At 40.4% G+C, this 72,089-nt stretch overlaps 2 protein-coding genes across 2 annotated transcripts in view; both read left to right on the top strand.

Annotated features, from left to right (window-relative positions):
• Nucleotides 1–7,435, top strand: part of LOC127365037 (neuroligin-4, X-linked-like) — an 18,712-nt gene extending 11,277 nt beyond the window's left edge. The window contains exons 8-9 of the mRNA XM_051402726.1: nt 1,953–2,562; nt 4,211–7,435. Of these exons, the coding sequence (XP_051258686.1) occupies nt 1,953–2,562; nt 4,211–4,618 (1,018 nt within the window). The 3' untranslated portion in view covers nt 4,619–7,435. The remainder of the gene's footprint in view (nt 1–1,952; nt 2,563–4,210) is intronic.
• A 32,650-nt stretch (nt 7,436–40,085) lies between these two features.
• LOC127365035 (matrix-remodeling-associated protein 5-like) lies at nt 40,086–59,147 on the top strand. The gene is made up of 12 exons (XM_051402723.1): nt 40,086–40,472; nt 41,077–41,303; nt 41,395–41,524; nt 43,167–43,408; nt 44,054–44,205; nt 44,963–48,543; nt 49,742–49,883; nt 50,677–50,812; nt 51,179–52,405; nt 52,540–52,747; nt 53,497–53,718; nt 54,121–59,147. Exons 2-12 carry the CDS (start codon nt 41,116–41,118, stop codon nt 56,293–56,295), a joined length of 8,403 nt encoding a protein of 2,800 aa, XP_051258683.1. The 5' UTR covers nt 40,086–40,472; nt 41,077–41,115; the 3' UTR covers nt 56,296–59,147.
• Nucleotides 59,148–72,089: the final 12,942 nt, after the last annotated feature.

The raw sequence follows: 72,089 nt of genomic DNA, 5'->3' as shown, positions 1-72,089 counted from the left end.
AAAGTTAAAGAACCCCTGCTCTTGAAAAAGTCCTTGAGGAAAGCCGAGGTAATGTCCTAAATAAAAAAGAAAGATTAGCCACTGTTTGATAAATATTCTCCTCTTCTCTTCTCCGCTTCTGCATCCTTTATAGTCATTTATGGTCAAAACTGGTGCAATGAGCTTATTCAATATGCTAAATCAAAATTAAAATGATCTGCCAGTAGCTAAAAAAGCCTCTAGAGATTCAATTAATTAAATTGAAAGGGAAATGATCTGCCAGTAGCTAAGAAAACTACAGTTGTTGAAAGAATCCACGACTTAAAAAACCTGATAGTCCACACTGATAAGAGTACCTTTTATCTGCCCATTCTGACATGATATACATGATAAAAGTAATTGTTGAGGATGGACCCTCTTTCTGCACTGCTCGAAGTGAGTAATTACCAGTAATTAATCCAATCGAGGCTCACTCCACTGAGACCTCTTCAGATTTACAGAGACATCTGCAGTCTAGACCTTGATCTAAATCACCACAGAGCCTTGCTATCTCACAACATACAGAATTAGGACAGCGCTCTCACATAATTTGACTTTGGCTTAGAAAAATGTTGCATTTCTTTTCTTTAACGCATCCAGTTAGCAGTTTCTAGCCCCATAGTCAGTGTTGTCATTACAAACACAGCAAGCTGCAGAGCAAAATCACCTAGGAGGCATGAGAAGATTTCAGTGTGCACTTCAATTATCAGTGGGGAACTTTCTCTGAAGAAACATTTCACTCGGTTGAGAGTGCCTCAGATGGTGATGGAACTCTGCGACAGCTCAATTTAACGGGGAGTATGTGATGCTCCCTGATGTATATTTTGTAAGCCTCTGCGTGGGCGTATAAATCCTCAGCCTGTGTGTGTGTGTGTGTTTGTGTGCCGGTAGGACTTTTACGCAAGCTGCCTTTATGTGCTGTTCATAAGGTGATGATTGACAAGTGAGCACATAGCATGTAACTTGCGAGTCTGTGAAGATGTGCGGATGTTTCATTTACGCCATTTTCGCTGCCGACACAAATAAGCCGGTGAATCAACAAATAAATGCCTGTCTGTCTCTATGTGTCAGGGATGTGATTTTTTAGGAGATTTTCCACTATGCCATACACAAACATCCATCTTTTGATGTTTGTTAGAGGGGCAAATATACACATACTGTTTGAACTGTGCATGAACTGAAATGGTTTGTAAGAGGCATATAAAGTGGACAAAAATCAATCATCTGCAACTAAATCACCTTTGAGCTATGTTTACAGGAAAATAAAACTCGTTTTGTTCTGTACAAATATTTTTTGCCACTTTTTTCTGTTATGTTACTTTGATATTGATTTGAAAGATGTATGCCAGCACTGGTGAAACTGTTGGCCAGCATGAGAGAAACTCACACTCTCAGCGGACAGTAGCCAGCTGAGAAAAAGTCTTCAGCAGCTCCGTAAGGAGTATCTGACATTTGAAAAACTGAAGAGGATGAAATGTTGGTGCATCACAGATGGTAGAACACTGAATCACTGCACTAAAATCCTTCAGTTTTTAGATATAACACTTAAATGTAAATGTTTGAATGGAAACCCTGTATTCTCGGTTGCATTTTTTGCATTTATTGGTTTATTTAATCTTTTGTTGATCATATTAACGATTTGATTTGCTGATATGCTTTTCATCCGTCAAGATTTTCACAGGTGCTGAAGGTTATTTCACTATTGCTGAGTAGATTTTTTTGTTATATATTCCTTGGTTCTTTTTTTGTCCTGTGTATCTTTTTCTATTACAGCTATTTGTAGAACAACAGGTTCAGCAGGGATGAAAAGTAATGTCTTGCCTAACACAAATGATGAATGCCTCCTATTAAAAAAAACTTACATAACCACCAACAACCACACACCACCCATCTAGATGTGAGTAAATAGCTCATTGTTGTTTCACTCTTTCCAGTGACCCAAACCAGCCGGTTCCTCAAGATACCAAGTTCATCCACACTAAACCTAACCGTTTTGAAGAAGTGGCCTGGTCTAAGTACACCCCTAAAGAGCAGCTGTACCTCCACATTGGCCTGAAGCCCCGTGTCAGAGACCACTACCGTGCCACCAAAATCTCCTTCTGGCTCCAGCTGGTCCCTCACTTGCATCATGTCAATGAACTCCTCCAATCGGTGTCCTCCTTCACACATAGTCCCTCTCCGCAGGATGACACTCCTTACTCTTACACTAAGCGTCTGGCCAAAGGTTGGCCACCTAGTAGTACACGTCATCCAAGTTCTCAAGGAGGTACTCCACAGCCGCCAGAGTCTGCTTTAGGTCAAGGTGGAGGGGAGAACGGGGTCCGCGTTCCTAATGAGGACTACTCGACTGAACTCTCGGTGACAATTGCGGTGGGAGCGTCACTTTTGTTTCTTAACATCCTGGCGTTTGCGGCTCTGCTGTACAAGAAAGACAAGAGGCGTCTTGAGCATCGTCGGCCACGTCCACTTCCACCCCCGAGGCGAGACATCACACCTGCGGATGTTGCTGCCCACCTGCAGGGGGAGGGACTGATGTCATTACAGGTGAGTCATGTGTCTTTTGTATTTTTATTGTGCAAGTGTGTGAATTGTTTTTCTGCCAGTGTAGACACTTTGTAGTGTCTCTGTGCTTCTATAGCCACATAATTTTAGGTAATTTTGAAAAGAATCATGCTTATTGTTATAATAATGGCACATATTATTATAAGTTTAAGTAAGATGAAGCCAGTTGAGGTTGTGCGTGTGACTGTCTGAATGAACGCCTTTCATGCCAGTGGAGTAGCTGCCAGTAGAGCACTTCTGCAGAGCACAGCCTGTCATCAGCAGACATTATTAGTGTGAGAGTGCGTGTGCTTGTGTGTGTGTGTGTGTGTCTGTGAGCATGTTTTGATGCATGTGCATGTGTGAGCTATGTCCAATTGCCTGAATTGCTTCCAGTTGCCTCCAATTCATCCACATTTGTGCTCTCTTTTGTGCTCCGTTAGTTGCTCTAAAAATCTCACACAGTAAAATGCTAAATGTCAGGTCTCTTTTATAGCTGACAAATCCTGTTAATTGGCAATTGAACTTCAGTAATGTAGCTCCACATAGCATCTGCTTTTATAATTGTGTTTTATTTATTTTAAATGTCATTTCTTTTCATGTGGTGTTTTGTGCCATTTTGCACACCGGTGGTAGATCTGTTGTGACAAGGAAACATCAAGCATAGTGTTTTTGTGTTAGCATACATGATTGTCATGTACTTTATTTTTGTGTTATATGTAATTCTGGCCAGGAAAAAAACAAAATAGCCCAGAGGATGACATAAAAATCAGTAACTCAGTCAAAAGTGGTTTGTGATGATGGAAAATAGCAGGTGATTTAGCTAGAATTAGATTTGATCTCAGGACTGGAGTAAACCCTTAATTTACTCCAAGAATGTTGACTCTTAATAGATAATTTCACTAATTCCAATGCATAATGGTGGTGATTTTAAAATGATTGCCAGTTTTTTCCCTTTTAACTTTTACATGATTTTCAGACACAATTGTTGTCAACAAATGTTGGCCTGGGCGATCATTAAGTATTATATATTGATTTATCAGTGGATTTAACATTATGAATATAAGATAATAATTCACATGAAAGTGTTTTGTCTGATGAAATGTATAACAGTGGAACAGAAGTTGTTATGTATATATATATACATATATATAGACATTGTAATAATATCGCAGTATTGATTATGGCCATATATTTCAGCCATAATAACTTGAGTGGAGCTGAAACGATTAGTGTATTAATCAGTTGGTCAAGTGACAGAAAAAAAAATCAGCAACTATATTGATAATAGATTAATGGTTTAAAAAAAAGCCTGAATGACAAATGCCAAAACATTGTCTGTTTTCAGCTTCTCAATTATTAGAGGATTTGCTGCTTTGCTGTTTTATTTCACTGTAAAGTTGGTTGGACAAAACATGCAATTGGAAAATTTTACTTTAGGCTTTAGGAAATTGTGATGGATGTTTTTCACTATGTTATAGAATAGGATTAATAATTAATAAAAAAAAAAACAATTGGTAGATTAATTGATAATGAAAATACTCTTCAGTGGCAGCCCTAGATTATTTATTTTTAAGTTTCTTTCCCGTTCTGTCTTTATGTTCCGCTTTAACTCCTTATCGTCCTCTTATCCACCCATCCAATTTTCCAGGTGAAGCAGCTGGAGTGTGATGCAGCATCAGCAGATGAGAGGAACAACGCTCACCACCATCATACACTGGATACACTGGACGCCCTGGATGGCTTGGACACCCAGGACATCTACAGCACACTGGACACCGTGCGCCTCACCTGCCCGCCCGATTACACCCTCACGTTGCGCCGCTCACCTGACGACGTCCCCCTCATGACCTCCCTGACCCCAGGGTCGCTGCCTGTGACCCCTGGGTCACACCCTGTTACCCCGGCGACGCCGATGACTCCCATGACGCCTGGATCAGTGGTGGGGATGAGGATGGGGCATCCACACCAGGGATACACACACCATAGCCCATATAGTAATACACACTTGCCACACACACACATCTCCACGCACACACACTCCACCACGCGTGTATAACCGCAGCAAGATACTTGCACATACAGGGACATAATTACAAGACACACATGCTAACACACACACACTCACACACACACACACACACACACACACACGCACGCACGCACGCACGCACACACACACACACACACACACACACACACACACACACACACACACACACACACGCACACACACACACAGATACACACACACAGACGCATAAAACAAAAGACTTAAATACCTCTACTAATTACCCTGCAGGATTGTTACAGATGGAGTGACAGAAAGACATTTTCAGTAACAGGATGAAAAGACAGACAGCTGTGTGTTGCATGTCGGGGAACTGAAGACAAACTGGATCCCGGGAGATGCAGTTCTATGCATCATTCGCTCATAACCTGGAAGAAGACGAGCCAAGACATCCATCAAACGTCTGAAAGCCTGCTTTGGATATTGAATCCTCTGCTTTTTCTACACCTGAGGAGGAAGAGGAGGAGTACTGTGGCAAAAGGGTCAGTTATGGATCAGTTTACATCTCCTACTGTACCTGCGCTGCACAATGAAGCAGTGCTGGGACTGAGCAGAGCAGATGTAGATGCAGAACTGAGCTAAGAAGTACCACACACAGACTGCTGATGTCAACTTGAACAACCTGTGAAATGTGAATGTAGCATTTTTTTCCATTAAAAGATCAAAGGCCCTATCTGCCAAGGATCAACCTAAGCTGAGGAGAAAAAAAAAAAATTCAGCGAGAGATGGATGTAAAAACAGACAGAGAGGAAGAGGGGATTAAAAAAACAACATTAGCTGAAGGAAAAGTTAGTCAGATGGTGTGAAAGAGATTAAGATTTCATTGAGAGGGATTTAACAGCTGTGAGTGCGAGAAAGATGAAGTGAGATAGAGTGATATGGAAAACACAGGAACGGAAAGTGTGCCAAGAGACAGAAATTAGCTTCAGAAGAAGAAGGGGCCTCTGAAGTGTTGTCAGATTTACTGAAGAATCACTCTAACCAGCTATGTGTTAAACTCTTGTAAATAGAATGGAAAGATACAGATGATATATTATGATTTATAGCATTTACCTGCTCTTGCATTAAAACATGACTTATTTAACCACATTATTGCTTTCATTTCAGATATTACTATATTATTGTATAGATGTCCTGAAGCAAGGCTGGTTGTCTTTTTATCTCACCCACTGTAGTATGTACACAGTACCTTTATTTAAACGCTATATTTGCTATGCACAGTCATTTCAATAATTCTTAACTATGTAAACATCTAGATACCTGTTTAGTAGTTGAAGTATAAGACATTCTTCACAACCATCCTGTCTATTTGTTTGATCATCGGATGATGAGCTAGTACTGTGTAGATAATGCAATATTGGTTTGATGATTGAGCACCAGCCAAAAACCATGACCCCTAACCCTTTCAACCTAATCCCTTCCTGTTTTCCTTTCCCCCCTTGTTCCTAAAATTCTTCTTTAAGGACTTAGCAGTAATTTCCTACTAAACCCAACATTAATTAATGTCTCTGCAGACAGACAGGTGGTGATGATTCAGGGGGGGGGTCACAGCGTGTCCCAAGAAGTCAAGAATGCTTTTTCATATTTGTCTGACCTTTATGTTTAACACCTTACCAGGGGCCCCAGTATTTAAAAGCCCCTGCTTGAACTACCTAATGCTGACTGAAACCTTGTCCCTTTCAAAGCCACCGATTGGAAGAATTTGGCCAAGTTGCATTTCATTATTATAATAATTGTTGAAGCCCTAAAATATCTCCGTAGTGTAGACCCAGATTTTACAGCCCGGGGTTTGTTTTACTACCTGCTACCACACTGTCAATTGTTTGGGTACATATTTGATTAATTAAGGGGAGCGTGGGTGGAGCTGAGGAGGGATGATCACATCATTTGTGTGACAGTTTGACTCGACATTGATGGCAAACACAGCTCCAAACATACCGCCTTTTAAGCCTTAATATCCTCGAGTCTTAATGGAGCAATATTTTTTCAAGTTGCTACCAAGACATGCTTTAGAAGATGTTAAATTAATTATTAAAACCCCAACCAGCATCTTGTAGAAATAATGATTGACTTCATTTCCGAAGAGTTGGAGGTTTTTCTGCTGACTTCTCAGCGAATGCTCGAGGGCGGCAGTAGTTGCTGCTATGTGTCATCATAATAAGATTTGCAGCATTCATAAAATCAATTTCAACCAATTCTTATTGACATACATGTGGCAGAGATGTGGCACTGTCATGGCTGCCACTAAAAATGACAAATGGTCAAACTGTCTATTTGGTTGCTACTGTAAAGATAAAAACCTTATATTCCAATTAAACAACCAACCTCAAACTCCCACACCTTGATTCTAACCGGTAACTCAACCAAACCCCCTAACCCTGATTTAGTATTTTTCCTGTTTTATTTTATCTATCTTACCTTTTCCTGCTCCTTACCTTACCCTAACCTGTCCCTTCCACCCCTGCTCTGCCCCCCTCCCCCTCCCAGCCTCATCTGTGCGACTACATGCAGCTTTGTCACAGTGAGGCCTATTTAACCTCCTCTCATCCTAAGTAACTTCTTCATGAGAAATTTTAGTTAATTGTCAACAGAATACATGAAAAATGAAAGCCGAAGACATTTGTGGATGGCAAGCAAAGAACTTTTACAAAATGATATAAAAATAACATTTAACGGATGTGTTTGATTGACTGAATAATTTTTTTCATATGGGTTTATTGACTCAGCGGATGGCTGGATTGTGTCAAGCATAAAACATTTCTGCTGCATTTTTGAAAAATAAAAATATCAGTATTTTACAATTTATGAGCATTTTAAATGTCTTGTATGTCTTAATTCAAAATATTTATGGTAGTGTTTATAAAAATGTGGAGGGGATGTAGGATGTCAGTGTCAGCGTTATGTATATATAATGATTCCTTACCACAGAATTTGCCAAATGATACACAGCATACTAATGAAATAAGGAGTAAAAGTACTATTACTAAAAAAACATTCTTTTAACTTAGTAAATTCAACTTTGGTTATTGAAAAGTTCCATTTTATTTATAGTATTTTCAAAGAAGCACCTTTAAAGCTCACCAATTAATTAATTAATGTTATATCACATTTATGCGGAATTTTAAAAAAAAGTGGTTTTACGGGCAGTGATGTGCTGAACTATTTCTTGGCTGGGAGCAGTGACTCATGGTGACGACCACACTTGATCACTGCACTTGAACATTAAATAGTTTCAACTATATAGAAATATAATATCTGTGAAGTCACATTTTTACTCTTTGGTTTTGCATATTGTGATATAACATGTTAATTACTGAACCACTAGAAGTACTGGTAGGCAGACTGTTTAACCTTTAAACAGAGTCAAACTAGCTGTTTCCACGATTTCATGCTAAGCCAAGCTAACCAGCGGGTGGAGGTAGCTTTATATTTAGCGTACAGTGAGTGGTATCGATCTTCTTATCTGACTCTCTGCAAGAAAGCTTATTCCTCAAATTAATTCTATATGGATTATATTTAGCTCTGCTTTATAGTGCATATGTGGTACAATTACTGAAGTCACTACTGCAGCAAAATAGGAAGATATTACTATAAATCATCATGGAACCAGCAGCCCCTGCCAGCTGGCCAAGGAGACCCTGTGAGATGTGAAAGAACCAAATTCATGGCTGACTTCCAGACCAGATTGATGTCTCCTACACTGTGTCCCTGCTCTAATCCTATTAACTAGATATAAGTGCAGTTAATTTGATTTATGGCAGACAACACATTAGAAAGCACGAGTTCAAGTCATGACCAGGTGTTTTTTTGTTTGCCGTCAACATGTGCAGAAAGCGACCCGAGAAGCCAGTTGCTCAGAACTGAAAAATCACTCTAACATTGCCATTTCAATTTAGAACCACTGCCTACGTGGCGGACTAACTTGGACACAGAAACACATTTTCCCACAGCTTAATTAACATCTTATATTTTGTTTCTTGGCTTTTGCTTGAATGGTGGAAAGGTAATTTCTGCAGGATATTTTTAACTTTTGAACAACAGAAGTGGAAAACTCTGTCTGCCAAGTTGAGCCCAGAAATGATGTGTGTACCAAGATGGGTCCAGATGGTGGGGATTGGAACATTTTCACAGATACCTGACTAATATTTAAAAACTACCTATGAAGCATCTGGAGACTATTTCAAGATAATATTTGGCTGTGTTTGATAACTCCTACGTCTCAAGCATTTAGTGTTTAAGTGTTAGCTAATTGAATACCTGTCAGATTTAAATTCCAACTTGAAGTGTTGCTTTTTTTCCCAAATCCAAATGCAAATCTTCAGTGGAGAGTTCAGTGTCTCGCGTGTGAACTGCTGTAAACAGCCAGTGAGTCCATGCTCATTTTTTGGAGACAATGGCCATTGTGACAACTTGTCTGGGCACCCTGCATGTCACTTAGTGCAGATGAAATTAGCTTTAAGCACAAACAGAGCAGGGAGTCACGACACGTTCTGAATGAGATGTTTTAACCACTTGATTTAACAAAGAGTCTACAGCCACGTTAGAGGCTCTGTGAGGCTGCATTTAGGCACAGTGATGCTTGGGGTTAAATGAAAACATTCTCACATGCTTACAGTGACAATGCTAACATGCTAATATTTAACAAGTATAATGTTCACCATCTGTGGTGTGTTGGTGTGCTAACATCAATTAAAGTACAGCTGAAGTGGAAGAATATGTTATTAGGTATTTGCCAAAGAATTTTGACACAATGAGATAAAAAGAGAAAGATAAAAAGTCAGGGGGCCACTTTTCATCCTGCAGGGGAACATGAATGTAAACATTTCATGGCAATCCATTCGAAGTGGTGAACCGACAGACAGTGCCATTACTAGAACCGCTGCTGGTTTCATTAAAATTAACACAGAATCTTCTGGCTTTTGATCTGAGCAAATTATCCTTGCTTATGTTGCATCCCACAGTGTGAAAGACTGTGACAATGTCAACTCCTCCTGCTTTTTTTCTTTATAGGGGAATGGAGGGAATGAGTAGGGAGGGCAGGAGGAGGATGAAGCTGAAAAAAAGGAGTTGAGCAAGGAATTATTGAAAGAGGAGTGGAAGTGAGGGATGCCTGATGAATGATAATGGGACATGGAGAGGAGGAGTGAATGAGATAATGTAAAGGAGAGTAAATAAAGGATGCTTGGAAGGAGGAGAGGAGAGGAGGGTAACAGATAAGGGGAACTCATTAAGGAATGGGACACAGCCTGTTGGTTGTTTACTGGCTGGCAGGTTCATTGTACTTAATCACTCCTGCCAAGACGCACACACACACACACACACACACACACACACACACACACACACACACACACACACACACACACATGCAAATGTATGCTCGAACATACACTCACATTTTGGTGCATGTCTGCCGTTACTGATACAAACACACCGCACATATTCATGCATGCCTGCTCATGCCCACTCAGTGCATGCACACACACACACACACACACACACACACACACACACACACACACACACTATACTGCGAGCCTCATAGCAACTTGAGTCACTGAATCATTTTCTCTGTGGCCTTCATCACTCTCTTTCTCTCTCACTATTACACTATCCTCCTCTTATCTCTTCACACTTCCTTTTGCCTCCCTCTCATCTTCTCCTTTTGTTTTTTCTTTTAGATTTATATATCTCGTCTTTCTTTCTCTTCCTCCGTGCTATCCTCCTGTTGGTCTCCTCACTATCACAATCTTTCCTCCCATTCCTTCGTCACCCCCACCCCCCTCCTCTCCTTTGTCTGGATGAGTTCCCTCTTATCTAACAACCTTGAGATGATCTTCAAAGCGTCATTGTAGCCGAGCATGTGAGGTCACAGCGTCTTCAGCCTCTCTTCTCCTCTTTTCTCATCTGCCTGAGTCTCTCTCATTCCACTCCTCTCCACTGCACTTTACTACTCTTATTTTTTGGCTCTCCTTCTTCCAATCTAATCTGCCCTCCTCCTCCTCCTCCTCCTCCTCCTCCTCCTCCTCCCTCTCTCTCTTTCATCTCACACTCGATTTCTCTCCTCCTCTCCTACATCTATCTCTACCTCATCTGGCCTCATCTCCTCTCGTCTGATCTTCACTCCATCTCTGCTTCGTGCCTCCCTTTCTCCTACTATCTTCTCCTTTCCTGCTTCCAATTTTCCTCTCTATGTCTCTCTTTCCCCTCCCCCCTCCTCTCACTGCTCTCTCCCCTCCTCTTTTTGCCCAACTCATTTACTTCCCTCCGTTCTCTTTTCATCCCTGTTTTCTTCACTCCCTCCTCAACTAAAAAGCTGTGAAAAGAGGTGATACAATGTCCCTTTGTTGTGTGTGTATACATACCTGTTTTTGTATATGTCTGGATTTTTTAGTGTGCTGTTGTGGGGATGTTACACGCCTAACTGTCTTTCAGGCAGCAGAGAGCCCTGCAGTGTTTTTCGCTCTCTAATTAATTAAGCGTAGGTTGCTCTAGTCTGTTTATTGCTTGTCTGTTTCACTTGCTTTTTGCCTGTTGACCATCTGTCTCTCTCTCACCTCTGCGTTGCCATTATGGATCAGTCTGTCTACCTGTTTATCCATCAGCTACATCTATCCGTCTCTCTGTCTGCTGTCTCGGCTGTCTAACCCCCCCCCCTTTATCTTTCTGTCTGCCTGTCTCTCTTTCTGATTGCATGCCCCGCCCCGTCAGACTTCTCTCTGTGGGAGAATTGCTACATAACTCAGTCTTCTCTGATTCTTTTCATAAGGGAGCGTAAACAACAGCAGTAACCCAGTTGGTCCAGCTGAGGTCAGCATTGTTCCTGATAAATAAAGAGGAGAAAAAAATGCCTTGAGGAGATAGTTTAGGGCAAAGTTTCACTCTTTAAAAACCCTAATCTGTTTATTTCAGAGTGTAATAATTATTTGATAGGAGGGTCTCCTCAGAGGAAAAAGGGAAAGAAAGGGAAAGTAGCTTTTCATCATGTGCGCTGTTTCTTTAGAAAGCAGCTTGGTCACTGTTACAGGAGAATCATACCACACCTTTTGGATACACAGGATACATGTTTTGTGAAGCAGTCATGTCTGAAAATTATAGGAATGACTAATTATAATAATCAGTTAAAAACAACAATTAGTAGAGTCAAGAGAATCAAACATGTATAAACATTTTCATTTTTCAACATGTTGGCTCTCATTAAATACTTCTACTATCCCTCAATATTCTTTATTTCCCTCAGAAAGGATTGAGGAGAGTGTGTGTGCCATTCCCAGGCTTTGCTGCTGCTTGACAGTGCTGTGTGTGTCTGTGTGGGTGTCTGTGTGGGTGTGTACCATTCACATGGACCATCCCTGTCTACTCTCTGTGAGTGTGTATGCGTGTGGGTGTCTGTGTGGGTGTGCACTGCCCTCAAGTAGAGAGAGTGCGATAGACAGATGAAAAAAAGTGTGTGTGTGTGTGTGTGTGTGTGTGTGTGTGTGTGTGGGTGTTATTGTTGGCCTGTGATATCGCTCAGACAGGAAGGAAGTTTGGCTTTTCAGCATTGACTTTCCTCACTGCAAAAACTCTCTTACCAAACACACACATGCACGCACACACACACCTACACACACAGAGTAGTAGGTCCACTACCCATGGTGTGAACTGTCTGTGATTCTATGAAGATAAAATCTGATAATCTCACACCCTGCAGCCTCTCTGGTTGTTCCTTTGCAGGCAGAAAGCTAAATTCAGTTTTATTTGCTTTCAGTCACTTTAATTCCTTACAGGTTCTCATGCTGCTGCTTTAAGCCATGATGTCACCCCCAAAATAACCTAGAAACCAGCTTAATTGGTATTGCAATGTGACCTCCTGTGTCACACTGAAGCACACTGTGCTGTAAGTTAGTCTGGCTGTTTGTGTTTGTTTAGGAACGCAACGCATCTCTGTATTCCCACTGGGCCTCATTTATTAATTTTTCAGCATGTTTGCTACATTAAAATGAGCTGAATGACTTGGTGTTGTAAGTTAATGCAGAAAACATCTCATTGTTATTGTCCATGTTATTGTTCATTTTATTTTATCCTGCAACGTTTTGCTGCCTCAACCACGGAATGTGTGAGTAGCTCTATTCACAGTTACTGCATTTATTTCCTTTAAACATTATCATTTGCACTCTTCCTTGTCCTTTCAGCCAGTTTGGGCCAGGATCAGGCTTGGCCAAGTTGGTCTGGTATGTCTGAATCTTTTGTGAATAGCTTTGTGATAAAGGTAGGTATACACGAATAAGCTTCACTTGACTTTACTGGACACTAGCTGATTACATGAGTATACTGGTTTTACTGTATTAGCTCTCATTTTAGTTCTAATTTGTTCCTCCCTAGCACAGTAGTCACACTAAACTGAGATGGGATTTTGAAAATTGCTCTCAGTAATACCTGTTGATTGTCTATTATGTCAACAATACAGCATTTCTGCAAAATGTCATACATCAGCCCTCAAACCTGTTCTGGAAAATGTGTTTTCACTACCTGGAACTCAACCATTTTCTTACTCTTGCAGTACTGTTACTTACCTATTTCTCACTGGAGCTATTATTGTCACCTGGTCTAACAGCATTCACTCATTATCCATGTGGAGCTGCTCTGGCCTCAGAGGTTTCACTGACAAGACTCTTTTAGACAAATGGGTCTGCTTATTCAGTCTGGTCATGTAGAGACAGATGAGACAAACAGAATCACTTAGCCAGCTAGCCAGGTACTGTACTGTCTGTGTGCTGATTCACTCGACAGATGCACAGCCACAGTCCGCTGAGACTCATGTATTCCTAAATTTAACTGTCCTGCTCCAGACCTGTGCATAGGCATCTACATTGTTGTGTATGTGCTTGTAGCTGTGTGCACGTGATCCTTCCTTTTTTTTTTTTTTGGTGTGTGTCTGTGCATGCTTGTGTGTGTTCCTCTGTTTATGTGTGTGTGAGTGTGTTATGTAAAGTACACCCAGGTGTCTCTCTGAGCTGTGATGTAACTGTAAGGTTAAAGGCTCACAGCTGGGAGACATAGATAACTACCTGGATGTGTGAGTATATATATGTGTGTAAGTGTGTACCCAATTTCTCTCAATATTCTCTGCACTCTGGATGTGTTCTTAGATAAGCTGATTATAACTGAGCAGGATTCCCATTTGACCTTGTGATGGTTAAAAGTTTTTTTTTCAGGGAAACTGACCAAACAGCCCTCAGCTCTTCAAAGCCTTGAGTATACCTGACAGTGTTCACACCATGGGCTGTCTGATCACAGACTTATCTACAAAAGACCCCAGATCCAAAAGCAGGTTCAGTCTCTGTTCATACATTTAGTGAACACATTTTTTATATGGCCTTTTTCAAGAGCACGATCTCCAATAAAAAGATAAAGCTATATAGAAAAAATGCAGACTTAAAAGGATTAGTAGAGATGGTTAAAACTTCTTTGGTTTTGTGTTCTGTGTATCTATGTTGCAGTCATGATATCAACTAATAAAATTGGATAACCTCTTCAGTCCCACAGTGCAGTATGCCAGTCATTACACTCTCAAACAAACATAGCTTTCATTTTAAATTTTAGATATCTACAATTTCTTAATTTTCTAAATTTCTCAAATATATCAGGTTGAATTTTAGGAGAAATGTGTATGAAATCAAAACATGGACTCCTGGATTTGAATATTACATACAGTGCAAACATACTGTCATAATGAATGATGAATGACAGATAATAAATCTTAAAGAAACCTGGACGTTAAGGGGTTAAATGTGTACCATCATTTCCTTTCTTCTTTAAGTGAGGTATCATTTCTTAACTACCTACAAATTCCCTCTTTGTCTTTGCTTGACCTCATGATGTTTTCAATTAAGGTCAAGGATGGCCTTAAAAGGATGTAATTTGTTTAGACTAATAAGATACAGACAGTATTTCCTGATGCAATTTAGCATTTCTGGCAGCTCCAAAAGGCAGCAAAGGCTTGAATCTGGTAAACTTAATAATCTAAAAACTTGAAATACCATGTCTGTAAACTGTTCACTTCTCAGACTTTAATAATCTTCTTCTTGGTGGCTACAGGAAATGAGAAAAAGGTTTTTCCAACAGCTTCAGCACCGTTGGTGAGTGCAGCTTTGTTGACGTTGTTAGGAGCAACTTTGTATTCAGTCCTCAGTTCTGATGGTTATGCTGATATGACTTCCTACCGGTGCACATACTCAGCACAAGAATACTAATAATCTGAACAAACAGGGGGAAGCTGCAGTTTCTCAATTAGAGAGAAGGTGACACTTGTCTCTAGTGTAGCTCCAATTTGTGATTCCGGGCCGAGGAGACAAGTGTATCATAGTGGAGTCATTCTAAACCTCTGCAATATTTAAATCTTTTTCCTCACACCCCCACACATGCTTATCTGTGACTCTGTATGTGTGTGTATTTCAGGCTGAAAAAGACAAAGCCGACTAGCTTTTATTTAGTTTACTGTATAAGCTGAGTGGATATGTGTGTTTGGATGAGACAGAGGAGAGATAAAGATACAAAGCAAGCAGGAAAAGAGACCTGAAAATGGCAGATAATGACTTTCCCAGTGTTTGCTCTACTCTGTGTGCAAGTGTGTGTGTTCATTAAAGATCTTTCAAAGAAACTGTATCTTTACAGATGTCAGGGGTCAAATGCTGTTGTCCTCTGCTGCAGAGGTCAAACTCATATTCCCCTTCTTCTTTGATGTTGAGGTACCCTCCCCCCCTTCCTTCACCTCCTCCTGTTACCTCTGCCACAGCACACTGGGAGAATGGCAATTTTTCATCTTGCTGCCTTCCTCGCTCCCTTCTTTCTTACCCATTCTTTCTGTCTGGCTCGCCCGCTTTACTGGTTGCTCTCCTCTCCCCTTTTATTTTACCCCTCCTCTCTCTTTAACGGTATCACAGAAACAATATTTTCAGCTATAAATGCGCATCTGTCCTAGTCTAGGTTTGCTCTGAAGGAATGTCGGTCTGTTCATCCGTCTCCCTGCCTCTCTGTCTGTCGGTCAGTACTGAATCGAGCTAATAGCTCCTTTTGTAGAGCTTGTTGAAAGCTCAAATCTGTGTTGTATAAACAGTCTGCTGGAGGTCAATATCTGCTGTCTGCCTAACAACAAATCCACTTGTCTGTTTCTCTCGGAAGAAGCAGATTGTTTCACCATTGCACAGCAGAGGTCTTTTCCCCATGGCCAATTGTTTTATAAATTCACAAACTCAAATTCACTTCAAACAACTTCCCTTCCCAACTGCCCTGTTTGTTCTTCACATGTTTTTTGCTTTCTCTCTTTCTCTCTTTCTCTTTCTCTTTCTCTCTCACTCACACACATACACACACACACACACACACACACACACACACACACACACACACGCACAGACGCTCACACACAGACCCATGTTGCCAAACCTGATGGACTCCCACTAAAAGTTATTTCTTCTTAGCAGACAGATAGCAGTGCAGGTGTGTCAAGGCCGGCAGAGACAAGGCCATGGGTGTCAAACAGGTGTGTGTAAGCAAGAATATGTGTTTGTAAGAGTGTAACTCTGTTTGTGTGTGTGTCACAGGCAGACTGGGGGCCGTTTTTTACCGGAGGCCATGTTTTAAGTTTTACCTCTGACATTAGTGACTCTCAAAGTGCCCATCAAAGAACAAACTACTACCTCTGTTCCCAATAAATCTCTAACTATGCTTCTGTGTGTGCAGCATGTGTGTCCCTGCATTCATGTGGCTTTGTGCAACCAACCATGTGTGTGTGTTTGCATGAAAGTTTGTGTATTGGCGTGTTTCAGTTTAATGTTAGCGGCAATACTTTTCATCTAAAATAATAAAAGACATCTCTTTTTTGGTGTGTATATGTGCGTGCAATCATTGCAGCAATGGAATAGTCATGAGTCTAGGAATGTAGCTTTCCTTTAGCCAAAGAGCATCATGTAACTTTAGTCTTTTACTTCTCAGACTCAGTTGTCTCTTTTTTGTATGTAACTCTGCTTTCAGACTCATGGGTGGTTTGATATCCGCTGGCTGCAGAAACACTTAGACAAACAACACTCTCTGCAGGGAAGGTTTGTCTCTTACAGGAATCAATGGTCTGCTTAGAATAACCATCTTTCATCTGAGTTTCATCTTCAGCATTGCAGAATTTAAACCCAAATTTACAATTTGCTCTGTCAGGAAAAATGTAACTGCAATATTTTAGAACGAAGAGACAAAAATTGCTTTTGGAGACAAACACCCACACACACACACACACACACACACACACACACACACACACACACACACACACACACACACACACAGATAAAAATGATAACCCTCTGTATCTGCATTTCTGCAGACAGGCTTTTCCTCCTCCTCCTCCATAAACGGCTCTCAATGCTATAGGAATAAATTATAAAAGGGATCAATAATTTACAGTAGTATCAAAGCGGTGTAGAATTAAGCTTGTAAACATTGTTAACATTGACAGTTTGAAGTAATCCTAATTAGATAAGATGCCTCCAGAATCCCCATGTTTCACAGTCTCTGTGGCACTACTGGTCCTGTTTTTATTTTCATTCTCATGGCAACTCTTTGACTTTTGATTTATGGAGTCACTATGACTGTAACCTTGGCCTGGTTTATTGTACATCAACTTTTCTCCAGATGGTTTCCTCAGTCATCCAGTCCCCCAGGGACACAGAAAACCTGTAACTGAGAGGATATTGTTGAAAGTACAATTTAGGAATTAGAATTTGCACAACAGTAGTGTGTGAGTCGTGAGTAGTTGGGGGTGCAGCCGGGCTAGCACTATTGCTAGCATGTTTACTGTAAGCTGACAGCAATTGCCTATTACATGTTGTTTGAGTTTAAAAAATGGTAGAATTGAAAATGATGTTTATTGTTTGAGGGAAAAGTAATTATGAAGGGATCCTCACTGTGGTTTTAGAGGGAAATAATGAAGAAATGGTACAGGTTTAACAAACTTTACTGCATGATTTAAAACATTAATAGAGCAAACAACCATTAGAGATATAGAGGATTAATTGTGTCCTGAGCAGAGAATGACGTCACACTTCCTTTGCCTGTGTTGCTCTCTGTGCTTTGTTTTTGCTCGACCATGTTAGTGCATGCGAGTCCCTAGTGGACTACTACTCCCCCAGCAGAGTGAGTGAGTTTCTCATAGGTGAATTAAGGATTTATTTCGATCAAACATCAAACCAGAGTTGTTGATTGTTGGAAAGGTGGAACGACTAACAAAGACGTATTGTGTTTTTTTTGTTTTATTCTGTTTCTGTCCACATTCAGAATGAAGTTATCTAAAATATCAGTTTTTGTCAATGGAGTCTGGCCATGAGTGACTGCGATCTAATCCTGGTAAACAAACTATGTCTGGATCAGTTCAGTTCAGTTCAGTTCAGTTCAGTTCAGAAACTTGTCTTGCAGTCAGGAGCACAACATAGAAAAACAACACAAGTACAGAAAAGAACAAAAGTACCAAAATACTAAAATAATTTCTGTATATAAAATATAAAGTACACCATAATACAACAACAAGAATGCTAACATTATATACATTATAATAACAACGAAAGTGAAAAAAAAAAGGGACTCACAGTTTCTTATATGACTTTTACCTACTGTTCACTCTGCTCATGAAATATGAACTATTTTTTAACTAGACACTTCTTCAGATGTAATGTCAAAGTTCAGGTGTTAGGAGCGAAAGGTGATGTCAAATGAAAGACTGATTGTGGACTGTCTGACTCCCTGACCTGTCAATAAATCTGACTACTGTCCACCTAATTGAACCTCTGTCTTTCTCTGCAGTGTAGTGTGCATCTGTGTGGTTTTGTGATTCAGTTTTCATCAGAGTGGCATTCACCCATGTTTTGCCTGGAGCGTTACTGATAATTAAAGATAAATTGTCCAGTTTGCTCTGGCCCTGAATTCAGTGTGCCAAGGAAGTGTGCGCTAGATCAGATTTTGGCTTTAGACAGTAGTCCCTCATGAGATGTTTTTTTAATTTAATTATTTCCACACAAATTAAACTGCATGAAATCTTTAACCTCTTTCACAAATTAAAAAAGCAACAGAGAGGGAGAGAAAGAAGAGAAATATTAATTAAATCAGATTTGGCATCAGTTTGTGGACGCACCCGTGCATGTATGTGTGTTGGAGGGCGCCAGGGTGGTAATGTGAACTGGATACTTGGCTCTTTCTCTCCCTGAGGCATCACTCCAGATCAACTCGGAGTCCAACATACACACAAGATCTTATTCACCAACACATGGAACAGGGTGTGTCCAATTAACATTTTCTAATTTTTCTTTATTATTTAAAAAAATATATATATAAATAAATATTAGTGACCAATCAGCTTGTAACATCTAACCTCTTAATCAATAGCTTACATAAATGGCTGTCAAAGTTGGCAGTGAAATACAGGAATATTGATGGTGGGCATCGACTATGATTAATCATTTTTCATGGTACTTTATTCAAGAGCGGCTGGAGAGAAAAATATTCTCTGGACTGCTTGTTGTTTGTAGACAAAAGACACAACCAAACCAAACCAAACCAACCCAAACCAAGCCAAAACATGCCACACCAGAAGAAACAAACAGATTTGATAAACCATTGTGTTTGTGTGTGTGTGCAGAAAATGCAGAAAGATTAGTATGTGAGACGAGTCTCTTTGTAGACAAAACTGTTTGCATATGTACATGTGTGTATTTGCCCTGTCTGTATACGTGTGTGTGTGTGTGTGTGCATATAGTACCTGGCTCTTCCTGTCTGAAAGTGTTTCCGTGTGTCAGTAATTATTATTCTGTAGGTGGTCACACAGAGGCCAGAGGGGTGGTTTATAGTTATACCTGAACAGCTGTGTGTGTGTTCGTATGGGGAGTGGGGTCAGGTTGTGTGTGTTTCTTGATTATAATTTTGTGTTTTTCTTGTTTTTGTGGGTGTGTGCTTCAGTATTAGTTACCTGTGTGTTTGAGCTTGCATAATGTGTGTTTGTGTGTGTGTGTGTGTGTGTGTGTGTGTGTGTGTGTGTGTGTGCGTGTGTGTGTGTGTGTGCGTATTTCCAGGCCAGAGAATGGTCTATTGGTACCTGGGGATCAGTGATCAGTGTTATTGCTACCAGCAGCTACGGACAAACAGTCGAACACTGGACTCATTCATACTGAACAAGAGCTGTATACGTAAGTGAGGTGTGATTTCACATACTAACACTTGCAGTGTTGCTGCTCATACTGATGCAGTATTGCAGACCCTAGAAACGAAATGCTTGCAAAGATCACATTTCAGTAAAGTACTTTATTTAAATAGCTTGCGGGAAAAGGTGCTGTGGTCTGTTATGAAACATGAACTCATTATCACAATTGTCCTCACTTAACATTTCACTGGTTGCCAACTGGGGTTACCCGACCCCCGTGAGGTTGGCTTATATGTCAGCATTTCATTCATTTCTGTGAAGAAAACTAAATGAAATTGTTATTTTTAATATGAATTATTATTTAAAATAAAGTAAAAACCCAAAACAACTCACAGGATAAGGGCATGGTGAAGACCTGCACACAGATTACATTCATAGAGCCTTCCCTCTCTATTAAAAAGTCTCATCCTGCATTAGAAAAGTATGAAATTAAAACAACCAAGGAGCTAATAGAACAATGTCCAAGCGTCAGGGAGAGGAAGACACAAAAAAGAAGCGTATTAAAGGTCCGCTGTGTAACATTTAGGAGGTATTAGAATAATGCAATACAATATTCATAGGTATGTTTTCATACTGAAAGCAAGAATCGGTGTGTTATTGTCCCCTTATAATGAACTGATTTTATCTACAGAAATTCATCCAAATTGTTCGTTTGACATAAGCTTCCTGCAGTTATTGTATTCATTATTCAGGCTAACTGTACAGTTTTTCAGTTGCTCTGTGCTGTTCTTACTATGCATGGGCTATAATGTGAAATATCCAAAAAAATATGTCATTTATTAGTCATGGGGTCGTCAGTTCCAATGATAGAAAAGGGGTCCCTTAAGGAAAAAGTTGGGAACAACTGGCCTATTTTATGCACTCCTTTGTTTTTTGTTTTGCCCTTTTTCATTATTTTTTTCAATCTGACTCTCTCTTCCCCTCACAGCTGCAGCAACAGACCTCATGTCTGTTTTTTGGACTTCAGCAGCGCAGATCTGATCCGTCTCTGGCCGTCTAAAAGTGATTTCTTCCAATTTAGGAAGCCAAAAGATTATCAGATCTGTGTCACATCTTTACTTTGCAGAAGTGCTGATTTTATCAGCTGATCCTCTCATGGTCTCAAATGCAAGCTGGTCAGATCTCGACAGGTTGAGCAACTGATGATGGTTACATAACCATGACAAAAGTCTGTGTTGTCATAGCAACATGGATTTAGATAGAGAGAAGCCCTTACATTTTCAATGATTTTACCATCCTAGGACCTTGGTGTAAGTATGTATGTGAGTGTGTGTGTCAGTAGGATTGATGATCCCCTGGTTTTTCTTTCAGACAACAGGCGGAGAGCAGCTTAAACTCACTCTACAGCTGGAAATCTCCACTGTTCACTCGTTGACAAATGTTTCGTGTGTATTTAATGTTTATTTAATCAGTGAGAAACTGTTAATGTTTATTTATGTTTACCATTTTTCTTTCCTTTTCCCATTTCTCTTCCTCTCTCTGCGTATAGTCTCCAAAAATGTACATCAATCACAATTTACTGTGGGTGTTCATTGCTCCTTTGAGGTTTCTAATGCCAGTGAAACCAACTGTTGTGAGCAAAAGTAATGCAGGATTTCATGAATGCTATCAGAAACTTTAAACATGAAATCGGCACTTAGATTAATTGTGGGGCTTTTGATGCTCTGGTCGTGAATCTGCTGCTTGTTTTTCAGAGTGGACGTTCCTATCAGAGGCATTAGTGAGATCTAAACATGCTCTCGCCACAGGGAGTTTTCCGCTGCCTTCTCAAAGGTCATTCTTTGAGAACAGATTGGAGGGAAATGTGCTCTTTATCAGAGGGACAGGAGACTGTGAGTCAGTGGACGCAGATCTTTGATGATCTCATAAAACCAAGAGCAAAATCTGTTGAAGATTACTCAGTTGTATTAGGTTTAATTAATCTCTTTGGGTCACATCTTAGATTTGGCACAAACACACAGCTATGGCAAAACGTCCAAAATCCAGTGGCCACCCATCGTTTTTGTACCTTTCTTATGTTCAGTCAATTGTTGAGCTGGTGCAGGCCATGGGCGAGGTTTCAAGAATATGTGTTCATGCCCAAACATTTTATCTTGAGCGTGTGATCAGAATACAAAAACTTGAAATCACGAAATGTGTTGTGGTCAATACGCTTTCCTTTACTTTCTTTCCTTGAACAGGGCATCAAATAATTCTTAAATGTCACCTGGAAAGGAGCAGTAGAGTAGACATTGTGCTTTCTTGTAGGGGGATTAGATTATATTAGAGGTTTGATCCATTTTTCTTGTATCTGTATGGTAAATATGAAGCTACAACTGCTGATCTTATTTTAGCACAAAGTCTGAAAGCAGGAGAAAACAGCTAAGCTAAATGGCTGCTGGGACCAGCCTCATACTTACTCTACTGACGTAAGTGTGGTAATTGACATTCTCATTTAATTTTGGGCAAGGAAGCTAATAACTGTCATTTTCCCAAAATGTCAAACCTCCTTCAATCTTCAGCAAGTTCTTTCTGCTGTAATCGTCTTATTTTCTCTTTGTTTTATCACCAAATTATAGCCATAAGGTTTACTTAAAAGCTGCAACTTCTTCAATTATCATGTCAATCTTATTTAAGGTTATGATTCAGCTTACGTATTTCATGTAACACAAGGTTATCCTCATCTCTGTAGTCTGCTTTCTGAATGGCAAGGACATAGCACGTCATAGCAGGTAAATACGTCGAATGGTTTGCAGTTTTCTCAAACATGAAGGGATTAAGTTTGTATATTGAGGGCTCAAACTAGACTTTGCTGTCAATACGCTTGTCAATAAAACTTAATTTATTGCATGCTGTCGCAGCTTAACTCTTGTAGCTATAAACATGAGTCATTTCAGAGGCTAACCAATTTTCAGTGCCTGTGTAATTTTTTTTCACAGTATGCAATGTGGCTCTGAAGTGGGGCAGCTTAAACATTTTATGAGGAAATGCGATTATTATTGATAGGCCTGTAATTACAGGTTTTGTTTATATTGTGGTTGGTTCTTTAATTAGTGATGAGTTGCAGATCAAGAACAGTGTTGTGATCCAACAAGGCCAATTTCTTGCATTTTGTTTCAAAAAGCACCAGTCTGATCCAGATCCTGTCTTCCTCCACCAAAACAACTTCTCTCTGTCTATTTACATGTTTGCGGCCAAGACTGAGCTACCAGCTATCCACCACATAAGGAGAAAGGGGATCTGTGGGAAATCCTGGAGAATTTCCTGTTTGTGGCGTTTCCTTTGCACTTCCAACACATCAGCAGCCTGGGAGTCTGTCTTGTGTAGGCCTCTGTATATGTTCAATGGGCGCTTGATACAATATGTGAGTGTCTGTGTCTTGCATGTGCACACACTCATTATGCATACGTGTGTATGTGTATTTGCATTACAAAGTTGTTGTGCCTATATGAGCCCTTGTGTGTGTGTATTTTATGGAGGTTTCTGGGTTTACTCTGCCTTTCATTTAGTGTTTGGCTGTCTCTCTCCGATTGTAAAATCTATGCAGTAACTGGATACACATGTTATTGCAACTTTCTATAGGGAAAGAGAGAAAGAGAGCAGGGGAGAGAACAGTACTCAGACTCAGCACAGGCCTTACACATCTGGACCAAACCAACCAAAAGTAGCCTATACCAACAATTAGAAATCTTCTACAAAAACTAAAATTTTTAAAAATTTTGAGATAATACGAAGTGGGCACCAAAAGTAACCATAAATAACATTAACAGCCTGGGCATTGAGATTGGTGGACATGGACAAACTTGGCAACAGACTGTTATTTCTGCCAACAGCAAGAAGCACAGACAAAGCAGCACTTCCTGCTACACACCAGTTTGTATAAAGACAAACAAAGCAATTTATTTATCCAATTAAAACTTAAATGCACTGAATTTAACACACTTTTTATAAATGTATTAAATACATTTACATTGTATTAGAAGCACCAAAATATCAGAGCATATCAGAGCCTGAGAGAAAACAACCACATTACAAAACTCATTATTAGTATATATATATATATATATATATATATATATATATATATGTATTCAGCTCTTTCAAAATTGGACCCCTTTTCTACAATCACCATTACATTCAACTAGAAACTAGTTAAATAGAAACTAATCTTATCTTGTAGTATTTCACTTACATCAAGTTTTTTGAGGGCACTGTCAAGGAATCTGAGCAGCATCAAGGGAAATAACCTCCCTTAAAATAAATTTAATCTTAGTCAGTGATGTAAAAAGTACTGAAAATCTGTGATGTTACGTTATTGAAATATTACTCAACCCATAGGTCTTTTTTTCCTTTATAAAAAGCTAGCTTAGCAAACATATTAAGATTGTCAGTACAATTAGCTACCATTATAATTATTGCTAAATGGTCAACATTAGCATTAACAGTGACTCACTACTGCCTCTTGAGGTACAAAGTGGTATTACGAGACAGGACAGGCTGGGGCTAGCGGGATAGCATACTAACTTCAGTGGATATCTCTGCAACACAATGCATAGCCTACGTCTTTGACATAATGTCAAAACTGTTATTTCTTCACATTCTGCTGATAAATTTGGTCAATCTTTCAAACTTAAATTCTTACATATAATTCCTTTAATGATTTGTTGTCTCACTAATATACCAGTAATTAAGTAGTAGAGCTAGTGTATTCATACAGTGTATAGGGTATGTGCAGACCATTATTCTTTGCTTCTTACATTTTGAATTATTGTATTGTAAATCTTATACAAACAGAAAAAAAATGTGAGACAAGGTTTAACCTGGAAATGACATTTTTTCCTTGCTAAATCTCCCCTCCCTCCGTTCTTAATCACTTCATCTCTGTTACCCTTTATCTCCCCATTTTTTCTACATTTCCTCTTTTCCTTCTTACTTGACTTGAGGAGCATTACATTGTCCTTTAATGTTGCAAAAAAGAAAAGGAGACTGGAAGGATGAAAGGGAGAAGATGTTCCATTCCTTTAGGATTAGACTGCTTTATCTCACAGCAGACACATGTGCACAGCCCAGCATGCCACACACACACACACACACACACACACACACACACACACACACACACACACACACACACACACACACACACACAGACACACACTCACAGACAGTCAGCCAGTATGTATGTATCCAGAAGTCATGAACAGAGCATCAGATGTGATGTGATTATTACTGGATAAGGATAATCCTGCGTGTGTGTGCGTGCATGCTCATGGGTCTGCATGTATTTAAGTGTGTGTGTGTGCTGAACCATGTGTAAATGTCCAAAACCCTGCGGAAGATAGCACTAATCCCTCTGAAGAATTACATCGACCTTCCTTTTCATCCTTGTCTTCAAGCTTCTCATTCTTTCAACTCTCTATCATGCTCTCTTTCTCCACTAAACCTCTTTCCGTGTTGTTCTTCCAGTTCCTGGTCATTCTCTTGCATGTCGTCCAAATCCACTTCCCTCTCAATGGCTCGCCAGCATCAGAGGATCTTGGAATTGCTATGGGCTCTGGCAGCAAAATCCCCTGTCACATTTGATGATTTCAAACAGCACATCACTCTATCCAGAATACCAGTGCAACAAAAGCCCTTCAAAAATGGTTTGAAGACACTCATCTGAACTGATTAAAGATATATCTACGTGTTAATGGACTTACGCTATGTTATTCATCTATCTCTCTCTTTCTCTCTCCAGTTGGTTGTTGTCGGAAGAACCCTGTCTGGACATTGGTTATTATCTTAGCCCAGAGGAGTATAATAATGTTTAACCGAACTCAAATTGAATTTAAATGTTTTGTCCACATCAGCGATTCACTGTTGGCTTGCCAGTTGTGCATGCTCAACTGTCCCTTGTGATTTTTGCTAAAATAATATCCAACACAAAAATTTGCACTCACTTGAACAGGGTTTAATGGCAATGGTTTTTTTTCCCAGTGTCAAAGGATTTAGGCCAAGTAAACTGAATTTGCTGGTTCCCGTTCAAGAAAACATTTATTTGTGCCTTCAGCTGAGGAAATTCTTTGTTTTGCCAAAATGTGCCTCAGCTCCAAAAATCCTGTTAACCACTGGTTTGGTTTGGTTTTATATGGTCTGTATTACCATTTCTACACCTCATCAACCTCTATATTTACTTTGTGGGTCTGTTTGCTTTTGCTTTTTAGCGGAAAGGTCAAACAGAGACTGTGCAGCGTGAATGATGCTTATGTGTGTGTGGCAGTGATCATTTCACACCACAATGCTGAAACACTCCTCTCTCCACTCCAGCTGGTCAAAGATTACAGAGCATGCCCTCAACCAAAACACACACAGACACAAACCCACTGTGCCCAGTGACATTTGACACACACTCACTTCACACTCTGCCTTTGAATGCAGCTTACGGAGTGAAGTCTTTATTATTTAGCTTGGAGGAAAGAGCTGAGGACGGAAAGGAGACAATCAGTGATGATCAAAGGTCCTGGGAATGCAGCGAGGAGTTTAAATAGAACCAATGAAAAATTAAATTTGCAAGGTGAACTACAAAGCAATGACTCTTCATCTTGACTTCTTCAGATATGCTCTTTGTTATATTACTGTGAGATATCTGACAAAAACACTGGCAGGTAGAAAATTCTTGAAGTGCTGTTTATGGATTGAAAGTTCTCCTCCTAAAGGTTTGCCACCCATACTTACATGAAATAATTACAGCAAAAGTGTTTAAAGTTGTTCTGAACCGACATACCTGAAGGCAGTGCAAATTGACAAGACGCAATAATCATTTAAATATTATAGATAATAGTGCATATTTTTTTATATTTAACATAGTGCTGTACTTGTTTGTACACACAGAACTTAAATAAATAGTGGCATAAAGAATGAAAAAAGGATGTGAGAGAAATTTAAACCCTACTTGCGTTCTCAACTCCGCATAGCTGGCTAATCGTACAAATTTACGTTATTTTGTCATAGACACCCGTTTTGATCACCCAGCGCTTTGGATCTGCTCCAAAATTGATCCTGCTGACTGACAGACTAGCAAACAGCACTGGAAACAACACCTCTTTGGCAAATCATCTAATTTGACATTACATATGCAGCATAAAGAAACATGCTACAAATACAGAAACACAATATGAGCTGTTTTGGGCCACTCTTTAGAACAGCAGAAAAAACACTTCACATCATATAGCTTCATTTTCAGTAAGTGCCATCTTTTTGTCCACACTAGAGAGTGAGAGCAGTGTTTTCAAATGTATATGCTTTGGAGGGTGTTTTCAGAAATATTACTTCTTTGTAGTTTAGTTCTTCATCACAACCAAACACCCCACTGGGTTCAAGTCTGCTGAAAAACTGCTGTAAGCCAAACCAGCAGCACATCGAAATGTAACCTCTTCTTTATTTATGAAGTTTCATCCAGGCAGCGGGCTTTGGGAATTGTTATTTATATGTGCGTGATTGCTTTCTATGTCATAGAGCCATTGCATGTTTTGCTTGTAGGTTTGTTTTCATTTCACAAAAGTGCCTGTTGTCTTGTTACTGTGCTGTGAGTATATTTAAGTGTGTTAATGAGGCAGCCTTCCTGTGTTGTTGGCCTGTTGATAAGCTAAGCTATAGGTTAACAGCTTTTACTGTGGTTTTACCACAGCGTTTAGGTGTGCGTGTGTGTATGTGTGCATTTGTATGTATGTCTGGAGCCAAGAAAAGGTTCCCTAGGGCGTCAGACTCCTCATTAACCTTCTCTTCATCTTTCCAGTCCTCCCTTTCCTCTTTCTGCCCAATCCAACATTCCTCAGTCCTCCTCCTCTCCATACCCCAACGTTCACATCAAAGAATATTCTGTATGGTAATTTACTCATTCATTAAAGCTTTCTGTCTGTTTTTCTTCATGTGCTCAAGGACATTTCTCCCATTTAATAAGAGTCATACGTACATACAGGATCATCATGTTCACTACCTGTAGATGCAAAAGCATTGTTTTAGATAGATAGATAGATAGATAGATAGATAGATAGATAGATAGATAGATAGATAGATAGATAGATAGATAGATAGATAGATAGATAGATAGATAGATAGAATTTCTGTTTTTGAGTACAGCTTGAGATTCCCTTTGTGATGGCCTGCCGTCTTTATAATGAAAAGGCAAATACAAACTGCACATGCTGTGTTAAAAGACATAATTTGTTTTTTTAGTCACATTATTACGCTGTTTGCATGATTTTTTCTGTGATTTGTGTCAATATGAAATAAACACGCTGCTGTACAAATTAAACTCTTTTTAAAATGAGCAAAACAAGTGTAAATATTTTAATTATTAAGTTGGGACTTCACATGAAATACTTTGAGTGGAGTTTGAATATGAACTAAAGTAGAAATGTAAGTTTTGCCTGTGAGCAAAGCAGTGTTAACTTTCTAAAGCACGGTTACAAGTGTAAGGAACACATTTCTGATGTGTTTTCACTCCATCAGTTTCCCTGTACAGAACGTCCCCTCAAGCAGAGTGGAGTGTTAGCAATAATGCCACTGTCGGGACGAGAGAAACTCTCTTTTATTTGGCTTTTATCGCTCTCTCTCTCTCTGTCCTTCTGTTCCTCACATGCTCCATTTATCTTTTCTTTCTCTCTCTCTCTCTGTCTCTCTCTTGCTCTCTTTTTCACTGCTTCTCTCAATCTCTCTCTTCCTGTCGCTGTCAGAGGGGAATGACGACCATCTGCAGCCCTCCTGCCCCCTGACATCTGGAGACGGGCTGAGACACAACGACAAGAGCACACACACACACACACACACACACACACACACACACACACACACACACACACACACACACACACGCACACTGTCTTTACTGTAATGAAAGCTGTGCAGCAGAAAGGAGAAAAGACAAGGAATGAGGTATTGGGTGGAGTAGAAGGAATGAAACAGGGCACAAGGATTTAGGCGAGGTCTAATAGCAGTAACACATCATGCTACTGTTGGACTGTCATCATTCAGAGTACATATTATTCTCCTCAGGACAGAGAATAGCGTGAGTTATTAAAGCAGGGAGCTGTTTTAATGAGGACTCTATGGTCCTTACCTCAGGATCTCACTTACAGAACTACCTGTCAAAGAAGCTTAGCCATTAATTATTTATTTGTTTTCAATAATTACATCTGTTCAATATTCTCTTCTTATTCTTGGCTTAGCAGATGGCAGAGTAATTAACATTCATGCAAATGCACCGGAATGCTACTTTTTATCTTTAGTCCATAGACAGATGTTGCACCCCAAAAGAGAATCCAGAATTGAAATGGTTATTGTAATAAGATGTGAGCTCGTGGAACCATAGAAAGAGGATTTTTCTATTTAAAAATTCTCAATTTAAGACTTTGTTCTGAAGCCAAATGGCATGTCACAGCCTCAACTGAATCATGTTCTCTGCTGTTGCCATAATTTATTTTGCCACTGGGATCATCACAGTTGCATTTTTTTTCCAATATTGAAATGTTTATCATCGACTTTAAAGGTGAACAGAATGATTTCCAGCAGTGTATCTTGGCTGTAAAAAGCATAAAACTTCTGTTTAGGTCTTTTAAAAAAAAGTATCTCAAAAGTCCTTTTTGATGATGTCATATTTCAAACCTCTAAAGCCACATATTCACATGCTTGTCACTGAATCCTTCCAGGATACTCCTACAATATATTTCCAGATCAGAGCTGCTCTGTTGGCAAAACTGTGTGACTGCAAGTAATATTTGTCTGGCTTTGTAGTTCCGTGCACAGTAACTATTTTTGTAGACATCTACAGACTGAATGTATGTATGTGTACGTCTGAGTTGTTATTTTATGTATTTCTGGTATTTGAGGAATGTGCAGTTAATTCAATTTAATCAGTGACAACAAATTTACCAAGCTTAACTCATTGCCATCAGGGGCAATGAGTTAAGCTTGGTAAATTTGAATACTGACTGTATTTTTACATCTATCAAACATTTTTGAAGTTGAAGGGAGAAACACAAACTTCAAAGTGATCAGTGAGTAGCAACACCTTTCTAACACACCTTTTTCTACCCAGGAAAGCTGTGTGAGATTAAAGTTCCAGTTCTAGTTTTGGGAAAACCAAGACTCCAGAAAGCCTTTTCTTCCCTTAGAAGGGATGCAGGAAACCACCAGAAGCCTCACAATCATCTGTATCATCATCTTTAAAACTTATACCTGCATTAGTTAATGTTTTGGCCACTTGGGGGCAGCGGAAATAAGCCTTGAACACAACACTGATATATTCAGCTTATTTGTGAACATTTAGCATTCATTTGTAGATATGTTTGTGGCCACCTACATGTAAGTCCATTATTTACTCTTCTTTTAGCTCTGTTTTTGTTCTCCACCAACTCCTATAAAAATCTAACTGAATTGAATTGTTTGGCTCTTTAGCTGCACAATGCTCCACTACATTACTTTAATTAACTTGCTAACTTGCTGCATGTAGAGGAATGGAAGGTTTTTTTCAGCTTTTTTTGCCTGGCTGGAAACTACACTAATGAGAGCAGTGACACTGAACCGAAACAGTAGCAATTACAGGCCAGAAAACCAAAACAACGAGCTTAAAGACGCTAAATTGCTCTGCAGAGGTGAGAACCTTTAACAGGATCATCACTACAAGTGATGCTTTTCACATGATCTATTGTTAATATAAAAATATTGATTATAGCAGTTTTAAAGGTCCAGTATGTAGGATTTAGTGGCATCTAGCGGTGAAGTCTCTGCAACTAATACAAACCTATATATTTTTAGTTTATTTAGAAGCAACCTCTTATCCTGATAATGTGTGAAATGTGTCACAGGTTTTAATAATACTGGCAAAGTCAGTAACTTCCTCACAGGGTGATTCACTTTCCTGCCTTGAACTTAACCCAAGTGCAGCGCCCGCCAGAATGATAGATGACCAACTTATCGTCTGAACTAATTAGAAATACAAGCTCTTGAAGTGTATGAAGGATAGTATTTCCACCAGACTGAGTTTAATCAGCTTCCTTCATCTCAGTCACACTTAGAGCTAATTCAAAGGACAAGCTCTTGTAGGAGATGAAGGATCATATTTCTACCAGAACAGAATTAAGTTGACTTCTTCAGCTCCCTAATGGCAGAAACGCCCTAGCAGCGGTTCAAACAAATGAATTGTTTACAAACCCTCAACACACACTAGAAGAACAAAGTCAAACTACCTTTTTGGGTCTCCTCCAAACTTAGTTAAATTTAAATGAAAAAACATTATGTTAAGCTATGATTACACCACTTTGGCCTGCCTGTTTGGTCCACACTGGAATATCTCAACAACAATTACATTTCCATGAAGTTTTGTGCAGACATTCATGATGCCCAGAAGGAAAAAAACAACAAAAAAATCACAAATTTAGTTTCATTTCTTGCTCATCTTGCAGACAAATAAAATTTACAACTCAATTTCTTTTGTTTTAATTTGTGGGTAGTCCTTCCTTCTTACTGGCTAGTGTACACACTGTACTGTACACTGTTTGCAGTGCTTGTTGTCATACAAAGTCTGTAAATAAACATGTTGTTCCCAATTCTGTGCATTAATTCTGCTTTAATCCTGGTTATGCTGGCTACAACAAGGGCAAATATGGATAATGAAAGTTATTATGTAAATCCAGCAAGTGTCTGTATATGTGACATACTGACTACTACTCCCAAATTATTGTCTGGATGTCTGAAAAAACTATGAGCACTACATTATGTAGATGGTCAGATAGACCATATTCTAAAGATGAGGCAGAATGTAGACCAGGTCATGGAGCAGAATCCATGTTGTTGCTCATTTGCCTCTTTACAAGTGCAGGATAAATACTGTAGTGACGGCATGCCAGCCTTGTATTATGCAATAAACCTCATCAGGAGACTAATAGGTGAGCTACATCTGTGTGACACTCAGAAATTAGTTTAATTAGCGTTTTCAACACTTTCTGAGCAAGACTAGCCATTACATAAGAAGGTCTACTTTCTTGTGTGAAGGTTCAATGCAAAAGTCAGAGTATTCCACTGAGATAATTACAGATTCTGTCTGTCTGACCTGCAGGGCAGAAAATGTGTCTGCTCTGGTGCCTTTGTGCAAGTGTTGACGTGAATCCCTTTCTAGATCTATGTATGAGAGAAGAAGAAAAAAGATAAAAAGTGTGTCCCAAAAGGAAAAGCCTTTCAGTGTGTGTCTGTGTGAGTAGCAGTGCTCTGGCAGTTCATGCTGCTGGTTGTGTGTATTGGTGTGTAAATGTGAACTGGTGGTAAGTTTTATTTTCATAAAACCACTTGTGACACTGAGAAACCTCTCCTTTACATAGTCTAGGTCTAAATTAGTCCCTGTCATTCTCCAGAGGACATGTTTTCTCAGCCTGACAGTGTCATGTCCCTGAAGTGTTTCATTAATCTCATATTCCATCATTATGATATTTATGTTGTTTTCTTTTTATCCCAGCTGTCTGTGTCATATAATACAATGGGACAGCTCTGAGAGACTGTGCTCATATATAACCTAGCTGAGCCAATCCAAATCCTTTCTCTGGGTCGGTCGGCTGGCTGCCATTTTTACCACTCTTACGTAAACCAGCTAAATTACTGTGGCAAGCTGTGAAATGCCATTTCTTTCCTATTTTAGATAGGTGTTTGCCACTCAGCCTTAAATTGTGTTTTCAAGCCAGAATTTGTTTATTGGACAAACTATGACCTAGTTTAATTTTGTCATTTTCAGAGACCCGATATTCAACATTCCTGAATACATATTGTAACCAATTCTGATGCCGGATTTAGTTCAACATGTTGTACACGTTGTTACAAATATATGGCTAGAATTTAGAGTAGAGTACTCTTTAGGAAGACTGCCCTTAAACCAGATGACCTAGGTTTATACCCCATGTCAGCAAACACCCACTGTGGTGGTCATATTCATCACTAAACAGTCCACTGGCTGCACTGGAGAGATTGCAGTACAGAAAACATTATTTTCCTTGGAGCATCAACAAAGTACCACATTTCTTCTTTTGCAGCAATTAAAAATTTGGCATTTTACTTTGATGGAGCAAAATTAATTCCATGTTGGACAACAAAACAGACAACTCAAATCTTCTCTACTAGTATTTGAACCAGTTTGACCTAATTACACCATGTCAGAGCTAATTACAGTCCAAGTGAAATTTCTGGTTTATAGTTTTTTTTCTCAGAGTCTTGACTGTCAGCTTTCAAGCTAAATAGTTAAAGGAATCTTGCATTTTCAGTTTAGCCTCAAGCTATGAGTACTATGGGAAACAAGACCCTAGGGATTCAATGGAGCTGAGAAAACCTCTAAAAAGCCTCAAGTGTTTGAACTAGTTTGCACGACAGCTTACTCACACCTCCATGTGAATGGACTTTATGGACCTGAACACTGAACTGCACCAATTGGGGTAATTGACTGTCTAAATAGCTACAGCCAAGATAGAGTCACGGCAAAATATAAGACCATTAAAAAGAATCACCTTAGCCGTTGTTTGTTTAGACCGGGGGATTCTCAACTGTTTCAAGGAAAACTGGGGAAATTTGTTTCAGTAAAAAAGTACTGCTGTGCTTATCTGTGAGAGGCCACAGCAGGAAACGGAGAACCAGGCCTCTGAGGAATTTGGGGTCTCTTATGAAGAAACACTTTTTGAGTCCTATTGTGAGAAAATCCTCAAGACTTAAAAAATATGTTTTGTATGGGTAAAAAGGGTGTCTGAAGACATAAACTCAAAAGCGTAGGTGGAGTAGCAAGTAGGAAAATACGCTTTGCTGTCTTGTCCAAAATTGGAGGAGACGATACCAGTCTCATTCCATTCAATATGAAGGAAGCATCCTGTTAGCTTAGCTTAGCTGTGGTTGCACGATTTACAACTACTGTCTCTGACAATCTCTGACACTGTAAATTTATAAAATCATAACTGAACAATTGACACGACATTAAAATGTGACTGCTGGGGTAATGGAGAAATCTCAATCATATAAGAGATGATTACATGATTGGTTGATGGTTGGTTTTTGCACTGTTTTTTGTATGCCATATTATATGACAATAAAAATAAAAAACTAACTTGAACTAGTTTTGTTAAAAATTATAAATAATCTGCTCTATGTAGGCATATGGAAACCCGCAAATACAGCGTGGAATTAAGTCATCTTTTATAAAGTGGCCTTGAGTAATTCATGGGTCTAATTAGGGTGAGTTAACACATTATTAAGTTATTTATGTTGTTTGTCTCTGTCAGAATATAATGAAATCATGTGTAATCCTGCTAATGAGCTGTCGCTGCAGAAACAGTTGAAGGAGAAGGAAGAGCAGAGCGACAGAAAACCAGAGCAAGGGGTGAAAAAACAGAAAGCTGTGATGGAGAAAAGAAAAGGAATGTCCCACCTGAGCTTTTGTTATTGGTATTTTCTGTGTGACACTTTGTGTGTGTTCGTGTTTCATGCTGATTTAAAGCCCCTGTTATGAGGCGCATATGTAAAGGACCGCAGGCCACCAGACGTCATGCCTCCGGGATCACCACACAGCAGCCCCCACCTCTCTTGACCACACTCCTACTTATTGGCTTCATCAGCCCTTGTCAGGACCCTCCGCCGCCCCCTCTGTCTCTCTCTCTTCATCAGCTCTCTCCTTCCTTTACTCTAACCAGGCCTGGACTTTTGAATCTGTCTTTCTGTCCTTGCATCAAACCTCCTTTTAGCTACACTGTCATATCCACATTTCTACCCATGTCCATGTCTCTCTCTTCACTTTCAATGATCCCTCTATTCTCCCTGAAGTATAACTCCAAGGACATGAGGACGCAACCATAACCACAAAGACTGTTAAGAGTCTCGGGTTTAATTTGTAACAATTGAAGGACATTCTTTGCTTATCCAGAACAACTGCGCTGCAATTGATTTATAATTTTTCAGTACTGGTGGTCCCAGAGGGAATCCAACTCTTAAATCTTTTATTTACACTTTCAAATATTACAACTGAACTAGACAATTGCAACACAATCCTGAAAACAACTGGTTGCCAGATCTTTCCTTATGCTTTCTGTTGCTTTTACAAAATTCAAATCAAAAAAATATTTCTTCCTGAGGGTGGAGCGATATTGTGGCAGCAATTTACTGTTGCCTTCTTATATATAATGGCTCCATCTGCAGATAATAGACCTTCAGCTCACTGATGGACCCCTCTTAACATTCTCCACTCCATTTTTCTTAAACTGTTCAGTCTTTTTCCTCCTCTCTCCTCTGCCCTGAGGGTCAAAAGCTCAGGGCGTCCAAGTTATGACTATTTCTTTGATGTCTATGTGTGAGATTTTCTTTAGTGATGACATAAATAACTCCCATAGACAAATACACCATAGTGATAATTCTTACAGATACAGATCTACAGGAAACTAAATCCCTGGTAGAGATCCAGAGTCAAGCTAAATGGCACTTCTGTAGGATTTGTTTTTGCTCTCTTTAATCTTCCGGTTGTAAAATGTTCTCTCTAATTGCTAAGCCACCCAGCCAGCTAGCATATGCACTTACAGCAGAGGACTTTTCATTGCGTTAGTTCCTGGATTATAGGTAACAACACGACACCACCTTTTATTGGGCTGGTACATATGTTTTTTTTTTTTTTATTAAAATGGATGTTTAGCTGTTCTATGTTTCTTTGTAAATGCTCACCTCACACCCATCTTCTTCTCCAGTCAGCACTGCAAGCAAATATGTTAATTTTAAGTACTTTAGTCTGGTATATCGAATTCTATTGAATTCCACTAGGATCCACACAGTGCCATTTGATTCAGCAAATTCTAAAAATAAGCTTATTTGCATTGGACATTTTCACTTATAAAATAGATGGTCTTCATACTACTTTTATTCAGTGAAGCATATATTGTCCAGCAATCTATACTGCATTACTATACAGTACAGTGAGGATCAAACCTGTGACTGTTCACAAAATGACACTATTCAATATAGGACCAGTGCCCTGTATGCAACACAATATAACATAGCAGGTCCTCACATAACATATTTCTCTCCTCCTTTTTTAAATATTGTTTTCCGGGCTTTCCCCCTTTATTGGATAAGACAGTTGAAGACAGACAGGAAAGGGCGTTGAGAGAGGGGATGACACGCAGCATAGGGCCCCAGGTCGGATCGAAGCCTGGGTCGCTGCAGCAAGGGCTCAGCCTTGGTACATGGGGTGCCAGATCTACAAGGTGAGCTATCCAAGCGCCCCAATTTTTCTCCTTCTAACCAAAGCCTATTGTTGTTCTTCCCCATAATTGTTCACTCACATCACAGATTCTGTCTGTCCATGGTGACCGCCAGACAATGACCAAAGATCCAAGTCCTTATATGGCTTCAGTGCAATGTGAACACTGCACATTGCACAAGTACAAGTACCCATCATTCAAATGAAAACTATACTCTGTGTGAATTATGATTACTGGCAGTTCTTTATGCACACATATACATGGCCTTGCATTTTAATCATGCTCTCTCTCTCTCTATATAGTCCTAAAAATATAATCTTAGAACTTAATATCATAGAACACAGCAGTGGTAAGACTGTTTGCTTAGAATAATTGCTAGAATGAGGCTATGACCACAAAGCCTCCCCCCATGCAGCTAGCCATCTATATAACTTAATGTCTAACAGAGAATAAAGCTAGCACATTGTAAAAAAAAAAGTCCTTGTGGCCATCCAACCATCAGCCCATGGATCTCTGCCACACCCGCCCACTCGACTGTTAAACTCCAGGCTCTCATTTGGCCAGACAAGCCTTGACCCCATGGAGGGCTGGAGCCTCAAATCAATAATAGACCACAAGGTCCTCGTCCGGCTGCCCCAGTGTGCCCTCCGAGAGAACACCTTGCCTTCAAAGTCGTTGAAGAAGTGAGAGACAGAGTTAGCCAAAGTTAATGTATGCAATGTTGTCAGAATTGAAAACCGTTAATTGTAATTATTGCCAAGTGATGTTTAGAGAAAGATTGTGATTTGAGGTTAAATGTTAATAAAGTAAACATTCATTATTTGAAATGTTCATTATTTTAAACACCATGATCTTTCCTTAACTTACCCAAGTGCTTTTAGTGTCTAAACATTAACCATGCAAGGCCGCTGGACTCGTGAGATCACGAGAATCCATTTTGCCAGGCTTCAAGCTATGCGTTTTAGTCGTAATAACAACTATGACTTTCACCAAGAGTTTAGTGTGCGGTTATCACATTCAAAACCATTCAAGAATGCTGTGCTGGACAAACTGTTCTTGCCTTTAACCAGCACTTTATGAGCCCACAGCCTCAACCTGCTTGGAGCCCTGAGGTCATGAAGGACATAAATGTCTTGGTTCCTCTAAGGATTCCTGCCCCTTCTGATCCCTCTATTCCTGATTTCACTTTTTTGGAGTGACCTTGACAGACAGGAGACCGTGCACAGGGGTGTGAATGTTTATAATGATTATTTCTCTTTTCTCTTTTTTATTTTTTGCAGGGTAAACTATGTGAACTCCAAGATAAATAAGTAAAGCACTATAATAACAACAACAATGTTTTATACTGAGAGATTATGTAATACTTCTGTCCAACTAATACAAATTCCTTGAGCTTTCCCTCCTCTCCCTCCACTATTTTTAATTGATCTTTACTGACACAAGGAGAACAGATACAAAATGTACTGTAATTAAAGAAAAGAGCCAAAACAGTAAAGAAAGAAACACATTGCACCCAAGTTCAATAATGCAAAGACGAGCGCTGGGAGACAAACGTAAGTTAATGGAATGCAATGATTTTTTAGCCAGGACTTTTTTCACACATCAAAGCTAGATGAAAAAGAATACATAATACACATGATTTGAAATTATGTATCAGCAAGCTGGTCTCATCTTGGCACTGAGTTGTTTACTTCCTGAATTCATGACTCAGCACTCCATTAGCTGACCTAGATAGCACCAAACCCCAGAGACAAAAAGATAGAGAGCGCTGATGACCGGTGTACTTTTTGAAATCTCAGTGGAAGAGTCTGGTTGGCAGACATAGAGAGTCACACTGAAACTTTACCTATTATTGGGCTGTAATTTGTACAGTAAGTCACAAGTGTTAAGTGAGACTAAGTTTAAAAAGTGAAAGTAAGTCAGCAAGTAAGCCATTTACTCATTGTCTTATGGACATAAGTCTGTCCATTTTTACTAATAAACAGGGCTGTTAATCTGAACTAATGAAAAAGTGGACTTTTTAGAGATACCTGGTTCTCACAGGACAGCAACACTACAAACATATGATGATCTTATGCAATATGATGCATTGCTGTAGATTAAACAACCCAATACTGACAGAATTAGTACTTTTACTTACTTTACATTTAGCTGTTAATACTTACATACTTGAATTCAGGACTTTTACTTGCAGTGGAGTATTTTCACAGTGTGGTTTAAGTACTTTTACTCAAGTAAAGGATCTGAATACTTCTTCCACCACCTCCCCCAAAGAGCCATTGATATTACATTATGTCTTTGGTTCCTTCCAGTCAGACAGACAGTGATTCATTTATTATAGTCCAATACATTCCAATACAATGATGAGTATTGTAATGAAGTGAATTGGGATTGGGCCTAATGCTTTTCACAGCTACAGGGAATCAGTGCAGCATGAGAGCTATTAAGCCCTCGCAGACCAACATTGCCTGCAGAGACAAGGGTTACAGGGTGGTGAAGATTGGGTCATGTGTTGAAAATCATCAGAGAGAAATTTACTGGTGATTGTACAGCATCAACTGACATCTTCAAAGATATATACGGATGTTCACTGCCAAGCTGGGGGGATAAACAGTCATTCAAGATTAATTTTACAATCCATTATTCAGGCAGCTGATGTGAGAATTCAGCGATGACCCTATTCTCACATCTGCTGCTGTTGCTCTCTAGCACTGCTGCCCCCTGCGGTGATTAGGAAAAAAAACCTCCTTCTTTTACTGGGACAGCTCATGTGTGAATAGATTTAAACTGAGATTATTATGTATATGGGACATAATGGGAATGTTCTATGCAAACAAACCAGTGTTATGTGGAGGAGGTCGCGGACTTACGCACAAATACATACAAAGACAGGCCCTTAAAGGATGGTGGGTGGGGGTTACTGTGCTTACCGGAGAGAACAGCTGAGGAGCATCAGTCTATTTTTGTTCCCCCTTCACTAAGTCTCTCAGAAGGAGGTGTGATCATTATGGGGTGCCTGAGAATCTGAGATCACACGAAAGAGAGGACAATCCCTTATTTAGTTGCCCTAACCCATATTTAAACTATCTGGAACTAATGGAGTCCAGTATTTGTGGGCTTCCTTCTCCCACTGTTCCTTGAACTGAACAGGGTCAAATGGAGATAGCTGGAGCTCCAAACACCACACTTTCTTGTTAAAACTATGTTTTTTTGCATCATACTGCAACCTATAGAATCACATAGCTTACATTGATGATACAGTTCATGTCCGCTCTGTTATTTCTGGGAATTCTGAGGTTTTAACAAACTGAAGAGGGTGACATGAGGTTCGGTCGAATGTTTTTTAGGTTCAAAATCTTTGATCAAGAAATATATTAAGCCCACAGAAATAATTAAATTCAATTAAATCAAACAGCATAATTTTGTCCTGACAGTGTGGAAAAGAAGATTAAAACAGCTTTTGGACGATAATGCATAAAGTTATAAAAGTTAAATATATTACGTAAAAGTTTAATGAATGACTAATAATCATGAAGTTTCATTTGACTTTTTATATGGCTGGTAAAATGATGCCTGTAAGGCTGGGTGGGAGTCTGTGGGATAGATTCAACCTCAGTTTTCCAGAAATCCTTGCGAAAGCCCTACTGCAGCTTCCACGGAATGTGAGAAAAAGATAAAAAAAATATATTATAAAAGTAAGAGAACGTGCCAACTATTTACGGGAATACACAACCTTACCGCAATTGATTCACGAAATAGATGGAGATAGAGTGAGAAGAGAAGTTATAAAAGGAGTTTTGCAACAGTTGAGGCGGATGGTGTAGGAAGATGTCTACTTCTGTGGCCTACATGCAGCTTGAAAGCGCAGTAACTTGTTACCTCTGTTTCCAGAAAGCCCCTCCTTGGACAAACCCCTCTGCCGGAGCGTCACTCAAAGTTCACTCCAGTCCAGTCCCCTTTCCTAAGCTCAAATACACGCTCACACACATACACTGCCATCCACACACACACACACACACACGCACATTCACGCAGCGCCAGACGCGTTTGCAAATAGTCCGCCTGCCGCTTCCAGCGCTACTTTTCTTTCCAGAAGACGCAGAAGAAAACCTGTTGGATGTTACTAAAAGCATTTTGCTGCTGTTGTGCGAAGTTGACAAAAGTGTAACTATTTTTCATGTTTTTTTCCGCGCTCTCTTCAGTGACATCTAATGTGACAGCTTTTTTGGGGGATCTTCTTCTCAATTCAACAATCTCGGAGTTTATGGGTGAATAAACTGGTTAATTGCATACCACATTTCCGAGCCGTGAAGTTGGATTAAAATCAGAGTTTGATGGGCAAAATGAATAATTCCGTGAAATAACTCTCTCCTCCGGACCAAAAGATTTCAAGGTATGCTCTAATCAACCATGACTATGCCTTACAATGATCTATTTTTCTCAGAAGCCTCTTGATACAGTGCGTAATTTACTTCAATTTCAGCTTCAAGTTGAAAAGCCTCTCGCAGCTATCGCTCTACAGTTGGTTTGATGGATTTGAATGATTTTAGTGCATGCGTGCGCTTGTGTGAGATTTGATAAGAGAGAGAGAGAGATAGAGAAAAGGAGGGGTGGGGGGCAGGAGAGTTTATGTGGGGTCTAATTTTACTTCTATATTGTTGAATCCTCCTGCGCGCTTTGATTTATGCGGTGATATGTCATTCAGTGAACCCCCTTTTTGGAGACAGGTGCAATGTCAGTGTGGCAGTGTGGCTCTAGTGTGGGTCTAAGGATAGAGAGTGTCATGTGTTACACAGATTTCAAATCCCCTTGAGTAAATTTCTGTTTGACTTGACTTGTGTGTGTGTGTGTGTGTGTGTGTGTGTGTGTGTGTGTGTGTGTGTGTGTGCCAGGAAGAGAAAGAGAGAGAGAGTCTCCCATCTGGATTTGGGACTTGTCACTTTGGTGCACTTTGCTGCTGTCCATCAGTCTTGACTTTCCTTTTTTGTCTTTGGCAGTGATAATCGTAGTGCAGCTTCTCCTCTTGCGGAGTGAAGATGTATTGGAGTGTGTGTGTGCCGGCGGCACTGCTGACACTCCTGGTGCTCACACTTGAGTTGCCTGTGGGCCAGGCCTGTCCCAGGAGCTGTAACTGCTACCAGGCCAGCGAAGTCCACTGCACCTTTCGTTCTCTGCTCACCATACCTCCTGGCCTGCCTGCACACACACGTCGCATAAACCTAGGGTAAGGGAATGTAAGCACATACACATTTTACAAACACACCCATAGAGTTTTGATGTATTGAGTTGAGGATGCTGTTTCTGTGCTCATGTAGGTTCAACAGCATCAGCGGGATCCATGACAGTTCTCTGGCTGGGTTAAAGAAGGTAGAGCTTCTGATGCTCCACAGCAATGACCTCCACCATCTTCCAGATGCAGCGTTCAGAGATATGAAATCACTACAGGTAAACAGGAAGAAGAGCAACAGCAACACACATTAAACCCATTAATACTGTATAGGAATGAAAAGAGAAGGAATTCCATTCAAAACCAAACCAGTGGCTGATTACTAGGACAGGTGATGCATATACCACATTTTGAGTTGATGCTACAGAAGCTGCTTCATGTTTTGCTACAGCAGACCTGTCTCCCAGGTAGCTAACGGCAGCCAACATTGAAGTTGTCCTTTGCCAAACCAAACTATACATGCTGGATTATAGATCATATGGCTGTTAATGGGGACAATAAACCAGTGTTTCTTCACATATTTAACCTTAACTCTTTGGGGGTGAGGTTTATTTTAGGAGACAGATGTGAAAATCAAGCCTGCAGCAACTCTCCACAAACTTTACTTTAATCCCTCTCCAGCCTCAGGCATGGAGGACTATACAGGGGCTCCTGCACTATTTCAAATCTGCTTTGTTGCAGAAAGCTCAACTCTTAAATGTTATACATGTGTAGTACTAGTTGATTACAGTTTGCATAGCTACATAACTATGAGATATGGATATACTTTCATATAATTATTGATTATAATTATAATTTCAGTTTTTATCATAAGTAATGCAGGGATTATGAAGATATATTATATTTGTCAAAAGGGTTTGGTACAATTTCGAGGGTGCCTCATAGACAAATGCTAAATTTAGGAGTCATACTGTTAAAAATAACTGGATTTATAAAAGGATTAATTTTACATTTGATCTGTGAAACCAGAATGCAAATTAATGTAACAGTTTACATGATGCTGTTCACATTTTTCAGAACACATTTCTAATTTCTGTACAACTAATGCATAATTTATGTACCATCATTCTTTCACTGCTTGGTGACAGGAAACACACTGGACATTTTAGCAGCAACCTAAGGGCAGAGTTAGCAGTCCGTGGGGAAGTGATATTACTCAACAAGCAATTGTTCCCTTCATCTCCCAGGCAGATGCTGATATATTTGCCATTGTGTGATAATGGGATCCATATTTCCATGTGCTGACATCTTCACGTGCTAGATCTGTCAGCAGCTGGAACTCTTCCAGCTAAGTAGCCTCCCTGGAGAACAGATTTATCATAAGACTCACAGAAACACAATTCCACAACCTGGTTTTCATGGTGTGCCCTCCTAAAATTTGGTGGGTTCCTCATATGATTGGAGTAGCAATAGATCCCTTAGAGTCTTGTGCTGAGGATAAAGCACTAAATTTCATATTTGAAAGCTGAAGACCCCCAGTGCTAGAATATCCTTTTAGTTTTTCCTGTTTTGAACTGATAAACACCATGAATATATCAATTGGTTATGTTCTGTTGACTACTTTCTAAATTCTTACTCATGCAATGGTGTGCTGCTGTAAGTATTTCCTCATATTTCTTCAATCCACACATGCATCCAGTCATTTTTGCTGACAAAGTCTTTTTCACCCAAATCCTCATCATCATGCCAATTCCCCTCACATCATTTGTCATAAATTCAATTTACAAGCATGTGGTGTCCAGTGACAGACTTATGATCATGGCATAGACTTGGTTTCTTCATCAGCCTTGATGTCTATTATTTGATTGCTCATCTAGTCCTTCTTATCTTCTGCTCACTCCATTTCCTCCACCCCCACAGATATTAAAGCTGAGCTATAACAAGCTGAGAGAGATCTCTTCATCGCTGACCTTCTCTGGCCTGACCTCACTGCTGCGTTTGTACTTGGATCACAACCTCCTCCAGCACATCCACCCCCGGGCCCTGCTCCAGCTGCCTAGCCTCAGGCTGCTCCGTCTGCAAGGGAACAGGCTGCATCAGCTGCACCCTCACACTCTGTGCACACTGTCCCTCCTGAATACATATTATTTCTCTTCACTCAGGTGAGCTTTAACACTTTTGGCGTTGGGGAAGTTATAATATATTGAAAGTTTTGTTTTAACAGTAAGCAGATATACTGCAGCCCTGCTGGTGCTTCTTATAGTGTGGACAGCAAGGAATGTTAACTTTCTGTTGCCTGTAAAGTATGTTACTGTTTTATTGGACACAAATCCAAGAAAGTGGGCACATTGCTTCTATCCAAAATCTGTGCAATCTTGACAACACATTTGAATTGAGTTGATTTATGAGCTAATCATAGCAAGATTTAGGTGAAATTGTGACATTACACAGCAGATCGGGTGAAAATGTAAAACTTCATTGACTCCTCAAAGAAAAAACCTAGCCTAATGAAAAAGATAACACTTCAAATGTTGGTATTTTTCGACAAATAAACACTAAAGCTTTCGCATTATCTCTCTACCCATTTTTCTGATCCACTTGTATTACCACTGCAGAGGAATAACTTCTGAACATGAAGGTGATGATGGAAATGATAAGAATGATGGATGGTTTTCTTACCCCTAACCTGTCACCTCTCACTGCCCACTCCCACTCATGTCATCCATGCCTCCATCCCTTTATGACTTTGATTCAACCTCTGTGCTCTGCCTCCCCCTCTTCATCTCAATCTTTTCTTTTCTCTGTAGACACCTAGACCTGTCCAACAACAGTCTAACCACTCTGCTCAGAGAGACCTTAGTGACAGCGCCCCTGCTGGAGACTCTTGTGCTGCAGGATAATCCATGGAGTTGTGACTGTAGGATGAGCTGGTTTCTCGCTTGGAGTCTTGCTCATCCAGGTGACTGTTATGGCTAAGATATTATTTGATTTCACTTGTTTTGTCTCCCACATGCACATGCTTTTTTAGTTGATCATTTGTTGTGCCTTTGAGCTGGATTAATTCAGTCAGATAAAAGAAGGAGAGGTGAGAAAGAACATGGGGAATAGATTAGGAAACAGAAGACTCATTTGTTGATACTTTCAATCTATAAGCGGTCTAAGAACTGTAATATATGTCAGATCCAGCCAGATGGGATAGATGTACTTTCTTATACATCTGGTTTTGTTATCTTGATACCTCTGACATCTCCCCACCTGCTTTTCATCATACACTCTTCTCTGTTTCGTCCCATTTTCTGTATCTCTTCCAGTCTGCCTTGTGGCTGTTATTGAGATGTGAAAGAAGGCTGGACCGTGAAATGTGTCTCATTGATATGCCAGACTTAACCTGCCATGACTAATCCATGATGACAGCATTGATGTGTGCAGGCAGCTAAAATATAGGCTAATGATTGCTGTGTAATAATGAAGTGATGCGCATTTCTGATTCATGAGTAGATGAAGTAACCATACCTAATTAGTAAGAGATATAAAGGGTAATGAATGATTAAGAAGAGCTGGCATGACTAATATGTGACACTACTAATATGTGTAGATAGCTGAAATGTGCACTAATATGTTTGTATAGTTGCTATGATGTAACACAGTCGATATGCCAGAGATGGTAAAGGCTGCTTTTGATGAGATTATTTTCTCTGTCTCTATTTGTCAATTAGGTTTAATAAAATGTCCTGGTGGCCCACAGTGTCCAGTCTGTGGCTCGCCCAGTTCCCTTCAAGGACAGGGCTTGCTTGAGCAGACTGACCTATCGTGCACCTCACCTGTAATCCCATCCCCGGAAAGAGACACACCTTTGGAGCCAGAAATCAGTGAAATCCAATCAAGTGAATCCTTCAGAGAGCCTTTGGGCTCTGCCTCTCTGGGTCTGTCTGACCAACAGGGGAACAGTGTTGATCTGAGTTGCAACATCACTCACTCTTCTGAGTCCCAGGATATTACTCCTCCACCAGATCTCTCCCTCTCCTCTTCTTCTCCTCTCCCGCTTGCTCTGTCACTTTCCCTGGAGTGCCCTGTGGAGAGACAGAGCTATGAGAAACTTTGGAGGATCCTTGCTTACTACAGTGAGACTGCGGTTCGCCTGGAGAGGGAGATTATGCTGAGTAAACCCCCAGCATTGGCCTACCGCTACAGACAGGCAGCAGAGACAGATGGATATTATCATACTGGAGTCAAAGCTTCTGTTAAAGCCAGACCACAATGGTTGCTGCAGCCAGCTATTAGCATTCAGCTAAACAGAGCACAATCTAATGGACACAAAGTTCAACTGATATACTCAACAAGAGTTACTGCTCATCCTGACCCTGCCTCTCTTCCTTTAACATCTTCCCCTACCTCTCACCCATGGGTGCTGATTTCAACAAATCACACCACCACAGCGCTTACAGCAGCAGCAGGCAGTAAGGTGGAGCTACCCTGCCCTCTTTTAAGTTCTGGGAAGCCAAAAGTACAGTGGATCCTCCCAGATGGATCCATGCTCATCTCCCCCTACAGCAGCCCAAATGGTAAGCTAAGGGCCTCAGCCTCTGGTTTACTTCTACAGAAATTGCAGCTCTCAGATGCCGGGATCTACTACTGCGTAGCCCGAGCAGGCAAAGATGTAGATGTTCTCCCCCTGCGCCTGGCAGTGGAGGAATCCTCTGTTCCACCTTCAGGAGAGCAAGTGGGACCTCCTGTCACTGGAACAGTTGGAGAGCCCATCAGTCTGTCCTGCAAGGCCTTTGGTTCACCAGTGCCTTATATGAGTTGGGTGTTACCAGATGGAAACATAGTACGCCGGGGATTAGCTGTATCAGGTGGGCTCAATATACATGCAAATGGGAGTCTTTCTCTGTCTAACCCTTCTCAGCGGGATTCTGGTCATTACCGCTGTATTGTGGTCAACCAGTATGGTAGTGACTCCCTGTCCATGCAGCTGGAATTAAATTCACGACATCCCCCTCCACTTAGGACTTCATTTCCCAGAGGGCCACAGTCAGCCGCTGGTAGGTCAACCAAGATACGAGCTCCATTACTAAATCAAGTGGAGGATGGATCGGGGGATGAAGAGGAAGAAGAAGAGAGAACTATTATTGGCAATAGGAAGCGTCTAAGACCTCTCCAACCTTCCCCAAGCAGACGTTATCCAATCGGAAAACCCAGAAGACGTGGGCCAATCAGAGAAGGCCCCTTGAGAAGAGGAGGAGGGCCTGTATCATCCACTAACCAGAGAAGAAACCGCTTTGAGAACAGACACAGAGTTACCACAAACAAACAAAGGATAGACCCTCAGAAATGGGCTGACCTCCTGGCTAAAATACGGCAAAAGACTGCTCACACTAATAACAGCCAGCCCATCGCACCAGGAAAGCCCACAGTTAAACCGGTGGGAAGAGGCAAAGGTGGAGCTGAAGGAACACATAAGGGGGATGATGATACAGCAAGAGGAGCAGGGATGGAAGCAGAAACTGAAGGGTCATCTATTGATGATGCTGATCTACAAGTGGAGGGCTTACAACCCATTCATCCTGTTCTCACCGAAATGCAAACACAAACAGAGACAGAAATAGACACTGAAACAGACACAGAGATAATGAAAGGGACGGTGAGGTCAACAGAAACACCGACCGAGATAGAGAATGAGACAGATATACACATACAGACAGATGAAGCAGGTCCACAGACAGAGACAGTGACAAAACCAGAGACATGGAAAGAACTAGTCACATCTAGGCCAATCTCAGGAATAAATGAAATTGTACCAGAACCACGTGAAGGAGACGAGCGAGTAGCAAACCCCAACCCATCTAGAATTAGGCCTCAGAAACCCCAGCAGGGACTCTTCCCAAATTTGGTTCCAAACTCCCGGCCTCAAAGCCCTTGGAACTCTCGCAGGAGGATCGGACAGCGAAGACGAATCATCAACAGGCCCAGGGAGCGACCTTTGACTCCACCACTACCTCTCCCTGACTCTATAAACCCAAGGTCACGGACTGCAACACCTGACACTACCACAGATCAAACTGATATGTGGTTGCTGGCGTCAACAACAGCACCTCCAGCTATTTTATTGACACAGAGTGACCATATTAGGAGTGGTTTGGCACAAAATCCTCTGTCTCCCCTTGTTTCTAACACTCCTGGTGTCTCCACTTCAAAATCTGCCTCCCCCTCATTGACTCCCTCTCCCTCCTCTCTCACTTCATTATCCCCCTCTCACACGCAGACACATATAGACATGATGACTCACTCAGCCAACATCCCAGACACTGCAGAGTCCACTCTCTTCAACACACCGACACCAGCACCCACTCAGTCTGATATTGCGATCGCACAGACACATGTGCCAGACACACACGCCAGGACACATGCACAAGGCATACAGACACACACAAAAACACACACAGCCTTAGGCAAACATGTTGATAGACCCCCAAGCAAACACAGTGAAGATCTGGAGAGGAAATTGTTGGGTGTACCATATGTGTCCCTCTCCTCCACCTCTCCGCCCTCCTCCATTGCTGCCTCCACAGTCCCCAGTACAACTGCCACCACTACTGCACAAATCACAACAACTACTTCAGCTACTCTCAAGAACACTCATTCTGCTAGTTCTGCTGAAAGCACATCTACTACTACGGTTAGTGAGGACACACTTGCAACAGAAACAACAATTACTCCCATGACTACAAGTTCCATCATGCCTACTACAACTACCATTATTATTCCAACATCTAGCACTACCAGAAGTACTACAACTACTCTTACCTCTACTACTACTACCACAACTCCTTTTCTTACTTCTACTATTCCCACTACCACTATTACTTCTTCAACTAGCCCTTCTACTACTTTTATTACTACTGCTGCTGCTACTAGTACGAAAATATTATTCAAAGCTATTCCCACAACTCCTAACCCCACTACTACTACTACTGCTACAACTACTAAAACTACTACTCCTACTACTAGCACTACAATTACCATCTCAGCCAAAACCTCTCCAACCACTACAAGGGCAGCTACATCCAGCGCACCTTCTACAACAACTACAACAATGACATCAACAAGTACCACAGTATTATCTAGGGAGAGGCCAAGCATTGGTCAAGTTGACCCCAGAGGGGGGCCTGTTTCTGGAACTCCAAACCAGAGTCGATCCCCTACTGACTGGAAGAACCCTGGAGCCAATTCTATTCCCGATTCACACAGCAGCAGGCCAAACAGGCCTCCCTCACCTTCGCTCCCTGCTGCCCCTGTAGTAAGTTCAAATCAATTGAAATAACATATTATTGCTATTTTGTGGATACTTTTACCCAAAATGTAGGATTTAAAGCAACCTCATACATTACGACAAAGAGTAAGAGCCAAGCTAGGACCATAATTTGTTCTTTATTTGTTAATTTAATTGCTAATTTATTTAAAGTTTCCCTATTTTTGTACTCCTTGCTTTAAGTCATTCATTCAATTAGTCATTTCTTTAAGTGCACTCTTAAATGTAGTTTGCAGTTCATATATATGAAGCTATTTTTCTTTGTTGTCAGCTAAGTGGAACTCAAATTAACATTTCTTTTCTAAGTGAGTGCTGGCCCAGAAAATAACAACACACACACCCACCCACACACACACACACACACACACACACACACACACACACACACACACACACACACACACACATTGCAAGCCCTTGGGCAGGAGCTTAGCAGAAATGCACAATAGATCTGAAAATAGTCTAATCTGTATCCACATGACCTGCTAATAAACCTAAGGGATGTTTGTGACAATTCTTCAATTTAATGGTTTTCCAGATATAAAGAAGAGATAGAAAACATATGTCCCATAATCAAGAACATTATGTGTTTTGAGAGCCTAATCCCAGGGGATTTGAAATAATCAATTGCTAATTAATTTCTTGAGCTCTGTTGGCAAGCCTCTGCAGATCAAATCACCAGTGATTTTAAGTCTGGGATCACAGTAATGCTACATTGCGTTAGTGATCCTATTTCACAACAATACTTACTAAACTAGTAACAAACTTTTTATAAAAACTTTTACTGAAGAGTTTACATATTAATGTCAGTGCCTCTCAGTTTTTAAGTTGTTAAGTTAAGTTAACGTCCACCTTCAAAATGGTTGTACAGATAACACTTAAAAGGATCTGTTGAATACATTGCAGTGGTAATGTAGGTTTGGTATTTTTGGTATTAGACAATTCTCATTTTTTAAATATTAAAATATACTGCAATTAAGTTATTGTGCACTTAAAGGTCCTCCAATAACTTGCTTTTTAATAAAAAAAATAAAAAAAAAACTCCAAGAGAAACCCAATTCTGCAGTTTTGGAAGTTGAATAACTTTCATTAGCGGAACCATGCTCTCAGATGTCCTCTAGTTATACATTCAATTATTCATTACTTTATTGGCCACTAAAATTTGTTTTCTAAATATTTTTCATAGGCCCCAGTTGTAAGATCCAGACCGAGGATTGCAGACCCACACATCAGGACAGTGTCGTTCCCCGCAGAGAGCACAGCCAGGCTGGCTTGTGAAGCTCAAGGAGAGCCGAAGCCCTCCATCACATGGACCAAGGTTGCCACAGGTACACAGTGCAGCAAATGAGTACACATTTATTTCAGCATACACACATATGCACATATTTGAAATAGCCTGAAATGCATGACTGTATAAATGAGGGTTCAGTTTTATCTTCAGTTACATTTATGTTAAATATCCACCTAAAGGGCTGTCAGGTCTGGTTCATGGACTGATGTATGATGAAACACAGCAAAGTGTTCCAGATTAGTCAGTAAACCTGCTCTCTGGGACTAGCTCCAGGCCTATATTTTTAATTATGCTGGAAAACTAGAAATGCTTGTCTTTCATCCAGAAGTCAGTTATATGTGTGACTATACATATACATACATAATATATAGTCATTTATATAGTTAGACAGTGCAGACTGCAGAATAAATAAAGGTTTGTATTTAAATTCTGAAGTCACAGATTCGAACGAAAATCAATGTCAGCTTTAGTATGTACAGAATGAATATGAATACATTTTACACTGATGATATAACCCATTAACACCCAGTATTACGCACTGGCATACGCACAATAGGCTTTTATCTTACTTGCCATGTGGGAAAAACATATTGCAAGAAAGTAATGGAACATTTTGTGCACTGCATCACTGACTTTACTTCACGCTGTGCCACTCGGCATGTCCCTGATCCTCCTTTCCTGTGTCTCTTACTCATTCGCTAACTTTCTTTAGCAATTTGTCTCTGTTTGCCCCACTCTGTCTCCACTACTGCTGCTTGCTCTCACTGCCTGTCTGTCTGTCTGCCTGACTGTTTCTCTCTTCTCTCTCTCTCTCTCTCTCTCTCTCTTAGGAGCAGTGATGTCAATCCACTCCAGGGCTCAGCGTTTTGAGGTCTTGCCAAATGGCACCCTTGTCATCCAGAATGTTCAGCTGCAGGACAGGGGCACATACATCTGCAGTGCACACAGCTTTCTGGGTCGCGACAGGTGAGACTACTGATACCTGTTATGAATATTATAGTACTGTATATTCAGTTATAATGACCATGGGACATAATATTTTCTCTATTAATTACATAGGCCTAAGGCAAACAGCAATTTAATTAGTATAATGTATGTTGTGCTGGTATTTTCATGAGCAAACACAATTACATATCAACTTGATTAGCTGCCTAAAGTCATGTGCAAATCTCTCTGTATGAAATCTGTTTGTTCTATGCCTTTGGGCGTTCTTCTAAATGTGTCATATGAGATTTATGGCTTGTTTACATATTAAATGTGTATTTGAAATGCTTCAAATTTCTTTATGTGTTTCTATATTGAGTATTTATGTGCTTTACTTTTCCGTGATAGATTACTAGCAACCCTTGAAGTGTGGACCCGCCCTCCTCGGATGCAGCTGGCTAGCTACAGAGAAGCTACCATTCATCAGGGTGGAGATGTGCACTTGGAGTGCCAGGCGGATGGTGTTCCCACCCCTCTGCTCTCTTGGGTTCTTCCAGATCGTTCTGTCCTGACCTCCTCTGTCGCCTCCACCAGTCGCATAAATATGGACACAAATGGAACTCTCCATATCTCGGTAACTTTACCGAGTGACAGAGGAGTGTATCGCTGCGTGGCCTCCAACTCAGCAGGTGCTGCCAGTGCTTCTGTGCGTGTACATTTGTCCTCATTGCCCCCGGTGATACAGCAACCCAGAGAGGAACACCTGCTCTTGTCTCCAGGGATGCCTGTTTATGCTCACTGCTCTGCTCGAGGTGCCCCACCACCAACTCTGCGCTGGAGAATCCCAGATGGGATTCTGGTTCGTCCATCCCAGTTTCTCCATGGCAACCTTTTTGTCTTGCCCAATGGGACGCTGCATATTCGAAAAGTTGGGCCTAAGGACTCAGGGAATTACGAGTGTACAGCAAGTAATGCTGTTGGAGCCATTAAGAGGACAGTGAGGGTAGAAATTAAAGGGGGGGCTGATGGAGGAAGACGAGAGGGAGGAGCAAGAAATGAAGGGGCAAAAGCTGTTGCTACTGCAAAACCATCTCCTTCATCTTCACTCCATAAAGACAAAACTTTGTCCATCCCCAGCCATCCCTCAAATCCACTCAACTCATCGAGACTCTCCCGTCCATCACCCTTTGATAGATCCAGAACCTTGCTGCTCAACCCCAGCTCTTCTCACTCATCTTCTTACCCTCACCAACCCGATTCCACTAACTCACCTCCTAAAATCAATAAAACAGTCACTGCCTCCCCCACACACTTGACCAACATCAGTAAAACGAAACCCTCCCCTCTCTCCCCACCCTCCACAGTGCCTACAAATAACACCAAAGTATTACCCGGCATCGTAAACAACACAACAGTTACATCATCTTCCAACTCTGACAAAAGCAGAATCTCAGCTGTTTTGCATCCCTTGCCAGTTTCCCCTTTCAGTAAAGCCCGTATTGTCTCTACATCATCCTCCATCACTGCTGTCCACTATGGGGGGGTTTTGCAGCTCCACTGCTCTGTAACTGGCAACCCATCACCAATCATCATTTGGAGGACTCCCAGCAGGAAACTGGTGGACATGCACTTCAGGTGAGAAAAAAAAGATCACTTAAAATGTGCTGGTTGTATAATTATATATTTTAGTAATTCTGTTGGTATTGTGTCACATTATATGTCTGTCTTTTTGTGATTTGGGTGCGTGTTTGTCTACATTTGAATTTCAGTTTTGACCGACGTCTGAAGGTGTATCCTAATGGCACCCTGTCAATCCAGGCAGTAACAGAGAAGGATGCTGGAGACTACCTCTGTATCGCACGCAACAAGGTCGCAGATGATTACCGCCTCCTGCGTGTCTCTGTGGCTACCAAGCCTGCCAAGATTGAGCCCAAGCAGCCACTCAATCGAATGGTGTTGTTTGGAAAACCACTAAAGGTGTGCTATGACAAATCATATTTCTGTTCTTATCTCTCCCTTGCTTCCAATAATGATATTTATTCAATAAACAAACAACAGCAATCAATAGGTAAATGTAGCATGATTATTATGATGCCAGTTAGTCTATTCACTCAATCCATACATCTGATGTGCAGGCATTTTTCTCCATGAACCTTGCCTAAAATTTGAAACAGTCCATCTCCTGCACCTCCACTTCTGAGATTTTAGAGCCTTATTTTTTTTCAAGGCAATGATATGTGTTGTCTTCTATCGCTGGATGTGGTGCCAAAAACCTCTACAGCTTCAAGCTGTGTCTGTGGTTGTTTTTTGATCAAAAAGCCCTTCATACTTTTTTACTCAAAAAGAAAAGAAAGACCTGTCAGGTCTGTTATGAATCATCAACAGTGGCCTTCAGGGGAGTACTTCAGACATGAATATTTAACAGCTCAATGAAAAATAATGTCAAGCAGGGTGAAATTCAAGAAAGAGGACATTATTGTGGGAATTTGTTCCCCTTAATTTTAAATTTAATTTAAAGATTTATGAGCTTTAAATGGTGTTTTTTGAAGGCATCTAAATTTGTGGTTGCTCACTACTGTGCGTTTCTTTTTTAAGGACCTAAATACAACCTTAAAAGCCTAAATATGCAGTATCACTCCTCATTTTCAACACACAGTTCAGCTTTCATCAAAATCTAAGCCATAAAAACTTTTAAATGATAGCAGTAAGGATCCTGTTCCCTGCAGGTTGACTGCCAGGCATCAGGACTGCCTGACCCATCTGTCCATTGGAGCCTGCCAGATGGAACCATGGTGAACAGCGTGTTGCAGGGGGAAGACAGAGGAGGGCGAGCAAGAAGGCTGACTGTGTTTGACAATGGGACGTTACTGGTTCCAGCAGTGGGCATGGGAGAAGAAGGAGAGTATACATGTTATGCTGAGAATCAAGGAGGTCAAGACACCATGAAGGTAAGAAAAATATTTTCTCCAGGAGACTTAAAGTTCCAGTGTTTAACATTTATGAGGGTCTATTGGCATAATATTCATAACTATGTATTCATAAGTGTATAGTATAGGAATCGTTATGCTTTTCTTACCTGATAATGAGCCATTTATTTCTAGCTTCCATTGCGTCCACCGTGTTACTACAGTATCCCAGGAGGGACAACCCAAACACCGGCCCTAGATAAGGGTGTTTGCATTTTTTACACTGCTAAATGCCACTAAATCCTACACACTGGACTTTAAGAATATTCATTTATTTTATTAATTTAGGTATTACTTATTCACATAATTACACATAAAACACATATCTAAAAAAAATAATTCAGTTGTCGATTAATTACTTACATTCAAATTCAACCCTTTAAGGTCAAAGTAAAGGTTATGATGACATCTCCACCAACATTCAGTGACGACAGAAGCTACTACATCATCAAAGTACGTCAGGGGGCAACCGCCAAAATTCGCTGCCAGGCTACAGGAGACCCTGCCCCCACACTGACGTGGCTTTCCCCTACACGCCGTGTGATCCCACGAAGTTTCGGATCTGGATTTTATTCTGAACGAGTTGTCGTGGTTTCGGGTGGAACCCTGGAGGTGCGCCTGGCTCAAACGAGTGACACAGGAAACTATACATGCCGAGCGAGCAACTCAGCCGGTGAGAGGAGCATGGTGGTGGGTATGGAGGTGGAGGCTCCTTACTATGGACTCGGTCGCCAGGTGGGTGGAAGAGGTTGGAGTATTAGCAATGGGCCTGGAAATGGTCATAGCAGCATTAATAATGCAGGTATAATCCAGTATGGATCGACAAATGGAGTCACAAGCAAGCTTGGTAGCAATATCAGCAGCAATAATGGCTATAGTGATAATAATGGCAGGCTAAGAAACATTGTACCAAACACTGGCATCAACACAGCAACCAGTGGCTTTAATCCTGCCCTTAGGAGCGATAGTCGACATGGAATCAACAGGCCTGTCAGTGGAATTACACCACAGCTTGGTAGCAGTGTAATCAGTTTCGGGGTGGGTAGGAATATAGCAGATAACATTGGAATAAATCGAAACGGACCTGGCATTATGAGTAGTAGTAATAGTGTGGGTAACAGTCACAGCACAGATAGAGGAGATAGTGTAGAAAGGAATCCTGGGACTACTAATAATGAAGTCATTGCAGGAAAGGCTAATAATGATGCTAACACCAGCAGAGAAAGGATAAGTGGTATTTCTAGAAATGTTGGAGTTGTTAGCAGCAGTGTGTCTAATAATGGAGCTGCTACTGGCACACTCAGAGGAAATGGGTTTAGTAGGAGTAGCCATATAGGAGTGACCAATGAGAACAGCAGGAATAGAGGTGGTTCAATTGGTACTGGTGTAGGTGGTGTTGGTGCTAAAAACTCTACTAACACAGCTGTGGGTGTGGTAATGGCAGTGAAGCAATCTGCAGTGAAAGGCCAAACTGTTCTTTTGCCATGCCCCTCCCAAGGCTCCCCTCCCCCTCGTCTGTCCTGGCTTCTGCCTGGTAATGGTGTGTTGCCAGCTCCTTACTATGGCAGCCGACTCACTGTGCACCGAAATGGCTCCTTGGAGCTGCGAGGCGTGCGGGTGAGTGATGGAGGGACCTTGGTTTGTGTGGTTAGAGGAGACAGAGGAGAGACCAGGCTACAAGTGAAGCTTGAGGTCTCTGAGCCACAGGAGGAGGCCAGATCTCCACAAAGGGGACCGGCTGTGGAACGACCTGTGCAGGAAAGTGCTGGTTTAATTGAGGCGCCTCGCTCAGGAGCTTCTTTGGATTCAGCTCAGTTTTTAGGCTTAAGGCCAGTCTTGCCTGAGAGGCCTCATCCAAGAATCCTAGTGACTCAAAAACCTCTACACAGAGGCCCATCTTCACCAGCTGAACCTCAGCCAGTTGATCCTCCACCCCGCTCAACTGGCCCTGTCTCAGAGCCGGTTGTGAGCACAAGAACAGCTCCCTTGGTGAGCATCATTAATGGAGAGACCCTTCACCTGCCTTGCGTTGCTTCCGAAACCCATGGACACACCCAGGGCTCCCTCTCATGGGCCATGCCCGGTGGCAAGGTACTGTCCCGGGGTGAGAGTGGTGACTCTGGCCGATACCTAGTCCAAGAGGATGGAACACTAACAGTGCAACAAGCCTCAGTGTTTGACCGTGGCACCTACACCTGCAGATCCACCAGTTACGACTCCTCTTTAGTTTCTGTCATCATGGTTCCCGTCATTGTCATCGCCTACCCCCCACGCATCACAACGGGCCCCTCCCCTGTGACCTACACACGCCCTGGGGTTGCTGTGGAGCTGCCATGCCTGACCATAGCAACACCCCGGGCAACGGTTACCTGGGAAACACCAGACCTAACACAGCTGAGAGTGATGGGTCAGGCTCGTCTCTATGGCAACCGCTACCTTAGTCCTCAGGGTTCCTTGGTGATACAGAACCCGACAAGTAGGGATACAGGATTTTACAGATGCACCGCAAAAAATGTAATAGGAGTGGACACCAAGGCGACCTACCTGCACGTTATATAATGGGGTGAAGCAAAAACACAGTCACACACAAACATGCAAACTTGCAGCAGAGAAACAGAGACACCAGTCTGTACTGGTGAATGAACTCCTCTGCTGATAACACTTGTTCCACATGCCCAAAGGAACTGCAAGGCTCCGTGCAGGAGATACTGTTGAATCTCAGAAAAGACACTACTAATATGCAGGTTTAAGTCTTATGTATGTATTTTTAATTTGTTTTTGTAAAAACTTTGTTTTCAATACTGTAATGTATTCATACCAGGAGTGGCAAGACTCAAATAATTTGTGTTTAAGCAGTGTTGTTTTATGTAGCTAGTGGTGCACTCCTGTTTTCTGTTTCAATGGATTAAGACCCATATTTAAGCGATGAGTGAAGAAGTCAAATAAAATGTGCAGCATATTGCACATGGACAGATGTGTAAATTCCCACAGCTGTAGTGTGGACTGTTTCAGGGGATGTTTTTGCTACATGGTTACACCTGTCACTCCATAAACATGATTTTGTGGGAAAAAAAACACAACTTTTGAGGTTTTTACCACGAAGGAAGCATTATATGATCATACTTCCAACTAAAACAATTTTAAACTGCTAAAAAAAATAAAAAAAACAGAAACAAAATATGTTGGTGATGCTGACAAACAAGCATGCTTTACTTGGCTTGATTGCTTGATGTCATTACTTTATGCATTCATTCACTAACACTGAACTTAAGTACAGTATTTTACGAACTGGTTCACAGAGTATTGTAGACGCAACACAGCATCACACAAAGAGGCTGTTATACTTCACAGCTGTTGACAGGCACCTTCATTTTAAAATTTAGCAAATTGGGACTTCTATTACAAAAATACTATGCTTAGTATATGTTTTGCGTTTTTTCTATTACCAAAATGTTGGATTTTGTTATTGTGGTGCATATGTAGCAAATAATTACTTCTATTAGCAGCCCTTTTTTTGCATTGTGCTGCCTACATGTTATATTAAATCTCTAACAGACATTAGGATCAGCATTATGATCCACCCAAACACCATCTTCTTCTTCAGGACTTTTTGAACATGTTTACTCTTCTTGTGACCCTTTTGTGGGTTTCAGTCCTTGACAAATATTGTTATACCACCAACGACTGTATCTCACATTCTCACTGCATTACTGGGGCAGAATGAAATACGATGCAAAGCATTCATGAAAACACAATAGAAATTCTTTGAAGAGTGATCTTCATGATTGTTTTGATATTAAAGATTGTATAAATGTGCGTGTGGTTCACAAGCCTGCCCTAAGCTTGTGCACAAAGCCAGCACCTCATAGTTTCCCTTCTTCTTTGATGTGTTCCTTTTGTCCTTAAATTATTTGTCTTGTAAAGACTCTGTTGTAAGACGCCAGTGTTCTGTCGTAAAGGGAGAAATTATTAATTATTATTATGTATGTTTGATGTCTCACTAGTCACAATGAATGCTTTCTATATTTTCAACAGCTTCATTTTATAAATAAAAGTGGAAAAGAAATAAAAAGTGTTAACGTCATGAAATGTCAACATCTGATGCACAGTTGAGTTCAGAAATATGGCAAAAAGCGAGTGTGTGCTTGTGTGAGTTTGTATAGAGTCAGAGTGAGAAAAGAAAACACCTAGTGGGAGTGCAAGGGCGAGGAAGGACTTTGAGTATACTTGAGTATATTGTGAGAACAGAAACTCTTTATCCCCAGCTCAGCTGTCAAACCAGGAAATGGGGTCTTAACTGTAGATGAGACACATGTTGATGACATCATATTCCTCTCTCTGGGAAATGCAATAAAACTCACAGCAGCCTGCTGAGCAACTCCACGCACCACCCTGCACTCACACCTGCCAAGTGCTGTTTACAATGTGTATTCTATGAGTCCACTAAATACTAATCCTTTAAATTATATATTATAAGTATAAGCAGTGCACTGTGATGATGGACTATTTTGTCCATGAGTATGAAATATAATAATGCTAGCTATAGTAAATGAAATAAAGTGTGCAACAATCAACATCAAGCAAACTACCGCTGTCAATCCTAAACCTTGAGAAATAGCTGGTAAAAATGCAGCAGCAAGGATTTATGACTGAATGTCTTTGTTTTCTGAGCTGTCAGCAGAGATGTCACACCATACAAACTGTCAACCACAACTTTGAGACTGTTTTCACTTTTCCGAGCTGTGAAGCGCCTCTACATTTACGTTTTGCATTGCAGCGAGGCAATAGTGTCAATCTCAAAACTCGAGAAACTTTAGTCTGTGTGAGGGAATCTTTTACACATTATATTTTATTTTGTGGTGCGAACATATAGCACTGCATACTCTGAGCATACTCTTTAGACTAAAAACATGAAACTAGAACACATCCCAGGACTATCCTCAGCCCTTAATTGAGGCTAAGACCAGTCACTTGGCTAAGAGTTACTGAAATGTTAAAAAACAAACAAACCAAAAATTCATACGTTGCAGAGCTGGAGCTTATTGATGTGAACTTTTTCACATATCAAAGGCAGTGCTAATTAAAATCATTGCCATGCACCACCCCATTTATTTGGGCAGTTTAGTCTGGTTTGAGTAACTAGTGGGAAATGTATTGCAGAGGAGCAGCAGTGTTCTGTCTTGTGCTCGAATTTTCATGAGGCCAGTTGTTTTCTGTGAAGGCTTTTCATGTTTTGAATTATCTCTTTTATAGTGTTGGAGCATTCCCATCCATTGTGGCACAATGTTTTTATGGTTCTTCGCTTGTGATCCCTTTCAGCAAAATAAATTACCACTAATCCTTCATTTTTGTGCAATTGCAAACTTACAAGCATGTAACTAACTAATAAAGGGGCTCACATGGGCATTTCATTTTGCATCAACTTCACTTTCACTTCAGCCCCTGGGATAAAGAGTTTGCAGAATGGGTGAAATGGCTGGAATGGACTGGCTGCAAATAAGCATGCATCACCTCCCAGAGCAGCAACAACAATATCAATATTACACAAACCTTCTGAAAAAGTAAATCAACTACAATAACAGCAGATGATCACAAGTCATCAAAGCTTTCATTTACACTAATGATGAACAGTCCAGCAATAGTACATCAGCCCTGTCACTGCCAGGATTATTAATACCATAATTTATGATGAATAATGTTAGAACACATTGAAGTGTGTGACTAGAGTCCTTTTCATGTATTTTATTTTTCTTTTCCAACGCTCCAGAGACATTATTATTAAATCACTCCTACTCTACCTGGAATCTCAGCTGCACACTTTGTTATACAAAACACACATTGCTTCTACATCTGCTCACATTTTACATATTCGCATCAATGGTGTCATCACAGATTGGTCATGCCAGCTAAATCTGGCATGACCACAAGACACATGTCACGGTCCACCCAGCTTTCATGTTTGTATCACAGTGAAGAGACTGACAACAGATAGTCATCTGGTTTAGTGTGCGCTGATTTTTCTGTGTGTTTAAATGGAAAACAGGCAGTGCAACTTCTTTTATTTTACTGAGTAAAACTCTTTTACTGGGAGCCAGGAAAGGAACTCAATTATACTTTGCAGTGAACCACATGCACTCAGGTGGAAGATTTATTTAAAAAAATACTCTGCAACTGATTATCTGCTAAAATTGTAATGAGTAACGTAATCATTGTATTACCCAAGTTCACTGAGGTAATTTATACCGTGAAAGTATTCCACCGCCCACTGAGAGGCCTCAGATGGCTTCATTACTTTCTTATCTTTAATGTTGCTTTCGAACAACAATACACTTTAGAGTGAAAAAGACATTTTGACTTGACGCCTCATTTGGTTCGCCCATCATGAGTGTCTTTCCAATGTATTTTTCAATTTTGCTGCTCTAAAGGAAATATTAACGACACAAAAATATTAAAAGGGTCTGAAGTCGTTCATTTCACAGTAATAATGATTATATAACTGGAAATAATTGGAAAATTATTCCTGCATGGAAGAGCACTTAGGAAAAGCACTGCTTTGCACATGACATCTTCACCCTATGGTTACATGAATTGTTCATTTCTTACATTACATCAACTCTAGTACATCAGTTCTAAGTAATGTGATGTTAAAAATCTATCTACGCCTACTATCTGTTTTTTCAGTTGTGTATAATGCCTGGCCACCTATGTAAACATATTCAAATATAGGTTTTCCCATATGAGTCATTTCCCTTGTATTTATCGTGACAACGGGATGACTATTTTCCTTAGATACATCCTACTAAAGATCAACCTGTGCAGTAATGAGCTGACATAAAAGGAGAAACTGGAGTGTGTGGGAGAAGGTATACTGTAGCAATTATTTAGATCTAGATGTCGTAAGGCTTCACTCAGCTGTTATCATATAGATTTCATAGACATGACTTAATGGAAACATACAAGGTTTAAGACAAGATGCTACATAAACCACATGTGCACACACATATTAGTGCACATACTAATAAATGTGTGCCTACCCAGGACAACTAATATACCGACAATCACACACACACACACACACACACACACACAACATTATCTCTGAATAGAGCAGTAATACTATTTCACCAGCTGTCCAAAAAATGTTTTTAAAGTAGAAAGACTCAACACATTGTCTGCCATGTCTGTCAGCAATGAATACTCAAAACACATCTCATCGCACATCTTCACGCAGTGATATCACCACTAAACAGACTGTGTTTACACTACTGCTGAAACCCATTAGCAGCTCATGCTAGGGTTAAAAATGCTTTCAATTTAATTCCAGTTTCATTAGAGATTTGGTGGAGTCAAAATAATTCTTGAAGACTGACCAGCAAGCATTGCTGAGAGAAGGGCAGTGTCTTCATTGCATATTTGACCCAATTTGACTGTTTTTCCAAGGATTTTAATGTTGGTTTGAAAAAAAAAGGTTCATAACAGAGTAGAAACGTTTGAACATTTTCTTTTTGTTTATATCATTTTTTAATAGCACTGGCATAAATTAAGTAGATGGAAATTGAGGTGCACTGACATGTTTAGGATTCATCTGGATCCAGCTGAGGAATAATTCATCCAGCCCAGCCCATAATCGCTCTACAAAAAAAGCTTAGAAAGAACTGAAGGCACTTATCCTCAGCGTTGCTCAGCTCAATCCCGTTTAATTCACACAAAGGCAAAATAGTGTTTGAATAAATTTTAAATACACACGGAAGAATATTAAATGTTTGATGAGCTTGCCTCTGCTTTTTATGTTTGCTATCTTGATTCTACTTTCATGAAAGTGGAGCATTGTATCTGTATTGATTCAAAGTCCCAGTTTCTCTGCCGCTGATGCTTAAATCGCATCTTTTAAAGTAACGTGTCAATGTTTTGGTCAGTCAGGTCAGGCAGATGTTACCATTTGAATTCATACAAAGATTTTTCCCTTATGCTTATTTTAAAAAATCTAAGCAAATTAACAATTAATCCGATAAAAACCAGAACTAAGCTCAGGTCAGTATCACTGAGTTCAACACAGTACATGTCAGCATTAATTTGAATTCAGCTGGGAACTAATGACCTCAGCATTACGGTTTTACACTAGGGGAGACAAACGGTTACAGTATCCATCACGAAATACTGTTGAGAGCGGACTTTGGGCGTGTTACGGCACATGCAGCGGGTCAGCTATGTGTGCCTTTGTGTGGTTTTATACTGTACATGTTTGTGTGTCCATCTGCTGTATATGGGATAATACTTGCCTGTGTTAAGTTAATTCAAAAATGTGTGCACGTGTGTGTGTCCAGCTAGGGTGTGTTGGTCAGCTGTTAATGATGCTGTCATGTCAGGGAGTCGCCTTTCTCAGGAGAAAAGGCTGACTCATGGGCTAACTGGCTGGCCTACTTTTACTGGGACTGGAAACTGGATCACTGCTGGACACACACACACACACACACACACACACACACACACACACATACATACACACAAACATGCAGGGGCCCAGTTACTGTGCAATACTTTGCACTAAGGCTTGCAAATCTTGCTCAGGTGCAGAGAAACAAAAGGCACAGTTAAACCATGGATGACAGAGGAATATTCTTTGGGAAAAGCTGCTTGAACAAAGCCTAAGCTGTAAGGTTTGTCAGCACCCAGTGGAAGAGGATATACTGTGTTTGTTTGACTTTATTGAAATATATACAGCTACAAAAAAAGTCCTTTCAGCTGTTACATCTTTGATCTCTGTCTGTATTTTTGACCCAGGCATCCCAAGGTAGCAGCTTAGCTTCACTCAATCACCAAATTGAAATGGGTTGCTTAAATTAGTCTTTTAATTAATTATTGCTTTATTGCTTTTTTATGCACCTCAAACCAGAGTCCCAAAAGACAAATGGATAAATACAAACCTGCCAAAAAGAACTCAGATAGCTAACAGATAATGATGCATCTCCTCAACAGAGGGCTATAGACTGTTTTCAGCCCTCAAATCTAATTCTGGAATACCAGCATCAGCGTTATGTTTTGGCCCAAAAGAGCATTACTGCATTATTTAACTGTCTACAAACTTGAAAGTCTACTAATTCAAGACTGGAACAAAAATAAAAAAGAAATAAACATGCAAAATATTTCCCTCCAAAGCAAACAAGACATACTTGGGGATCTTTTAGTTTTTTATTAAACCATGTACTATCAGACCCTCCTACTTGCAGTGTCTTTTAGTGAACCAAAGTCCCGGAGCTGCACTATTCAAGATTTATAATTTAAAATGTATAAATACATCATACAAATGATCTCTCAGCATGCAACATGAAATGCAAAACACCCCATTCTCCATTTGCAGATTTGTCCATTTGGTCAATATACATTTTTGGAATTACTGGTAGGAGATAATGGCTTCATATAATGGCTTTATATAGTTATAAATAGTACAAAAGAAATGATCTCTCAAGAAATGGAGGTTTAGCTCCACTGAGGGTTTGTCTGAATATCTAATTACAAACTCTCACCTCAGGCAATGTGTGAAACTACTATTAAGGCTATGCTACAGTTTTACGTGTAATGAAAAAAAGTTCCACCACATAAAAGCTTCATTTAATCTGTGGTATGTTTGCTGAATTTTAAACAATAGTTTAGTGGACATGCTCTGTTTAGCTTTGGGAAATGCAGGTCAGTTAGATGTCATGGATCCAAATCATTTACCACAGAGAGCTCAGCTTGAGAGCCATTCTTTTGCTTCTTAAAGTGTATTTTCCTGGTAAAAAACAGTGAAAGTTATCTGATAACAAGGTGTGAATCAATGAGAGAAGTTAGTGTTGATGCTGAGACATGGCGAGGTGGATTTGGGAAATCCCAGCCCTGTGAAAGACCTCAACCAAGTTCCTCTGCAATAAACTGAACTGAATGAGGCAGATAGGAAGTGTTGGATTTATGGAGGGAAGGGTGCCTGAGAATATTGCAGAGGGGAGTGTTTCTATTGTCGTTGTAACTCAGTGATTTAGAAGAGGAACCCTTAAACTTTCACCAGATTGAATAAATTCAGTGTCACACTGGGACCCAAGCCCATTAAAACAAAGTAATGCTCTTGTGTTGTGGGAGAACCCTCAGAAACAAGCCTGCAGCACAGTTTTGGGTTGATTCATGGCAAGGAACTGCTGATTTAGTAATTGAAAGTGTCATATTCTGAAAATGTGTCTAACACCCCGGGATGCAAAAACATATATGCACACACACACAAACACTCAAATGGATAACACTCTTGGCTTAGTGCGCCATTTTCCTCCACATGTACCCTGTAATTATAGACATAAATTGCAGAGCAGCTGTGAGATGACCACTCTTTTTGGGATGACAAACAGTCACACACACACATGCAGACACACAAACACACACACAATGCACTTTGCGCATATGGGCCCCTTCCCACCCAAAAACCCTACAACAACAAACAGGGACACACAATTGCTCATACACACTGACACACACTCCTCAGGTGGCAGAGATAATGAGACTCTACATTTTGCAGCAGGTGAGCTTGCCTTAGGTAATCTAGGATGGAAAAGATTAGCGGAGGGAATAAAGGAGTGCATGAATAAACAGACAAGTATAAAGATGATTAACAAAGCAATAAACAGGCAGATGTAAGTTTGCTATATATCAGAAACAAACACATATGACTTATGAGACTCTCAGGAGGATTTTTGAACAGAAAACGATAATGTTGTCGTATGGTCATTGAATAAAGAGATGGATATTGGAAAGAGTTGATGAATCAATCACTGGAGCCAGAGCCTTCAGTTACCAAGCTCCTCTCCTATGGAACCAGCTTCCAGTTGTGGTTTGGGAGGCAGACACCCTCCATTAGGTGGCTTAGACATCCCTTGATAAAGTTATGTTAGGGCTGGATCGGTGGTCCTGAACCATCCCTTGTTTGTGTATAGGCCTGACTTCGGGGATTTCCATGGTGCACGAACTTCCTTCTCTTTGATCATTCATGTCCCATTAATGTGTTACAACCACTCTCCCGTTCTTGTGTTTCGCTTTATTATCGATCCGGGTGGAGCCTCCTGCCATGGTCCTGCTAGATTGTCATGGCCAATACTGTTGTTACTGTGCACCTGTCTGTCTGTCTGTCTGTCTCTCTTTCTCTCTCTCTCTCTCTCTCTCTCTCTCTCTCTCTCTCTCTCTCTCTCTCTCTCTCACCCCAACTGGTCGAGACAGACGACCACCCACCTAGAGCCAAAGGATCTGTCCTAGGTTTCTGCCTTTTAACGGGCAGTTTTTCCTTGCCCTTGTCGCCAAGTGCTTGCTCATGGTGGTACTGTTGAGTCTCTGTAAATAATGTTTTAAAGAGTTCGGTCTAGACCTGCTCTATTTGAAAAGTGTCCTGAGATAACTTTTGTTATGAATTGGTGCTATACAAATAAAATTGAATTGAACTGAATTGTTTGAATGAATGAAAAACAAACTCAGAGAGAGAAAGAGTAAAGGAAGAATGTTCAAGATGAATAAAGGCGATCACTGAGTGAATCACACAACAGCGACATTTAAGTGGCAAACTAACTGCATTGATTTATGAGTATTTGTTTGTTTATGAATGACGCTGCTGACAAAGAGAGTCAAACAATCCTCGTCTGACCACTCACTCCTCTGTAAATCATTACACTGCTGATGTTAACCCAGAGTCAAAAGAAAAATGTGAGAATGTAGACCTCAAGACATAAAAAAGACAAAATCAGACTGGAGGACAGAAAGGAAGGCAGTAAGAAAAGGGCAGAGACAGACAATATAGTGCTGAGAACTGAAGGTAGGTGAAGACGAAGTGAAAGGATTGAGAGGCGGAGAAGCAGGAAGAGATAGAGAGAGGAAGAAGGGGATGGAGAGACATCTGTTTTTTGTCAAGAACAGGTTACAGGCTGATAGCAGGGCTTAGAGAGAGAAAGAATGAATAAGAAAGAGTAGAGAGGGACATAAGGGGAAAGGGGACAGACTCAAGAGGAAAAAGAGTGCAAGGATTGTGGAAAACATTACAGAGATAGAAGTGCCTAATTGGAAGAGACAGACATTATCATAAGCCGCAGAACTCTGAGGGCATGTCTCATACTCTCTCTCTCCCTCTGTATGTGTATGGGTGTGTGTGCTGTAAGTGTTTGTAGATGTGTGTGTTTTTATGTGTGTGAGCTGGTTCTAGATATTGTATCTCATTAGGGAGGATATTTCTGCACCCACTGTGTTTTAATGTGCGTGTGTTAGTGTGAGGGAGACGGAGAGAGCGAGAGAGATGGAAAGAGTCAGAGATAAAGACAGACAGATAAGAAAAAGACTAAGAAAAGAATATCTATGAGAAGACGAAACCATAATAAAAGATGAAAGGAAAAGCTCAGTGTGGGAGCAATAAAAGACACCATGATACAGGGAGAGCTGGTTAGTATCAGGAAGCCATAATAATACACAGTCCCAGGGAGGCAGAAGTCTTGTACCAGAGAGTGTTTGCGGTTTAACTGTCCCAAAAAAGTACATTCAGGTGTCGTTAAATCAATAAAGTTTCAAAAGGTTCATGTTACATTTATATTTCAGGACACTTATTCAAAAAGCTGAACCCTTTCTAAAGATTGTCAGGCATCTTTATATACCCCTGCTGTTATATTGATGTCAAACACTTATCTCTTCAATACATTAACTTTATAAGATTTTCTTAAAATACAACTGTTTTTTTTACTAAAATGTGGCTGTGCAGCTGTGAAAATTAGATTTCTTTAAACACAATAAGGGCCGAGGGACTCTGGCGAAGGCCCAGGAACAGTAATTATGCTCTTCTCCTCTGAGAGGCAAGAAAGAAGGTCTTGCTTATGTAATCTCAATTTTATCTTCTTCGGGGGGCGGGAAGACAGGGTGGGAGACAGAATAAAAGGGAGAGAAACAGAAGGAGGGAGTAAAGAAAAAGTAGAGAAAGAGCATCGACTAAAGGAAATAGAAAGACAGAGACTGCCATTTCAGAGTTACAATAAAGGCAGGATAATATCAGTTCCCAGTTATGGTGATGTCTTCTTATTCCCTAGTCTCTGTCACATTCTACATTTATATTAAAGTCACTGAAGCAATCCTCCTCTATGCACAATGACTTATAGAGAGAGCATCAGATAAACTAAATATACCCTCATCCTTTTGCGTCTGTTCTAGCTTAAATGTTACAATACTTTTACATCATTGGCACTGAACTGACAGTCTCTTCTGCAGTGACTTGCAGAAAAGCTGTGACTTATGTACCTTATGGCACATAGAATATACTAAAGGCAGCTTGTAACTGTTTGCCATTGAAGCCAGAGTGTGAATTGCAGTGTACCGTCCGCACAGCATGTATACAGTATTGCTGATGAAGCTCAAGTACAAGTGAGATTGTCTTTGTCAAAATTTTTAATGAGTGTGAAATGAAGAAATATTTAAAGGGGCCCTTTTGTGAGTAACATTTCATGGACTCGATCAAAAGTGAATCTGTGTATGAGCGCAAGATGACATGAAGAGCCCTTATACCCATTGAATCTGTGATCTCTGTTTTGGTTATCTGTGTTTCTTTAAAGTATATTTTTGCAAGTGTGTTTTGTGTATATTATTATTTGATATAAAGCCAAACCAAGACAATCTTCTGTTAGCCATACATATGAGACCCTTTCCTGATTGCGTGCAAAGGAATTATTTTAATCTCTGACACAAAACACTGACGCCAGTTCATAGATTGTAGACACTTTTAGCAAGCCCTGACTTGTTGCTGACCAGGTCCTGTGGCTTTTTCTTCAAAGTCACACTGAAGAGCCCCCTTGTTCCTTTGTGTGACATGATGTATTGTTTGACTCAGATGTTCAGGCTCCACAACAGTTTTCAGTTAAATTTGACAACAACCACATAATATTTGCAGAAGCTTTTGTAAATAAGAACTAGAGGAAACATGAAAGCAAAAGATGACACCAGAAAGAAGCAATTAAAATTATTTGTGTAGCACAAACTATTAAATACAAGCAATACATGTGCATAACAACAACGCACGTACATAGAGACTGTTTTGTGAATGTTGCAAGTGCCTTCACATTTTGTGAAGTATATGTGCTGCTCTGGTTTATACAAGGTGTTGTACATATTTAACAAGATTGAAAGACCTGACGACATTTACCTGAAAGTCATATCTGTCCTACACACTGTTTCATCTCAAGTAAGTTTCATCTCAAGACTAAAAGTCTATTGCTATGCAAGCTCTGTGAGCTGTACTTGCTCAGTGCTGCCAAAATGTAGGTGACCTACTGTCAATATTGTCCCTGAATGCATCCTGTATGGACCTGTAGATGTACGACTGAAGGGGTTACTGCGCTGTGAGATGCTGCTTTCATATTAGAGACAGTCGTGCTTTGAGCTAAATGTTAACATTAGCATGCTAACATTCTCACAATAATGATGCTTACCTTCTGATTAACAGGTATATTGTTTACTGTATGTTCGCCATCTTAGTTTAGAAAGCTAATATTTTCTAATTAGCATTAATACAAAATAGAAAGTACAGCTGAAGCTGATGGAAATATTGCATGTACGTGGTCATAAACCAAAGTTTTGGACAAATTCTGACCTGATTGTGATGATAGATGAAAAATGAAATGTCCAGTGTGTAACATTCAAGAGGATCTTTTGAGGATATATTGCAGAAAGGGAATATAATGCATATATAGTGATATGATAGTGTATAATAATCAACTGAATACATTTTTGTTACCTTAGAATGAGCCATTTACACCAATCAGCCATAACATTATGACTACCTCGGCACGCTGGTGGTGATAATGTTATGCAGCCCCCACAAGCAACAAACTGTGATGCACTGTGTGTTCTGAAACCTTTCTATCAGAACCAGCATTTCCTTTTTCAACAGTTTGAGCTATAGTAGCTCATCAGTTGGATCAGACCACAGAGGTCAGCCTTCCCTCTCCATGTGCATCAGTGAGCCTTGGCTGCCCATGACCCTGTCTCCGGATCACCACTTTTCCTTCCTTGGACCACTTTTGATCGATACTGACCTCTGTAGACCGGGAACACCCGACAAGAGCTGCAGTTTTGGAGATGCTCTGACCTAGTCGTCTCGCCATCACAATTTGGCCCTTGTCAAAGTCACAATCCTCACACTGTCCATTTTTCCTTCTTCTACCACATCGACTTTGAGCACAAAATGTTCAATTGCTGCCAAATATATCCCACCCACTGACAGGTATGTGATAACAAGATAATCAGTGTTATTCACTTCACCTGTCAGCGGTCATAATGTTATGGCTGATCAGTGTATATCTACAGATGCAGCTGGTCGCCTTCCATGTTGAAACACTGGCATCACTAAGGTCATAGGCTTGATCGTCTGGGGGCTATGGATGTCTGTACAAAATGGCGGGCCAAAGTGGTGGGCCCATGGTAAGTGTGAACCTATCGTGACGTTACCCATTGGTTTGTGGAGTACCGTTTTGAAGCCTCGAGTTTAGCACTTTGGGCATCGCCATGACAGTTGTGGAGGTCACAACACTAAATCACGTACACTAAAATATGTTTCTGAAACTATTTTATGTGAGAAATTGGCAACGCAGTAACAGAATTTTGCTTCATATTTGATCAGCACTGCCTAGTTTGACAGTTTGATATGAGTTTTGTGTGCTGAGCTGGACAGACTCACTGAGGCTGACTTGTCAATCATAAGGTAGCCACATCCAAAAGTATACACGGCTTTATCATCTATTTTACTCTAAATTGGACCATAGTTCACTAAATGAACATCATACTGTATTGAAGAAGAGTAGCGATGAACTAGCGATTGAGACCATTAACTCATTAGGAAACTGTTTACTGAGCTCATTAATGAAGTAAGAAGTTGGCTCATTCTTCATTAGAGTGAATGGTATCAGTGTTTTATTGCAACCAATGGAGCTCCCCCTGCTGGCCTTTACATAGAATGCAGGTTTTAAGACACTTCAGCGTTGGCTTCACCTTTCAGACCCAGAAGTTCTGTCCATTATATATACTGTCAACAGCCCACGGACAAACATTACCAACCTGAAGGCATACTGTAGCATGGATAAAACGTCTAGATGAATTAGTAGTACCAGTAGATCTACATATGAGCTACATTAGATTCAAAACCACTGTTGTCCACATTAATGTGAAAATCTTGCCTACTGTGCTGTGAAAGTCAAAGACCTCCCCATATCAATGGGTTTGTGTACATAGTTGTGTGTATATAGTACATAATGTGGCAGTGTGTGTACTACGGACAGACTATATATAAGTGTGAGGATGCATTCAAGCATGCTTTATTATGTGTGTGCATGTCACTAGGTGATAGTGGGCATGGGGAGATTTATCTGGGCACATTAACATTTGCCATAGACCTGTTTTTGTGTGTGTGTGTGTGTGTGTGTGTGTGTGTGTGTGTGTGTGTGTGTGTGTGTGTGTCTACAGGGGGTGCAGGCAATGCCATCAGAGATTTAACAGGAGAGGTTTTTGAGTCAGCAAACCTGAGGGGGTCTGACTCAATCACGACTGGTGGATGGTGTTTGTGTGTGTGCGTGATGTTTATGCATGTGTGTACAATCAGTGTGATGTCGTGTGTGAAAGAGCCACATGTTTGTGTCCAACATGTGAATATGGGGAAAGGGCAAAGGATGATGTTGATGATTATGGTGTGGCCGTCAGAATTTCTCATTTCTCACACCATGTACTGTAAGCCCTGACCTTAATCTTAGTTATATAAATAAACCTTCAATTCAGATGATTTTATACAAATCTGATACAAACCATATGTACTCAGGATGGTTCAGCTCATGATTATGATTTGCTGCCAAACTGTAATCATGAGCTAAACCTTTCCATAAATTCAAACTAAATAACTTACCCTAACCTAAACTACAATAAATTTGTTTTATGTTACAAATAAGATTGTCATGTGAAGATGCTTTTGCAGGTCGTCTTACAAAAAGTTGTGCTTTTTGTAGAATTAAATAGAGCACCACACGCATATAGATGAGAGAGATTAAGGACAGATGAAAGAGGGGTAGAGGACAGAGAGAAGCTGGAGAACAAATGGGACAGTCGACATGAGAAAGGATCTCTGAACAAACTAACAAATGGATGAACAGAAGAAAGAAAGACAAGAAAAGTTAAAGAGAGGAAGAGCGATGATGAGAGAGGGGACAGTCCAGTGAGACCCAAAAACACAAAGGAGGAGGAGAAGGAGACAGGATAGGAAATATCCCCTGAAGCGCTCGGCTCATATTTAGACAGACAGACAAACAGAGGAATCACCCTGCCAACTCTGCTTACCAAACTGATTCAGATTCACTGGCTGCTGCCGACTTCAATATGCTGCGCAGATCAAGCGTTCCTAAACATTTCAAGTTGGGAAAATTCGAAACGTATACTCTTGCCTTAGGATCTACTGTGACACAGCAGTCTTGTCATCTGGATGATGACCAGAATCTACCCTTTAACCTTTGACCGTGATTCGCAACACAAACACTCAGTTCATCAGTTTTTTTAGTAGAAAGTCTGATTAAACCATAAGTAGCACAACTCTGAGGCATTGTTTGGGACAAGTTATTATGGTGCATAGTTCGATGCATTCAGTGTAATAATGAGATACTATTACGCCTATAGTGAGGAACAGAAAGAGCATGATGGATTTTTTCTCAGTTATGTCACACTTCTTAGTTGCAACACAACTGAAAAAGAGCTCTGTTGTTCAAAATATTCCCCAGGCTGTTTCTGCAATCTGTTGTTGTGACAACTGAACAATGGCAAAAAAATACCTTCCCTCTTCTGCAGTCTTGTGGGCCATTGCAAAGACCATCAATTCCTTTCAGGTGAAAAATTAAACATGAAAAAAAAAAGAGAAATCAATTCATGCATTTTTCTTGGATTATTTTATGTGAGGCACTAAAATGAGTGGGATTGTGCGCTCAGGTGATAAAAATAAACTTTAATCTTTAAACTATCCATAACTTCATTGACTGACACCAGGACTTTGTTAGAGGTGAAAAACAAAAATAATGGAGGTGGAAAAGGCACCTCACTCACTGCAAGGACTCTCCAAGGATTATTTTATACCAGAAAATGGGTTCACAAAGACATGCACTTAATGCATACACAGTGTATTTGATACATACCCAATCCATGCACTAAGGAAAGATTTTGGGGATTTGACAAATATCAGACGTGTTAAATTTATCAGATTAAAGTATCTAAAAACATTATATCCTATGTGTCAGTGATAGATGAGCTGAACGTGGGTGTGCGCAATATGCAACAATCTCATCTTGTTG

Source organism: Dicentrarchus labrax, unplaced genomic scaffold, assembly GCF_905237075.1.
Source record: "Dicentrarchus labrax unplaced genomic scaffold, dlabrax2021, whole genome shotgun sequence".
NCBI lineage: Eukaryota > Metazoa > Chordata > Actinopteri > Moronidae > Dicentrarchus > Dicentrarchus labrax.
Note: the sequence above shows the minus strand (reverse complement) of the source record. Positions and strands in the feature narration are given on the sequence as shown.

Coding starts and splice junctions, on each gene's coding strand:
- LOC127365035 (XM_051402723.1), top strand. CDS start 41,116: ATGTATTGGAGTGTGTGTGTGCCGGCGGCACTGCTGACACTCCTGGTG. Junction 52,748..53,496: donor TGTTTGGAAAACCACTAAAG/GTGTGCTATGAC, acceptor TGTTCCCTGCAG/GTTGACTGCCAGGCATCAGG. Junction 53,719..54,120: donor GAGGTCAAGACACCATGAAG/GTAAGAAAAATA, acceptor CAACCCTTTAAG/GTCAAAGTAAAGGTTATGAT.